Here is a 65,143-nt window from a genome sequence, read left to right as displayed (position 1 = left end):
AGTTTTGCTTAAAATATTGCAATGCACACAACATAAGGTGACATATCACAGTTCAAAAGAGGACAACTTGTTGGTGCGCATCTCGCTGGCACATCTGTGACCAAGACAGCAAGTCTTTGTGATCAATAACCATGGTATCCAGGGTAATGTCAGTTACCACTAAGAAGGATAAACCACATCCAAGAGAAGTAACTGTGGACGCAAGAGAAAGCTGTCTAAAAGGGATGTCAGGGTGCTAACCTGGATTGTATGCAAAAAACATAGCAGAAAAAAGCGGAATTAAATGTGCACCTCAACTCTCCTGTGTCCACCAAATCTGTTACGTCGGGAGCTCCACACGGTCAATGTACATAGCCAGACTGCTATAGCCAAACCTTTGGTCACTGGTGGAAATGCCAAACGTGGTGCCAGTAGTGAAAATCTTGAGCTGTGGACAATGTGAAACATGTATTGTTCTCTGATGAGTCCACCTTCACTGTCTTTCCCACATGGGAGAGTTGAAGTGTGGAAAAGCCCCAAAGAAGCATACCACCCACCCCAATGCCCACTGCCAAGGACTATCGAACCATTCTGAAGGACCATGTGCATCCAATGGTTCAAACATTGTATCCTGAAGGCGGTGCCATGTTTCAGGATGATAGTGCACCAATATAAACAGCAAGACTGGTGACAGAGTGGTTTGATGAACATGAAATGGCCAGCATCACATAGCGACCTGGCCACTATTCTGCAAGAAGAATGGCTCAAAATTCCTCTTGGCACTGTGCAGGACTTGTATCTATCATTCCCAATACGAATTGATGCTGTATTGGCCGCAAAAAGAGGACCTACACTGTCTAACACCAGGCGTTTCAGTTTCATTGTCCAATCCCTGTTTATTGTCATATAAGTAAAAAAATATACTAATTTCCAAAAATATGTGAATACCTAACAATCACACCTACATCTGTTTGTCCAAAGGTGGAAGCACACAATTGTCTTGGATGGCTTTAGATGCCATAACATTAGTATGTCCCTTACCTGAAAGTAAGGGTCCTAGCTCAAATCTGTTTTGGAATGATAATGCACCGTGCATGAAGGAAGCTCTAAAGTTGGGGTGGAAGAACTCATGTGCCATGCACAGAGGCCTGAACTTAACCTACAGTATACTCCCATAATGTACTCTATGTATGCTGAATCTTTCCTATCTTTCCTGTTGTGGCTGCTGAGTTTTCTGAATGTTTTTTCTTTAAAAATGCTCTTACTGTACCATAACTACTTAGCTATGTCAGGCTTATTAGGATGGACAATAAAGATACAGTATACACAGTAACAAAAACATTTAAAATGCGATGCTTTCACATGACTTGTTGGAGTTAATTGATACTGTTAAAATAAAATTGCAGAAACAATAATTTTGTTCATGTATTGTATATATTTCTCAATTGAATTATGTTTTTCAGATTTTTCTCTGTAATTTTTAACTGCCCATCTGGTGGGAATTACTGTACAATGTAAACAGTTGCTTTGGTAAGTCCATCAAACATGCAGTATTTTGTATTCACTTTAACCGTTGCAATGTACTGTAGTGAAGAATTTCTTAGGAGTTTGACATGATATTATGTCCAGGAATGCAATCCTATAACACAACACTATTTGCTTGCTTTCATAAACATATACAACAGCTAAATAAGTACTATACTATCTTTTCAGCTAATTTGTTTAAATGGTTCAGCAATGCTCATTCTTTCTTCTTTGTTCCGTAGCTGGCAAGGAAGTCGACTTTTGACCATTCCGCTGTCATGTCCAAACCATCGCAGTTGTCGTTGCTGGATCAGTTCTTCTACTGTTAGCTGTGTTTACGTCTTATTCATGAAGTGAAGTGAAACTCATAGAATCTGATGCAGACCAAGTCTGAAAAACTTTGAGCTTGTTTAAATCTGATTTTAGCAGAGCCCATGTTTCTGATACATAGAGGAGCATTAGTATGATCATGCTTCTAAAGAGGTTTTTTGTCTTGATAGAGATTTTAGTCTGTTTTCAAATGTCACGGCTACTTGTTCAGTTCTACCATGGATTTCCGATGTTGTCGCTCTTCTTCTTTCATGTACCAGTAATCCTAGATTCTTGAATTCCTGAACTTGTCGCTTTGTGTACAGTTGAGGTAGACAGTGCTTGGTCATTGATTTTTAAACCATGCGACTGGGCGATCTAAAGCAATATCATTGAGAATTTTTTCCTTTGGTGAGTTGATGCGAGGTGGTTCGTGGTTGTACAGTTCTTGAATTACGCTTCTATTGGTTTCAAACCTGGGACACTGGTTTCTGGTTCTGGTCACCTCAGGAGTGTAACCACCGTCCTCCTTTTATAGTCAGACTTAGGACTGTCCTTGGCGGAGCAACTACATTCTTTTTCTAGTTTTGCTACTGCTTTTTCTTTAACACCAGATGAACAGAAAAAAAATGAAAATGTATACGGTAAAGTAGCTTAATGTAGTGAACTCACAATTTACTTAGCCCACAAAAAAAGCAGAAAAACATCAGTTTATTAGTTGAAGCTAGGTTTTGTGTGTAGTAACCATATAATCACTGGCGTCCACATTCTTAATTTATTTGTCCCCGTTATTACTCTTCATGAAGATATTTCACCTATTCCACATTTTTATACTTTGACCAGTAGATGGCGAGCGAGTAGCAGCTCACAGATGGGCCTGTGATGACTGAGGATGGGCAATGCCACAAATTTTCACAGGGGTGAGGGAATAGATGATTTCAAAACAACTCCTAATCGTTACAGTTCAGTTGATAAGCTTAAGGCATTTATGTATTTTGTGAATGTCAGAAAGGATTAAAAGTGGTGATGGAGGGAATTTGTTATTTTAATTATTTAATGTATGATCATCCATACAATCAGTTATGCATAGGAAGACTCATGTAAACTCAACTTCAGTTAAAATAAGGAGCGTTGGAGTTCTGCACTTTCATCCAGTCCCCTCCAAAAGTAATGGAATGACATCCCTAACTATTATTTTTACTATACACCTAACACATGTGGATTTGATATTAAAAAAATGAGACACCAGTTCACATTTTCAGATTTCATTTCTGATATATACATCTAGATGTGTTAAATAACTTAAAAGATGTCACAGTTTGTTGGAACCCAGCCATTTTTCAAGTGGTCAGAATTATTCCACAGTTGATTCACAGGTGTTTCTTGTTGCCCACATGTGCCCTGCCTGCTAGATACAGCAGATTGTAAAAACAATTGACAACTCTGAACATCTACTCTTGGTTTAAGTTCTGAGCTTTTCCTTTGAAGAGGGCAATTTGTTGTTAAAAACTATACAGTTATCTATGGCAAAAAGGTAAGACATTATGAAGCTTAAAAAATTTCAGACCCATTGGGCATTGCTATTGCATCAATTTGAAATGATCTGGACTACTGGCGTACTAACAGCCAGACATGAAGCAGATCTGAAGGAAAATAACAGCAGCTAATGACAGAACAATTGTGAGAGCTCTGATAATACCCAGAAACAACAGTCAATGTCATCATCAACAAACTCCATAATGTATCACTATGATGCAAACCACTCACAGGTAGTAAGAATCTGAAGCCCAATTGGAGCTTACGAAGAAATACAGAGATGAGCCACAAAAGTTTTGGACCCAATATTAATCTTAATATCATAATACTCTAAGTGTTTGAAAGGGCGAAGAAAGAATGAATTCAGAAATCTGCATAAAGATTATGTCTGCCTGTTAACACATCCAACATATTTGGAAGGAACTTCTTCCTGAAGATATATCCCAAAAAACAGTGCAACACAACAAAGGGGTTTATCAGGGAGTAAATAGTTACGTTTTTAGACTGCCCAACTCAATAACCAGACCTTACCCCAAAAGAGTTTGCATTTCAAATTCAGGAAAGGAAACTGAAGAGAGAAACCCTCTTAAACAAACAACAATGATAAGAAGCTGTAATGTAAGTTAAGAAATGTATCCCAAATCAAGTGAGATCTACAGATCATGGATTGTTCCTGATTACCTCCACGAGATGGAGTCACTGGGGGTCTAAAAGCCTCATCCAATTAGGGAAAACTAACTAGACACACCTGGTCCTCATCACTCTTGCACAGCAGTTTGGGAGCAACAAACTCTTGCATGGTACAGTTTACAGTTCTTCGTGTAAAGAAATGCTGCAGGGCTTTGATCACCCTGTAGGCAGTCATGAGACTGTTAAACAACTGCTTTGTCTTCACTAGGAGAATTGTTGTGGATTAAGCAATCTCTTTCCGTATCCTCGCAGCGGAGAACAAGTGGAACCAGGAGGCACTCATTACAGCCGCTCAGTGTGGCCTTTTAGATAGAGTCATGGATGGCCTTACTTCCAGTGAAGCAGCTGCTAATCTTGAGTCAACCATAGACCTAACTTTGCATCTGAATAATTATTTTTAGAAGCACCAGATGCAAGGGGTTTAATGCAACTGCCTTTTTCCTTTTAAAAGCAGAATCCACTTCTGCTGTAGCTGGAAGGCAGGCAGCTCTTACATGGATCCATCCATCCATCCAACCATCTACCTATTGAGGGAAAACGTGTTGCCTCAACTGTGATAAACCAGATCACTTTGTATTGTTACCTGAGTTGTTACGAAAAGCAAAGAGCTGTCAAGGGGTGGGGGATCTATTTTTTCCAAAGATGAGAGGTCCTGGACTGATCCTGGTTCTGCTGATATTTCTGGGAGAGGAGCCAACATATATGGCCCTCATTAAGAGGAGGCAATGGGCCCTTATTAATGGCCCTAGACTTGCTATTAGCTAAGAAGCTTTAAGTCCCTAAAGTTGACTTGGACCTCACAGCAATGGTCAGTATAATGAATTGTAGACCCTTTATCAGGGGCAGTGTCCACCTTCTAACTGCTCCCTTTCACATGAGAATTTGGAAACCCCACAATAAAATTGTACAGTTTTATTAAATCAACAAAATTCAAATGTTTTCTATCATGTTTGATTTTTTCCCCTGACTGGCTTCCCACAACCCACACACTGACTGGTCAGATGGATTGGTGATTGAATAGAGCCTTCTGTGTCATTCTGTATGGATTTTTAAACCTTCTGGGAAAAACTGTTATTTACCCCCCTGGATGTTCAGTGCTTTTGAACTGGTTCAAGGGTTCACTTCCTTCTCAAAGCTGGATCTTGATAATGCCTAACATCTAGTTTGCTTCAGAAAAGAGGACAAGTAGAAATCCACATTAAACATATCCACTGGTCACTATGAACACCTCACTATGCCCTTTGGGTTGACAAGTGCTCTTACAGTTTTTTGGGCACTTATAAATGATGTGCTCTATGACTGGTCGACCAGTCTGTTTTGTCTACCTAGACTTTTTTTTTTTTTTTTTTAAGTCTTCTCCAGGGGCCGTTCTTCGTACGTTGCTAACTCAGTTAGCTGGATTTAATTGTTGTGGATTTGTCCTGATCTTGGATTGTTTCGTTCTTTGATGAGCTTCTCGCATTTGTTGTCATAGCAACATATCCGTATGCTTGAACCTGCTTTGTAGTAGGTTTATGTAAACAGGATTTAGACTGCGCTCCTGGCGGGTTATAATTGGTTGAAATGGCGAGGTGGGAAAAGAAAAGTATCTTGCATAATCGCTATCAAATATTATATTAGAACATAAATTCATAGGTTTATTAATATAAAATATATTATTATTATTATTATTATTATGATAAACCCTAGGCACGAGACAGCCGTCAAGACCATTAATACAAATTATTGTATAATGTTTATTTTGTAACACATTTATTTTTCAGGGGTTTGTCATGAATATGCAAATAAATAATTATATATAATAAAAATAAATATATTTTATAATGATAAATTGGACAAAACTAATTTTATTGTAACAAACAATATAAAAATATACATGTTTTATTTAAATTTTATTTTTTAAATTCTATTTTTTCATATACAACATATTTATTTTCATATTGCTTATTTTATTTTATTGCCTCATGTGATTTGTAATTTGTAAACCATTAACCTATGAATTTATGTTCTAATATAATATTTGATAGCGATGATGTTGAAGGGCAATCCATGGCAGGTGGCATTTCAGTGAATAACACGTGTTACAAAATACAATTAAGCAGCTCTTTTTCCATTTCGTCAATCAATCAAAAGGGTTGTGATCAGTGTTTCTACTGTCGATGCATATTGCCTTTTGAACCAACGCACGAACTGGGACGCAGTAATCCTAGACAACTCAATTCAGCTATACTAATCATCAACAACAGGTGTGCTCGAAGAACCAACTTAGCCGGATCGTAATTAGCACGATGATCTCATCTTAGGCTACGTTTACACTGCAGGTCTCGATGCCCAGTTCTGATTTGTTGCCTATATCTGATTTTTTTTGACCGTCTGTTTACACGTTCTTTCAACTATGACTCATATCCGATACACGTGTTTACACTTGCCATTCCATCTGAAACATCGCGCATACTTAAAGGGAGGTTCTTGCGCTACACACTAGCCAAGATAGACGAAGGTGAAGTATGCTTGACGCTCTGCGATATATGCAAAGTTCGCGAAACGTCACCATGTTTTTAAAATGGAGGAGAAAAAAAAAGGCATAATTGCAGCCTGCGCAAATGCTTCATTCACCAAATACTGATTTCTTAATGTTATGTAGTCCATAAGCATAATAAGCATTAAAAAAGGGGGGGGGGGGGGGGGGGGGGTTTTCCATGTCATCTGCGATGTTATAATTCCACCAGAGAATAACATTACGTCATTTAACCGCGAAGAAGTCGCAGTTTTAATGATGTGCAGAACACAATGCCTCAGGAAATCGGATCTGTCTGTTTACACGACAATCACATTAGCACATATCTGATTTATTTCCACATATGAAGGAGGCCTGAAACCAAACTTGAAATATCGGAATGCATGCGTTTTTTCCCTGTTTACACGGACACAGAACATATCCGATATGTGTCACATATGAGCAAAAAATCGGAATTGGTTCACATTTACCGGACAGTGTAAATGTAGCCTTAGATGTGTCAATTCATCTCGGATGTGTCAAGCGACGTACGGAGAACAGACCCCGGGTCCCTGCAAAACAAAACAAAAAATGTTGTTCTGTGGCTCAGTGCTATTTTAAAAATATACAGTATACCTGTTTATTAGTAGCTATAGATAGATGTTGAGATTGTGCTCCTACAATGTTTTTTTGGTTAAAGCTTATGTACAGTAATTCAAAGACTATAATGATGGGGATATACAGTATCAATGTGACAGAAAAACTATTTTTAAATAAAGTCAACCTACTGCTATGCTTTTTGTATTTTTAACATTGTAACAGCTCCAGTGGGCTGGGGATACCCTGTTAATGGATGGTAACTTATTTAAAAATTTTGATTGACGACAAAAAACAAAAAAAAAAAGAATTGCAAAAAGGCTGCAAAACGATTCAGCTATAAGCTGACACTATATTGGTTGAGGCACAAATGATAGATTCCCCCACCCATCCTGTCACACAACCATCCATCCTCAAAGGCAACAACAGTTCCTCAACTTGCCAAGCAGTTGCAACCTACCTTGGGTTACTCCTCAAACCTTATGTACAGTATTATTTTGTCGTCGACTCACAAGCATAGCTCAACTTGATGCCAGCCATCAAGACACAAGGAAGAAGTTCATCATGGCTCAGGGATGCTGGCTTCAAATGTAGCTCATATAACTAGGCTAGATCTATACAGCTTATTAAAACATCTACTGTTACACTTGGCATACAAACTCTTATGTTGAACAGTATTTTATTTGTGGATGCTATTTTATTTTCTGTCTTAGTGAGATTTCTTAAAAAAAATAAGTACACTTAGAATTCTGAGCAGTATTCTGTTCTCATTAACATGATTTTGGTGTCCATTATTGGTTCTTCAATGAAATATGATTGCACTAGTGTTTTGGGTAATTTAAAATGCTAAATTTAATCTCTCAATTTGAAAAATTCATGGTAGAAATAAAATCATTGTTATGACTGAAATGAATGTTCACCCAATTAAACATTGATTAACAACTGTGGAAGAAGGAGGGTAATGCGAGAAAACGAAACATTCCTAAAGAAAACACCTCCTTTAGAAATTTTATGTGGGGTTAATAACACACTTGAAGCATCAAATCTGGTATAACAGAAGTTTGCAAATGTTTTATTTATTATAAATATAAAGATAAGGGTGTCTTTCTAAATCTAAACCTTTTGTGACCATAATTAATTATTCATGCCTCTTTTTGGATGTCTATAACAAGAAGAAGAGATGTGAAAAATATTTTACATTACATTGCTTTATTAAAAATGTGTAATTTTACTTGTAAAATATTCCAGTACACTTTTAAATGTATAGTCATTTTATTTTGTTGGGAAATTGTGCATCAGGTTTTGAGGGTGAGTTTCTGTCTTGGGACTAATTTTCCTCTCAGAGTTGTCTTCCACCGGCTGTTAACTTTGCTTACTCTGTCCTTAACTAAATGAAAATGTGAAATTAAATGTAAATTTTTGAGGTGGCAAATTCAGGTCGACAAAATTCAGGATGCAAAAATTCAGGTAATAAAATTCAAGTCGTTAAATTTCAGGTCTTCACATCCGGGATATCACAGGAAGAGCAGTGGAGAGCCGAATGCTGCTGTCCATGCCGCAGTGTACTTTAAAGTGTGCGTCCTGCTCCCTGTGCAGTCTACTTCTCAGAAACTGCTTACCGATCGAAACGCAGCCATCTTAACTTATAGGCCGGGTTGCCAGTTGCACAATAAAAAGTGTAATGTGTTAAAATTTCCCCTCTGCCATAAACCCTTTACTCAAAAGCAAAGCCAGCGCTCTCTTATTCACACGCGAGAGCGATGGGTTTCTGCCCCTGAGCTCGGTGATGTTCAGTCTGTGGAAGAATTCTGTACAGCAGCAGAAACAAATTTAGGAAGCAGTAAAATAGCATGGGTTCAGCGCGTGACACCAGAGTAACTGCAGAAGTCTGACTCTGTGCAAATAAACTGATAGGGACAATTCAAGACAAAGAATAAAGACAGATATATTAGATAGATAGATAGATAGATAGATAGATAGATAGATAGATACATTATTAATCCCGAAGGAAATTCCAGATATCCAGCAGCAATAAGGACAATAACAGTAAGACAGGTTATAGACTGCACACTGTATATCTTACAGTCAGTATACACAGGGTAATGTGAGAACTGACCAGAGTTACTAGTGCAATGATGGACAAAAACTACAAGATATATATAAAAAGGATATAAATAAAAAATATAAATGACAGTAAAAAAAAAAAAAGAGAAATGGGGTTAATTGCAGTGCAGCCATTGATGTACAATTTTATATGTGACAAAGTCACAGTGCGACAGGTATTTATGAGGTGCCGTATAGGGCTTAAATCAAAATTCACTCATGCACACACATGTGAAACACTCACACATACTGTACATATATACTACTAACTGCTCAAACACCTACATAAAGACTTATGAATTCATAGTAAATATTAAACTGAAACTGAAATGTTGTAATTGCGTTGCATAAAATAATTTGTGACAAAAATGTGTTTTTTTATTTTATTTGAATCAGACTGACATTAAACCGTACTATCCACACTTTACGTTTTTCTTAATTACAAAGTTTTTATGGTTACCTTTATTTATAAGCAATATAAATTAAACAAAGTGTAATTTTAACACATTACATGCTTTATTGTGCAACTGGCAACCCAGCCTGTTAGTTAAGAGGGCTGCGTTCCGATCGGTAAGTAGTTTCTGAGAAGTAGACTACACAGGGAGCAGGAAGCACACTTTAAAGTACACTGCGGCATGGACAGCAGCAATCGGTTCTCCACTGCTCTTCCTGTAATATCCCAGATGTATTTGACCTGATCGAATTTTAGCGACTTGAATTTTATTACTTGAATTTTTGCAACCTGAAGTTTGTTACCTAAATTTTGTCGACCTGAATTTGTAAGATTGAAAAATAATGAAGATTGTATTTTTAACACTTGAAAATATTTTCGAACTGCAATTTAGTAACTTGAATATTTTTGAATTGAATTTTAGATGTTTGAATTACATTTTCACTTGAAATGTACAAACACAATAAATTGCAGTGGCAAAGATTTTAAACATTGTAAATGCTCTAAGAATTTTTTCAATTCAGATCAAATAGCAATGCAGATAAAATTCAAAATTTTTATTGCAACATGTTTTTTTCAGTTCATGTAATTCAACCTGCTATTTTGCTTTGAGGAATTTAGGCACTAATATACTTCCATATATATTTCTAACCAGTATTTCATCAAATCCCTCATGGGTCAGTGCTACAAGTTAAGTGCAAATAGTTTAGTTTCCTTGTCAAGTAAGAAAAAATCCAGTCACTGATATATTATACACTGACATGTCAGCTGCATCTGCAACTTTTTATCTGCTTGGTAGCTGAAATGTCATATGTTCCATGAATAAATGATCCGCATTGATACAACTGATTTAATTTATAATGTTGGGAAAGCACAAACTTTATGAATTACGCAAATGGAATTGGGAGCAGTAGTAGACTAGGCTGAAGAGACGTTTGATTTCAGGGTGTTGCAGTGAACAGGAAATGAAAGCACATTGCATCATAGTGAAAATGTCGAAGAGACGATGTTTTCCAGATTCCTCTGGCTCCCATGTCTGATGCACGCACACTTGGCTGTACTTTCTGTTATTTTAATGACATCAGACATTTTGTACTTTAAAGGGGGAACAGGAATGGAGAAAGCCTTGCAGCATTCTTAAATTATACTCTTGGGCAACAGTATTATGACAACCGCTAAAAGCCCAAATTCACAATGCTATTGAATTAAAATATACTGTAATATAATACCTAATTATCAATGAAGTGCAGGATTATATTAAACTGTAATTAAAGCATAACATATGTTTTCATCTAATTTAAGGTATGCATCGCATGCAAAAATACATACTACACATAAACAATACACTTGTATTTTTAGGAAATAAAATAACAGACACTAACTAATTGAGAATGGCAAAAGCAACAGCAATTTTACTGTTAAGAGGCAAAACAGAAACTTAGTATCCCAACCATCCAGATAAGAAGCTGAAATGAATGCTCATAAAAGATAATGATCTTATAAGGAAAAAGGAAAATATATAAGCTTCATATATAAGTCTCTAAAAAACTAAAAAAGGATGAAGCATGTAGTGAAAATGTGAAAATAGATATCTATTAAAACAACTATGTATCGAATTTTACACACAATGACACTGAAAGCCCAGAGTGCCCAGGTGTCACAAGTGTGTGTGTGTGTGTGTGTGTGTAGTCAATTCTACTAACATACACATGTCCCTTAAGATCACTTATTAATGATACATTTGCAAAATTAATAGTTAGGAGGGACAAAGTCTTTCATCTTTAATGTGTCGCTACGGACATTAGGAACCCCTGTTTGAGTGTGTGCATGACTCTATGCCTGTGTTAAATCTAATATTTTTCCACTGTATGGATAATTGTAAGGATACTATACAATTGTTCCTTACCTTTTAAAATATTGACCACTTAAAGACTATTTAAACATTACCTATGTATGTATATCTATCATCCTATACAGGAGAACACATCCGGTTCTTCAACACTCCTGTCAACCAAAAACTGGTATCTGAGGCTACAGATGGCAGCCTCTTGTCAGCTCAACTCATTCCCAGTTAAAATCTACTGTATCATTACACCGTAGCAATATATATATATATATATATATATATATATATATATATATATATATATATATATATATATAAAATATTGGATGTACTACTTTATGCAGTGGGGATGTCTGCTTTGTTTTCATTGCAAATCAAAAATTAACATTGGTTATTGGAATGTTTAAATACTGTGTTTAAATTAAAGAAAGTGAATGATTCAAATCTTAAAAAAAAAAAAATACAATGTTTTTAGATCCCTATGTAAATGTAAGCAAATTTATAATGTTTTAACTGATTTGTACAGAAGGTTTGATTTACCTCATGTCTAATCTTTTCTTTTAAAGCTCTTTTTAAATTTCGTGGAAGCAAAGCCAGAGTGCACAATGTCATTAAAAAAGAGGACAAGGTAAATATTTTATAGTGTCTATTTTTTTATGCAATATAATATATATTTATAATAATAATAATAATATAATTTGTAAAAGACCTGTTAATTAACTGAAAACAACATTTTTAACATTTTCCTTAGCTGTTGCAGAATTTTGGACCACATACATGGTATAAGGATGAATTTAAAACTTTACATTATAGGAGTACATTACAGTATATAAAGAAAACCAAATGGTAACAAGTCCAATATAATATGGTCTATTGTATTGACTAAAATATTGTGCTATACCCTTACCTAATTTTCTTACTTTATTTTAAAGCCTGTAGAACCTTGGCTATAATAGTGAATATGCTTCTTGACTGTTTATCATTCTATCTTATGGAGGTGACTCACATGAGTAAATATCAGGTTATGACTTTTGTCTAATCATTTGTGTACTCAAACTGAATTACAGTTTATGTGGCCTGCACGTAAGGGGTAGCACTGTGGCCTTGCACCTCCATGTTTGAGTGTTAGATTCAAACCTCCATAACTTGTGTTTGTGGATTTTCCATGTTCTCCCTGTGCTTGGTGGATTTACTCCGGTTTCCCTCCACAGTTAAAAAGGCTAATTCATGTTTCCAAACTGCCCGTAGTGTGTTAGTGTGTGTCAATGTGTATGCTTGTGCCCTGTGATGGATTGTCACCCTGTTCAGAGTGTTCCCTGCCTCGTGCCCGGGGGTAGGCCCCAGACCTTCCATGACCCTGTATAGGATCAGCAGTATAGATTCTTAGTGAGAGTGAGATGAGTGAATAACAACTTAGAAGAAGTTGGTGGATCCCTGTTATTTAGAAAGGGAGTACCTACTTGAGATAGCATTTGACCCATTGGAGAGGAAACCAGAACTCCAGACCCTTTCCTGCTTACGTCTAAGGCTAAATATCTGACCTTTTCCTGAGTGCATAGATAAGGATTACATCAATGTGAAGCTAAAATGCCTGGTATACACAGGAAGCTTGTAAAAAAATTGTTATGAGATTAGTGGCACACTTAAGTGTGTTCAGCCATCCATGCAACTCTAATGAAGAATGGAACTGGCAAATTCATTTTATAGCAATGAGCACACAAAATGCTCACTGCTGTATGGTATTGCGCTCCAAAATTAATCATTGCTCTGTTTAGAGTTAGTTTATAAGAATTATTTTATTTTAAGGAATATCATATGATGGGGTAGACAATTTCAGGAAAATATCCAATTAAGACACGAAACAAAGGTACTGTTACTACACTAAAAGTTGATTATTTGCCAATACTAGCTTGTACCAATATTTTTTGTCTTTAAATATGACAGTACATTATTAATTATTATATACATATATATTTAAATAAATGTATTAAATAATGACATGCCACACTGCTAAATATTACAATTAATAGTGTGGAATGTCTCCAAGACAAGCTATTCCTGTTATTGTGTTTCCTGGTACAGTGTATGTTATAGCCGTTATAAAAACATATTTCCTCACAAGCCTTTCCATTTTTGTCCCCTTCTTATTTCTTGTTAATACAACGAAAATATTTGGCAAGGAAACAAGACATGCAAAGTTTTTTCCCCATTCCCCAAACTTGTTTCCAAATCCCTTTTCAGAAATGTTAGAAGAAAAAAATGCCCATCCATATCATTTGTTATTTAAACAGCAATATATATATATATATATATATATATATATATATATCCCTGTCTCTCTCTCTCTCTCTCTCTATATATATATATATATATATATATATGGCATAGGCTTAAACTTAGGTTTTCTAAATGTTCACCCTGTTGGGGAAGGGTGTTTGGGTTAGTGGCTTTGGCCAGGTTTGTGTGTTAGAGGTGTGACCTGTTGAATGCTCTTTGGTTCATGCTAAGGCTGAATTGAATGTAGGTTCTTGAAGTGAATGTGTTGCTCATGCTGTTGTGTGACTGTGTGCTAAATAAAGTACTCCCAGCCATTTGCATTGGGCAGCAAGTAAGTTCACTTCTATTTCCAAGTTCCTTCGGGCAGTAAAATGTATAATATAAATAAATGCTATATGCGTGTGTGTATTTTCATTTTGACATGCTGTGGTATATTTGCCTTACAATTCTTTGTGGGAAGATTTTTATTATAGAAATGATTAAAAGGAGCATTAATAAAGCAACATATACTATAATTTATAGACAGCACTACTGTCAGATCCATGATCCTGTAGAACATGAATCAACAGTAGAGTAGAAATACGTTTACAGGACAACTCAATAAAATATCAAGCCTCTATGGTCACAATACTACATGGAATAAAGGGGCTATGCACATAGTGATATAAAGCAGTGTAAAATATGACTGTCTGTTAAAAGAGGCAAGGACAGACTTTATTATTTTATTTATTTGATGTCATGACAACTAGTATGAAACATATGTAGATATGAGAGTAGGAAATTGTTTATCTGGGCCTGTTGGTGGGTCCTGGAGTTTAAAAGGGTTAAGTAACAAAAAACTAGTGTAGTTTTCACTGGGCTATAAATATAAGATAACCTACAGGAAAAAAAACTTTAAGTTTGTGAAGCAAAAACTTAAAATCCTAAAAACTTACACCTAAAATCAAGTGTTGTCATTATTTTTTTGCCATGCCCACCATCATTCTGTTAGACCAATTAAGTTAAGTTTTTTTAAATAATTTTTTTGGATTTTTTTCCAGATTTTCTCCCTAATTTAGTCATGTCCGATTCCTCCCCTTTAAGGCTACTACTACCAATTGGTCAGGAGGGCCGAAGACTATCCTGTGTTTCCTTCCACACTGTCTCTTTGGGATGCGTCTCGTGTCTGGGGATGGTTCTCTCTACCTAGAAAATAGTTCTGGCCTCGACTAGTGTTGGCAACTGTTTCTCTGAGGACTTTTCCTTTCGATAGTTCAGGACTGGTATTTCATACAAGTCTACCTGAGTTTTCAATAACTAACTGGACTCCATAATAACATCAATTAACATCAACTGAACTGCCTGCCACCTAACACACAGTATGAATGCAGATCTGCTTTCTGTTTCACCCAAATGAGGATGGGTTTCCTGTTGAGTCTGGTTCCTCTCAAGGTTTCTTCTTACTACCATCTCAGGGAGTTTTTCCTTGCCACTGCCGCCCTCAGCTAGCTCACCAGGGACTATCTGACCATTTGATTCATATATGTTCAAATTCCATACAAACTTAAATAATTATTTTGATTGTGTAAAGCTGCTTTGGGACAATGGCAATTGTTAAAAGCGCTATACAAATAAAATTTAATTGAATTGAATCCCTTCCCTCTGAGAGAGCTTGGCCAATTAGCTCTCTCTACACCTCCGGCTGCAAGAGGTTACAGCATCACCTGGGAACCAAACCAGCAATCTCCAGGTGATAGGAGATCGCTGGTTCCAAACACACTTCCAAAAATTTATTTAAAAAATATATATATATATTTTTTTTTTTGTAAAGCTACTTTGAGAGAAAATTTTTTACAAAATTTTCTCTAATACAGAAAAGCTTTTCCAACTAAACTCACACTTGCTCTTGTTATTTACATACCTTTATATTTTAATCATACAATACTTACTGTCCGTGAATTGCAGTTTATTGACAGACATTCTGTATGACCTTTAATATGTGATATTGTACCCACTATTTTTTCTAAGTACTATAAATCTACTGCATTGTCCTTGCACTGGTTCAGTCTGGCCAGCGAATGTCAGGTGAAGTGATTCACATTACGCTACTGACAGTTATGATGATCCGTGACACAGAATCAGCTTCTGGAGGCAAAAGTATACCTATTATAATAAATATGGTATCATAACTTTATTATTTGTTTTTAGTATCAACGATCCCTGGGGTAGGGTTTAAAGTAAGAAAAGGAAAAAATATATATTTTCCCTGCTTCTCCTGGGCACAAGTGAATATCCATGTGATTTTAAGCCTTTGGTCCCTTTTATTTCTTTCACTCATAATCTTTTACACCTTTTCTCTCACAATTTCACTGACAATATCAGACTCTCGCAGGGTGCTCTAAGCTCATCCAGCATTGTCTGAACCTTGACACATTCTTGTCTTTTTTACTTCCCCACTAATATGTCTATTCCTCTGGCAGTCTGTGAATGGTGATAAAAACACGACAGGTCTCGCAGCTGCAACAACATACATTTACCCCCACCCTATAAGGCAACTCCCTCCTGGTGTGTGAGCATGTGTGTATGTTTAATCCCTCACTCCTACAATGACCTTCATTTATGCAGCCTGCTGGACACCAAGTATTATGGTTATCAGTAAGATTATAAGTGATTTCAATCCAGTGAATCAATCAATCTTTAGATTGCACACAGTATACTTTTAATTATATCATACTGATCATGTGTTTCATTGCTAAAATCTCAAAACATTTTATCAAGTCATCTTAGGCTGTTTTTCAAGTCATCTCATGTTCTTTTTATTCCTGACAATAATACTAAATCCTCTCATAAGGGATTGAATGTTATTATTTTATGTCACTATAGGTTTTCTGTTACACTAACAGCTGTGGTGCTCTGGGTTCGATTCCCAGTCAGGTCTAGCCACTGGGGGATTGGATGCGCCAAAGTGCCCCTACTGCCAGCTCTGGGCCTGTATAAATCAGATAGCTGTGTTGTGTCAGTAAGGCTGGTGTAAATTCTCTGTCACAACAAAGGTTATGTCAACATAACTGCCTCAAGTTTTTTTTTCTAAATTCATCTATTGTTGTTATTCAAAAACATTATCTATTTTTGCACCAATTACCCTATGACCTCAAGCAGATTTTGTGATGTGCTATTATTTTTGCAAAGCATGGCAAATTTATGGTTTATGTCAAAGACTGGAGAAAATCCGGAAGTCACTTGAGCATCTTTTGATTGCTAGAGAGAGATTCTTATCAATACAAATAGCAGCTGAAATCATTAATAATTTTCTTTCCATCTTGAGTGTAACCAGACGTCATACAAGTAATTAACATATCTTTATTTTAATTAGAAACAATAGAAAATGTATGGATGTAGTGTATATCAATAAAGAAAAGATTGTGAATGCTGAAATGTTTTTCCACACCCAGTTTCTGAAAGTGGAGAGATTTCTGTGGTTAATAATTCAGATAAAAACACACATGGATAGCTGATCTTGCTGAGGAGGTCCTACTGGGGTTTGTAACAAATCCCTTTACAATGATGTCATCGCTCATACAGGCCAGCTGCTTGCACTTAAGCTATATAGTCTTTTCAGATCTGCAAGCTATTTTATTATATTAAACCCTATTTTTTTTTAAAAGTATGTGTCTACACATGAATATCATTTGATGCAAATTATTTTAAAATGTAATATTGTAAATAAAAATATTTCATACAATCTTAGTTTTCAAAACTTTATTCGAATTTCAAACTTACATCTAAACAAGTTCTTCAGCTTATAAGAAATGTGGTAGACAGAGCATAGACCCAGAACAGTCAAATTTTAAAAACAGGAAAAAGATGAATTAAATTAAAGAACTGAACATTAATAGTCATGGCTACCATGTGAAAACAACTGATATGTTAAACATATTACTTTGGGAGTCTATGTACACATTAAGCGAGCTGCTGAATTCTGTTTATTGTTCATCTTTGGTTTAATTGGCAATTAACAAGCAATTATTTTATTAAAATTGCAGAAGTATGACAGATTTCATGATAGAGCACTATATTCAAGCTTTGCAATTCCAGAGATATTACAAAAGAGCCCAATACATGTGTAGGACTAATATACAATTAAGAAGTGTGTCTTGGTCAAATGTAAAGGTCACCTTCCTTAGCCACCTTAAGCTTTGTTTTACAGGGTCTTGTGTGAGCAGTTGTTTGCAGTGATGAAAAGGAGTTGTTATCCAGTGAAGGCCAGCACCGAAGTGCTGTGCAATGACCAGTACTCTCCAAATCCTCACATTGTCAAATCGTTTTATAAACAAAAGGTGGGCAGTACTGCTAACATAAGTACATATGCTTGTATCAACACAACAAAATATGACATCACTCATACTGAAACTTTAAAAATGCAATTCACACATGTACATAAAAAAATAAGAACAAGCAAACAGAGTTTCCACATGTTTGATCATTTCATTTCTTCAATAATTGACCCAGAGAAAAGTCTTTGACAGAGATCCATATGGAGGGTTAGGAATCTGTGGGACATGAACAGGGATTAACTCTGACCAAGTCATTATACACTTGTTGAAACCAGCAATCAAACATATCGCAGGACACCTACCCAAAGCCAGTATTTAACATCAGCTCAGAGAGACACTGCTCCTGCACTCTTCACATTATAATAGACTAACATTATATAATACTATATAATAGAGCAACATTGTTTAATACTGTATATTTAACAGCTGTTTTTATTATTACCCAAACAACTAAACTTTTTATGTTTAACTTATGTAGGAGATGTTTTTAAAAGCTTTAATGGTGTGTGGAGAGGATTAGGGATATAACCAGATAACAAGAACCTGGAGTGGGTTTACAGATAATGACTTTTAAGCGAATAATGCTCAATTTTAAGAAGGATGCATGTTAAGAATGAGCCTATTTTGTGATTGTTTTTGTTGGCTCCGTCCACTCAGAATCGGGGCAGCATAGTTAAACGTTTTACTTTTAGTCTGGAGGTAAATTAACTAGATGATTTAGCAACATTACGAAGCAAAAATACCCGCAGATATTTATAAATAGCTGTCAATTGATTGCCAGTTCCCACCCATCTCTCCAATCCAGGACTTCCCTAACCAGTCGCAGCTGCCAAAAAGGCAGAGCAGCTATCATGTGTAATGTAAGTTGGTGTTGTAACACATATTAAAGAAAAGAGCTATTCCCTTTCAATAGAGTCCATTCACCTGTGATTGGCTAGGGACACTGTGCATGAGCATGTATGCTGCCCTTTGAAAAGTTTTAATAGAACCGTCATTACATACTTGACTTGAATGTATACATTGATTTTACACAAATAAAATGCATTACTTAAATCGACGTTTATTGGTTCCATGTGAATTGATTTACAGTAGCTCGGCTCTAAATGTAGTTTAGTTTTATATAGCTAACATGATTAATTAAAAAAAATGTGTAAACCCACACAAACATTAAATGGAGCTGTGATTTGAACATACTACACTCACACTCAGAATGGGGCAAACTACCCAGCACACCACAGATGCTAATTAACCAAATAAACACTAGGGCAATAGATCACAGTCACTTCATAGGTCTGTGTGCCTTTTTTTGAGGTAGATCTGAATGCATCCTCAATAACAAAGTACTTAGTGAGAAACAAATTGGTCAGGTTGCTTATTAATTTTCAAACAAATTTATGTTCGATGTTAGTTATAAAGTGTTTCAGTAGAAGCTTGTTAATTAAAGAACATTCTTATGAATAAGATAATGAAGTCCTTAATATTACAAATGCTTTGGGAAACCCACCCCTGGTCATCATTGTCTTAAGAGCCATTTCCACAATAATCTGTGCAATAACCTTCATTATGTATTAAATGTATTGCGATAAAGAGAAATCCAAAAAGGGAATCTGTGCATTTGTTTTACCAGTTCCCTAGTGTTGCTCGCAGGCCTGGGATAATGAACTTCAACCCACAGCCTGTGTAGTCGAGATGGATTCTCACAGCTCAGTGTCAGCTTTGGCGGTAGAGTGACCATTGGTGGCGGCTGGAGGATTTTGGATCTTCACTGCCTCTAGGGACTCACCATTCAGGCTTGGCTTCTCTTGGTTCTCAGGTGGGTTCAGAGGAGCTACAGACACCAAAGTGTTCCCCTGGTTATCTTCATCAGCCATGCATGACTCATCTGCCTGGGTGAAGCACATAAATAAAATGTATACATTTTTAAATTATAAAAATAATTTAATCACTTGCAATGTACGCATGATAAAAAAGGAGGTTTTTGATTAGGTACATTTGTTAGTTTAACCTCTTTTGTATGAAGCACACATTGATAGTACTATAACGCTACAGTAAGGGATAATATTTCACAGTGATAGAGATATAGACATGCATGCAAAGAAAAGGATTTCTGATATTTCATCGACAATTTAACCACTTAACCACAATCCTAGCAAAATGTCTCCAAATTTTTATTTACACCTTGTAAAGTGCTACCTTAAATCTAGCCCCTCAGAAACTTTTTATATAAAACTTATATTAACTTTTTTTTAATGAATTGTCTTTGTGTATGTGTGACCACAATTGGATGGATATTTTATTGAAGCATTATAAAACAACGACAAAAAAAAAAAAAAAAAAAAACAGTTGCTGTTGCTGTACCCGATACTTTTACCAGAGTAAGTAAAAAGGAGATTCATGCCTTTGTGTCATTAGAGTGGAGAAAAATGTGTGTGTGTGTGTGTGTGTGTGTGTGTGTGTGTGTGTGTGTGCACGCGTGTGTGTGATTTGTACTCACAAGTTTTATTCCACCTCTGGCACTGGTGGGACAGTGGTTCCTCTTTACATACATTCCGATTAAAGCAGCAGCAAGGATTAACCCGCAGACCAGTATGGGCACAAACACATTTTTGGAATTTCCCTGTGGAGGCGAACCTTTATTTTCCTGCATACAAAATTAAGATAAACAAATTAGCTACAGTTTTCATATCAGTTCTAGCAACTTTTTAAGTATGTAAGTATGCCTCACGGTTATATGCTTTAGGATGACTTTTACTCATAATGAGTTAAGCTCTTTTACTACTGTTATGGTCTCTTTGTAGTTTCTCTACAGTTTAAAAACTAGGCACAAGCACTGGGAATGAAGCCTATCTAGAGGCCACTTTTATTGCTTGGCAAAGCATTGAGCCCCATTTATCAAGCTGGATATGAGTGGATTTATTCAGAAGAAATAATATTATGTGTGTGAATGCATCTTACTCCAGGTCCTCAGTGTGTGCCTGTGGTGTGAACTGATTTAAAACAGGATATTAACTGGATATTTACAGTAAAGGTTAAATTTATTAGTTTGTTTGCAGCATTTTCAAGATGCCCCCATTTATATTGACTTATACATGTGTTTTGGAGTCTGTATTAAAATACACATTTTCATGCCAGTTCCTAGGCCAGGGCCTAAGAGTACAATTGAGAAAAAATAGTTTTGTATCATTAGCCTTAACTAAAAAAAAAAAACAAAGAATGGAAAATATGCCTCAGGATTTGGTTTTACTAGCATAAGAAAGAATCAAATTAATTTCTACTTCTGGTTTTCAGTTTTACCATTAACAACAAATTTAAACAAATCATTTCCCCTGTCTTTTAACATGTCATTAAATATATGGCAGGGACAATATGATAGTGTACATGTTATGTACTAAATATCATTAACTATAAAATATTGACATAATATTGGGTATTAGTTAAAAGACTGGTTAATGCAATTTGAGAGAGTCTAAGACTATATCCAAATAAAATGGTAGTGAATGATTTAATATGTCACTTTTACAGTAGGAATGTAATGCATCTAGATTGGCATCACCATTCTATTCCATGGCACTTCAAATGTGCACTACATTTATGTCAGAAAAAGGTTTACCTTGAGTAAAGTAAGAATGTGATGCAGATTCGGATATGAGCATTGAAATGCCTCTGGAAGCATTTATAAATCATTTCCTCGTTTTGAAGTCATGAGGGTTGGGGATTATAGGGATAGTGGAGATAGATAATTTATAGTATACTGTAATTTACTCTTTTTTAATTTACTGTCTATCTTCTCTTTTACTCCCAGGACCACGATCAAAAAATGTGGGCTAACATTATAAACATTATGCACATGAATCTGTATGATACTACAAAGATTTCCAAAGCTTCACAGCGAATTGATTTTCAACCACATACAGTATCCCCGTAGTCACAGACTAGGTGCTATAAACTACAGTTTAAGCATTTGTGACTTGCCTGGCTTTGCATATTCATATCTGTGTATTGATATTTGTGTGTACATTATTGGCAGATTTGTGTTTGTTTTTAATTAAATATTTCTGTAAAATAATTTACGTTTTATCCGTCTCTACAAGACTGTTTGATAGGTTTTGTGAAAAAATTATATATAATACTGCATATAAGCTTTTTTCTTTCACATTAAATTTAAATTCTTCTTTCATATTCGTGCTATGATGTTGTTAAAGGTTAAAAAAAAGTCACAAAAACTAGACAAGCCTTGGTGGGCCTGAGATGTGATGAGTGTGAAGGTCATAATCTATGGTTTATATACATTTCTTACTCGTCAAATCATTTATCATGCCCTCCTGAACTTTCCTCCTAAAAAGGGTAAGGTTTTCCTTCAGTACATCACTCTTTTTAGAATAAAAATATTATGATAAATAAAAGCAGACTATAGAACCTTATATTAATTGTGACTTATATTAATCAATCATATATTGTTTGCCATGATTTTTCCATTAAAAACAATATGTGGAGCCAATCAAAGCCTTCAAAATGCCCCCTACAGTGGAGGAGATGTGCCCTTTTTTCGGGTTGTCACCTACAGTATGATAATTTAATTCATGCAACGATATAATTCTTTATTGTTTAGCTTTATTGTCATCAGAACACTTTTAATCACATGCTTTTCATTTAACCATTCAAATACTTCACGGATCTGTATGAAAGCAGAATCATTATAATGTAGGTCTATGTGGCCCCTAGCTGGAAAATGAAGTACAAGATATAATAATAGAGATAAGTGCTTATGCCTTTTCTAGCAAGCAGATGTGACATTTCATATGAAGAGCCTCTGCCAGTCCTCTGCAAGGACACAAGTGTGGCTTTAAAAGTGGTCAAGGGAGAGCCCTATTCATGAACAAAACTCGCTGTGATAATCCAGTCACCATCTGTCACAATGAATTTATACTCAATTGGACCGGACGTAATTGTTTCACAACAATTAATAGCAGTTCTTTGCTATTTTTCTTACCATCCCTCGCAATGGAATGATGTATTATTATTTTTATTTTTTTTTACAGATTCCACATGTTATGCCACAGACCTTCACTCTGCTTCCTGTGCCTTAGTGGTTACAAACCAAGGCAACTGGGAGTGGAAGCACCTGTTCCTTCACTGGCTAAACTGTAGTGTGAAAAGATAATTTAGTGCTACCATAAAAGGACAAGTGGAACAGGATCTCCATAGTCTGGTCCATATGCTAAATCACCCCAAACTGCCTTATCCCACACATTAATCTTCCTTAACTGCTGGTTCCTTCCTTTGCATTGTGCAAAGATGTAGATAAAGACTATTGCAACTGAAAACGAGCCAGACTTACACCCATTTTAAATTACATGAGCATAAAACAATTAGTCTACTTCCTGTTTTATAGTCTCACACTATGCGGTTGGTGTTTAGGAGAAGTTACAAGCTCTCAGTACCATACATTTCTAGCTATGCATGTTCTAATGCTTTAATTCAAAATTCTTTAGTGCATCTTTAAAAAAAATAAATAAATAATATGCATGCATTGCAAATATGCTATTAGGTTATTGCATTAATAAAATGAGAAACATAATATATGATGGCCTGTGATTTCAGATTAAAATTCCATCTGGGCTTTCCAACCCTAAAGTAGATTATACACTGATATTGATCAGCCATAACATTATGACCACCCACTAATACTGAGCCCTGGACTTCACTAGAACTCTAAAGGTTATGTAGTGGTCCCTGGCACCTACAACTTAGTCAGCAACAATGTTCAGGTCGGAGGTACATGTCAAAGTAACATATATATGAGTGACAGGACCGAAGTTTCTCCAGCAAAACATTGCCCAGAGCATCACACTGCCTCCATCAACTTGCCTTCGTCCCATAGTGCATCCTGGTGCCATCCCTTCTCAGGCAAGTGGTGCACATGCACTCAGCCATCCACATAATGTAAAATAAAACATGAATAAAAAGTGATGTTCACATACCCATTATAGGCGCTTTTGGCAGTGGACATGAGTCGGCATGGGCACTCTGACAGGTCTGTGGCTACACAGCCCCACATTCAAAAAATTGCAATGTACTGTGTATTCAGACACCTTTCTATCTGGATAAGGATAACCCAATATAAATATATATATAGGAATACCCCAAGAACTACAATTTTGACCCAGTCATCTAACCATCACAACTTGGCCCTTGTGAAAGTTGCTTAAATCCTTATGCTAGGGCATTATTCAAACTTCATGTCAACTTCAGTGGCAAAATATTCACCTGGTGTCTTATATATCCCACCCACTCCCAGGCACCATTGTAACAAGATAATGAATCTTGTCAATGGTCATAATTTTATGGCTGATTGGTGTAAATATTAATATTGTATTGTGTTGTGTTGTATTGTATGAGCATTTTCTAAAATGTGTTATTTCTCTGATACTACAAGACCAGTAATTACAGTGTTTAACACAAAAGGAAATAACACATTTCACTTTTTAACTGTATATAGTTGAATTAAATTTAAGTTGCTAATTCTGTAGGAATTATAAATAGTAATGTCACACACTCACTCACTCATCATCGTCTATACCGCTTAATCCTGTGTACAGGTTCGCGGAGAGGCCTGAAGACTATCCCAGGAGACTTACTTAAAAGTAACCTCTAAGATGAAAGCTTTGCTGTCATAGGAAACATACTAAATGTTTTGAAGCACTGACACACAAGACTCCCTTCAGAGTACAGTATAGTATACTGTAATATTTACGTACTTATTAGATATTTTATTGTACCATACTGTAGCAGCTCCAGGTTTTTTTTTTTTTTGTACCATAGCAGCTTCAGGTTGGAAGAAAAGTTTAAGAATTTTCTTTGTTTATATTTTAACTATATTGACATGACAGTAAATAAACAGTAAACTAATTATGTATGATCATATATGATGTAATTACAATAAGTAATAATGATCTTATTGAACTAAGACACATTATTTGCGTTATTTTCCAGAAAACTTAAAGAAAAAAAAAAACATTGAAAGTACATTATGTTACAGCCTTGTACTTGTGTAGATTATTGTATGTGTGTGATTTAACTCTCTAAACCATGACTGGCTAAATAAAAATAACACCCTATCCATATGCTTACTATGTCAGTTACAATTTAAACACCTGTGGGTACAAAATAGATTTTGGAGTATTTGGTAGGAGATGTCCAGGGGGACATACTGTATATGGTATATGATAAGGACATAGATGTTTGTGATAAAAGAGTCAAAGTTAGCTAGCCATTTTGCTGGACAATTTATTACATTAACATAACTGAATAGTTAATGGTAAACTTCTATTAACATACATAAAGAGTAATTAACTCGTAGTTCATAGCGAATAGTAAGAAAATAATGTTGATGAAGAACTACTCATTATTTTGCATAATATTCATGCAATCGGATACATACTGTATAGCAGCTCAACACTCACTGCATTTATAGCAAAATATTAAAAAGCATATATTGCTGTGAGGGTTACCACTAGAGGGCACTGTGCCTAGTTTGTTGACTCAGTTTCCCAGAAGGCACCTCGGTCAGGTGATGAAAGTGCTCACTTGAACCGAGGTAGCTCATTAGATCTTTATATAAATAGCTGTTAGTTCTGTGAAACTTGGTCAAGCATTATTTACTGTCAGTATTATGTGGGCATTTGTCTTGTCTTGTGCTTAGGTTTATCATGTAATATGTAGAAATTTAAGAAGCTCCAGATTTTGGTTATGTTCATGTTCCTTGTGTTTCTGTGTTTGTGGAGCTGATTCTGTCTCGTGAAGTGTTGTTTGTTTCAAGGTTTATGTAAGTAATGTTTGGTGTGTCCCCAGTGTTTCTATAGCCCTTCGTATGTTTAGCTTCCCTGTATGTCTAGCTTCCTTGTGTGTCTAGCCATGTAAGAGCTTAGCCGCTAGCAGGTTTAGCTGCTAGCAGGTTTAGCCTCATGTGTGCTTGGCATTTAGTGTGCTCGTTCTCCAGTGTAGGTTCAATTACTAACGTGCTTAGGTACTAACCCAGTTAGTTACTAACCTGTTAGTCCATCATCCACATCGTCCATAACCAGATTAGCCACTAACCCCACTAACCATTAACGAGGTCATTCAGCACTCTCCTGTCTCTAGTCTCGTCCTGTTTCTAGTCTCGGACTGTCCCTAGTCTTGTCTTGTACCCAGCCTCGTTCCATCTTGTCTTTGGTCTTGTCTTGTTTCAGTTCCAGGTTTAGTTTGTCTCGCTCTTAGCCTATAGTCTCGCTCTTAGCCTTTTGTCTCACTCTTAGCCCTTGTTAAGCTAAAGAGCCTATGCTATGCTACGAAAAGCTGAAGAGCCTATTTAGGTTTAGAATCTTGTGTTTGTAGTTTGAGTCCTTGGTTTGTTTCTTTGTTTGTTTAGTTATTATGTTTATGTTGAATAAAAGACTCTTTATTACCATCATCCCCTCTGCGCCTATGCCTGCATTTAAGCCCACGGCAAGTAACAGCCCATTACCACCAGGTCATGACAATTGCTTTTATTTTTTCATGGATTTTAGTCATATATTTTAGTTATTCTTACAAATAATGCATGTGCAAATCACTCACCTCTTTTGAAGTTTCCTTGACTTGTTTGGTTTCATTGTTGGGTTCAACACTTTCCATTGTGCTGCCTTTGGCATCGGCTTCACTGAGGTCGTGCACCACAATTTGAGTTGTGGTTGTCTTAGAGGTAACTAGACTTTCCTGAGCCGGTTCTTTAGTAGTACTTGTGTCTGTCTGCATTTTTGGGGATCGTTGGAGTGTATTGTTATTCTGTAACTCCTCTGAAACCTGGGGTATACTGTCAGCATGATCGTTAACTTTATTAGCTGTAAGAAGAAAATAATATAGTTATGAATAAAGATTTATATTAGAAATCATATTTTAATTTTTAATTACCAATGAGAATGGGCTTAATCTTTGCTTTTCAAGCAAGACCACAGTACATGACTTTTTGTAGACATAGACATAGATTTTTACCTTTTTAATTATATAATTTACCAATTGTGCAAGTTCTCCCACTTAAAAAGATGAAAGAGGCCTGTAATTTTTATTATAGGTATACCTCAAGTACAAAATAAGAAAATAAAATCCAGAAAGTCACATTGTAGGATTTTTAAAGAATTTATTTGAGAGGTATGGTGGAAAATAAGTATTAGGTCTCACAGACCTGTAACTTCTTTAAGAGGCTTTTCTGTCCTCCACTCGTTATTTGTATTAATGGCATCTGTTATTAGTATAAAAGACACCTGTCCACAACCTCAAACAGTCACACTCCACACTCCACTTTGGCCAAGACCAAAGAGCTGTCAAAGGACACCAGAAACAAAATTGTAGACCTGGGTGGGAAGACTGAATCTGCAATAGGGAAGCAGCTTGGTGTGAAGAAATCAACTGTGGGAGCAATTATTAGAAACAACTGTAGCCGTCGTCCTTGGCTTGCTCATCAGGGACAATCATATCATGATAATCTCCCTCGATCTAGGGCTCCATGCAAGATCTCACCCCAAGAAATGTGAGCAAAAATCCCAGAACCATACAGGGGACCTAGTGAATGACCTGAAGAGAGCTGGGACTCAAATCCTGCAGTGCCAGACATGTCCCCCTGCTTAAGCCAGTACATGTCCAGGTCCATCTGAAGTTTGCTAGAGAGCATTTGGATGATCCAGAAGAGGGTTGGGAGAATGACATATGGTCAGATGAAACCAATATGTGCATGTGTGAAGAAGCCTTTTCTCACCAACAATCACAAACATAAATGTCTGGAGTTTGCTGGGACTTCAACTGTGACCATGTGCTGTGGTCAGATAATAAGAGACTGAGATAGAGCTTTTTGGCACTAAACGCTCTAAGTGTATTTAACATAAGATAAGTATGTGGAAAAGCATCTCATGCCCACTATGAAGTATGGTGAAGGATCTGTGATGCAGTGGTCTTGTTTCTCTTTGAAAGGCCCTGGAATTAATATCAGGGGTGCCAATAATTATGGCACACATAGTTACATTTTTTCCTGGATTGTGGTTCTATATTGTTTAAATAAAAATAATCCATTAAAAGCTGTCATTTAGGGTAAGCAGGACTGTACACACACACACACACACACACACACAAACATACACACACACAAATATCTGTACATAGTGCATTATTTGAATAAGCATAATAAAAGATTGGTAAAGAAAGGAGACATGTGATAAGGAGAGTTCTTACCTAGAGTAGTTGTGAGGTTCATGGATTTTGCGATACTCAGGTCAGTTGAGCCTTTACTGGATGTCTGTGTGTTCTCAGGAACATTGGGGTAATTTGTAATTGTACTTGTTGCACTTGTAGAGAATTGTGAAGACACACCCTGGTAAGCTAAAGAGAAAATGTTGATTATGAAAAGCTGAAACAAGCAAATGCTAATGCAAGACTATAATTTGAAAGATTTGTGACAGAATATGCAATTATTGTGATATGCAATTATAACAATGATTGTAAAAAAATTGTGAAATCAGGGAACAGAAAGCTTTGTCATCTGTTATCTGTCTCAAAGTCACAACATGAGAAAAGATATTGAAATGTTCCCAAATGTCGGTTTCCAGGTAAAAATACTAAAACTTTCTTTCAGCTTTGAATTTTTCTAAGTAAAAGTAACAAACATTCTCATTAAGGTGATACATACTGTGTTGGTCACAAAGAAACAAAGGCTACCCTCAGTAACACACTGCGTCACCTAAGCCAGTACATGTCCAGGCCCGTCTGAATTTTGCTAGAGAGCCTTCGGATGATCCAGAAAAAGATTAGGAGAATGTCATATGGTCAGATGAAACCAAAAAAGAACTTTGTGTTTGGAGGAGAATAAATGCTGAGTTGCATCCAAAGAACACCATACCTACTGTGAAGCATGGGGGTGAAAACATCATGCTTTGGGGCTGTTTTTTTGCAAAGGGACCAGGACGACTGATCCATGTAAAGGAAAGAATGAATAAATTGTTTAAAAATGAAAAGTGGCTTTCAGCATGACAATGATCCCGAACACACCGCTCGGGCAACCAAGGAGTAGCTTCGTAAGACGTATTTCAAGGTCCCAGAGTGGCCTAGCCAGTCTCCAGATCCCAACCTCATAGAAAATCTTTGGAGGGACAGCCCCAAAACATCACTGCTCTAGCAACAACCCCAAAACATCACTGCTCTAGCGACAACCCCAAAACATCACTGCTCTAGCGACAACCCCAAAACATCACTGCTCTAGAGGTTATCTGCATGGAGGAATGGGCAAAATACCAGCAACAGTGTGTGAAAACCTTGTGAAGACTTACAGAAAACCTGTCAAAGACCTCTGTCATTGCCAACAAAGGGTATATAAAAAAGTATTGAGATGATATATGGATAATCTCTGTGTCTTAAAATTACAACTGACTGTAGTAGTTAATGTTAATTAAATACCTAACTCCATATGTGTTATTTTATAGTTTTGAAATGCCCGGTATTTTTGTAGAATTTGGAAAATAATAATGAAGTTTGCAATTCATCCCAAATTTTTAAGCGGTAGTGTATACACCTGTACTGTATATAGTGCATCATTTGTATGAGCATAATAAAAGTAAGAAGACATGTGTTTAGTGAGTTCTTACCCTCAGTAGTTGCGAGGTCTTGGTGGGAGGTTGTGCCACTCATGACAGTTGAGGCTGTATGTAAAGTATATAAATATATTATATTATATATTTATATATATATATGTGTATATATTTAAATTTATGTGTATATGTATGTGGATATGTAATTGCGTTACTCGCAATCCAAGGTTTTACTGTGTGTATATACACAGTAAAACCTTGGATTGTGAGTAACGCGATTTGCGAGTATTCCACAAGACGAGCAAATGTTTTTAATAAATTTTTAATTGGAAAACGAACAAGTCTTGGTTTACGAGTACCAAGTATTATGTATCACGCATCCGCTTTTTGTTTTGACGCCGAGCGTCACGTGATCACAACTGAGCCAACGGTTTTTCTCTCTCTTGTGCTGCGGAATTGTGGGTAATCGTCTCCCCTGCTGAGTTTTAGTGCGCATCTCTTACTGGTATAATCAGCATCCATGCACACGTGTACTGTTTCCTATAACACTGTGACCACGTGTGTGTGCGTAAAACATATTTTATTTTGCGTCTGTATGCGTGTAAAGCAAAAGCAAGTCTTAAAAAGGTTAAAAATCCATTTTCTCTTTCTGCTCAAGACTCAGCCTGCTCGATGTGTCTATGTGCATACACGTCATTGGACACCGGGCCATACACACACAGACACACACACACACACACCTACACACACACACACACACACACACACAGAGACCTCGTCCTACTTTCACCTTCACAGACACACACACACACACACTCTTATCTCTGCTCTACACAGAAACACTGTTCTGTCGCGATTCTTTTTAAAGGTAAAGTGCAGGTTAATTAGTTTTATTTTAACTTTACAGCAGTGATTCCGTTAGTGTGTTGCTCAATCGAGTGTCATTAGAGCAGTGGTTCTTAAACATTTTCTGTCATTCCCTACTTAAGGGGCGGACGAATTTTCAAGCCCCACTTGTCAACAAAATAATAACGAAATCGGCCAAGTTTACTATTTATTGAAATATCAATTTCTAAACCAATAAGATCAAATAAAACCAAGTTCAAAACAGATAAAATACACTTGCAATTGTTATAACAGGCTTACTTTGTCACTTATCTAGAGCTTTATTTCAAAGAAGTCGAGTGGCTTATTAACGTTGTGTGTTGTCTCTAAGTGTCTTTCTACTTTGTTGGGTCTCATCAGTTTAAAACACCAAAACACACACGGGTCTCTCCTCTGCCCCCACCATCCCCACCATGAATCCAGGCGCAACATAGACTTCATCATGTTTTCCTTTCGGCTGGCTTTTTGGTTGATTAGGCTGATAGTGCTGAATCACCTGCTTTTTTGTGGTCCATGTAACAAGTGTATCCATTGACGTTATTATGCTCACTACATACAGTACGCTACTGACCCGGTTTGTGTCCACGGTAAAGTTAGTTTTATATTCGCATCTCCGAATTCAATAGCTGCGTAAATAAACCTGCAAATACAATATATATAATATATATATATATATATGCGTGTGTGTGTGTGTATGTGTGTGCGTGTCTGTGTATACTGTATGTGCTGTATATGTTATTAAATTGATTATTAAGAAACCTGACCTCGACCCCTGTCAGCTGTCCAATTACAGGCCAATATCAAACCTCTTGTACAGTATCAGTATGTAGACTTAAATGGTGATTATTCTGCATGCTCTCTAGTCGAGTTTGGTGTTCCACAAGGGGTTAGTTTTAGGCCCACTGCTTTTTTCCCTATACATGCTTCCTCTAGGCAACTTAATCCTTAAACATGGTATTAGTTTTCCTTGTTATGCTCACGACACACAGTTATATGTCTCAGCAAAACCAGATGAGAAAAAAACAGCTTACTAAAGTTGAGCAATGTGTGCAGGACATAAGAGATTGGATGCTAATTAACTTCCTCCTGCTTAATCCTGATAAGACAGAAGTTCTAGTCATAGGACCGCATTTAGCTAGGAGTAAGATTTTAGATCACACTGTAACTTTAGATGGCCTTTCTGTTCCATCAAGTGCAACAGTAAAAGACCTCTGTGTGATTATAGACTCCAGCCTTTCATTTGAAGCACATGTAGATAATATTACCAGGATAGCATTCTTTCACCTCAGAAATATTGCCAAGATAAGAAATACTGTATACTGTTGTTAACGGTACAGAAAAACTAGTTTATGCTTTTATTACCTCTAAGTTGGACTATTGTAATGCCTTACTGTCTGGGTGTTTAACTAAATGCATAAACAAGCTTCAGCTAGTCCAGAATGCAGCAGCGAGAGTTCTCACTAGAACCAGGAGATACGAGCACATCACACCTACCTTATCTTCACTTCATTGGCTCCCTGTGAAATTTCGCATTGAATTTAAAATACTACTCTTGACATATAAAGCATTAAATGGTATTGCGCCGCAGTACCTGAGCGAACTGCTAGTGTCTTACGATCCGCCACGCCTACTTCGATCGAAGGATGCAGGCTGCTTGTCAGTACCGCGTATTATGAAAACTACAGCTGGGGGGAGAGCTTTTTCCTACAAAGCCCTAAAATTATGGAATAGTCTTTCAAATAATGTTTGGGACTTAGACACAGTCTCAGTGTTTAAGTCCAGGCTAAAAATCCATTTATTTAATCAAGCATTTTTATAAATAGATTTGTCTTGGTAAAAGGAGCAGAACTGGGGGACTCATGGACGTAGAGTATTATGGGGACCTGGTATGTTTAGATGCCGTCTTCCTCACTCTCATTGATCACTCAGGTTTGTTGACAGTGAGGTGATTGTTTGCTTTACATCCCAGGGAGCCCTCAGGTCTGTGTTTCCTTCTGGCTCTCCCCTTTTAGTTAGTCCTGCCGGAGTCTCTGCTTGCACTCTACACTAAATATTCATTCATATTATACATTATGTGACCGCGACCATAGCTAACTGTTCTCTCTTCCTCTCTCTTTCTTCCCTCTCTCCCCCCCCTCTCTTTCCCTCTCTCTGTCGAGCTACACATGTCATTCCTGAGCTGCCAGTGATCCAGACTCCCTCTGCCCTCCGGACCTGTCTGACCCATCCTGGTGCCCCGCTTCTGGTTGGAGATCTTGTCGCATGGATGCCCTGTGTGTCTCTTTGGAATGCGTCTGGTGTCTGGGGATGGTTTCACTTCACCATTAAGACGGTTCTGGCCTCGACTAGTGTTGACACTTTAAGGACTTGACTTGGCTGCGGTTGCTCGATAGTTCAAGATTGCAATTGTCTCCAATAACTACCTGGACTCCATATTTACATCAATTAACATCAACTGCTATAGCTAAACGGCCTGCCACCTAACACACTGTATAAATTCAGATAATTTTCTGCTTTCTGTTTCACCCAAATGAGGATGGGTTCCCTGTTGAGTCTGGTGTCTCTCAACGTTTCTTCCTATTACCATCTCAGGAAGTTTTTCCTTGCCAGCAGCTTGCTCACCAGGGACGATCTGTTCACCTTGATTCATGCACACTTCCATACAGACTTAAATAGTTCTTTTGATTGTGTAAAGCTGCTTATATATATATATATAAATATATATATATATATATATATATATTAGTGGTGGGCCGTTATCGGCGTTAACGTGCTGCGTTAACGTGAGACTCTTATCGGGCGATAAAAAAAATATCGCCGTTAATCTATTCACAAAGTTGGATTGGGAGCTGCGTTTATACTACGCAAGCTATGATGACTTTCACCTTGATATTTTAGCGCGGATGTATACCTAGCCGAATTGCACTGTAGGGGCGAGAACAAGTCTTCGAATCTGTGTGTATGCCTACTGTGAATTAGCACATAAAACATGACGTGCTAACATGGATGCAGCTATGAAGCCGCCGGGTTTGCTTCAGGGAAAATTTATTTTTAAGAAGCTTCCCAATGGAAACCTCGACAAGAGTAAGGTTGTTTGCACCTTGTGCAATGCGGAATTAGTTTATTGTAGGAGTTCTTCCAGTCTTAAGTACCACCTAAACGCAAAGCATCCCTTAGCTAATGCGGAAGATGCCGGGCCAAGCACTAATGTAGTGCAGGGGAGGAGTCATCGTCAAACTACTATGTTTGAGTGCAATCGAGGCAAGCCCGTCAGCACAGCTCTATCAGCCAAGCGAACTAATCTCCTCGCTCAGTGGATTGCCACCAGCTGCCGGCCCATCAGCGTGGTTGAAGATGATGGGCTCGAGCTTGTTCTCCAGGCGGCAACAGGTGACCCATCTTACAAACTACCTGCGAGGCAAACTATTATGAGGAGAATACATGAGCAGCACGCCGCAGAGAAAGCCGCAAAAGACGAGAATATGGTAGAGGCGAGATGTGTAGCACTGACTGGGGACCACTGGACATCTGTCAACAACAATCGGCGTTACTGTACACCTCATCGATGCCAGCTGGGAACTTCACTCCTTCGCTTTAGGTAGGCTACGTTATGCAATTTTAAATGATATAATTTAATTTAATTACTTAGCATATTAATTACCATGACACCACGAATTACCACCACATTATGTTTGCTTGATGATTGCTAGTTGTTTACTACTAGTAGTGAACTTATTCTGATCTACTTTGTCTGTCCGTTAGGTGTGATGAAAACAGAGGAGCGTCACTTTGCAGAAGCGTGTGCCAGGCAGTTTCTCGATGTCGCTAATCAGTGGGGGATAGCTGACAAAATCAGCACTATTGGAACAGACAGCGCTCCTAATATGGTGGCAGCAGGGAGGATACTGCCATTCGAGCATTTGCCCTGTGTTGCGCATGTTGTACAGAGAGCTATTGTAATGTCACTTCGGGAAGGTGGTTTTGATGGTGCACTGGCCAAGTGCCGTAAAGTGGTCGGACATTTCAAACACAGTCCAGCCAACTCAGACGAGCTAAATGTCCAGCAAGCCTCCCTTGGACAAGTTCAGGAGCCACTCGTGCAAGATGTTCCAACACGGTGGAATTCCACCCTTGAGATGATCAAGCGCGTGAGGCGCAACAAAGACGCACTGCACACAACGCTGTCTCAGCAGAAGCACAATCTGGCCCTCCCAACAAATGCTGAATATGAGAAGTTGGCAAAGCTAGAGAAACTGCTGGAGCCATGCAGGTATGGTCTACAAAGATAGCGTTTTCATGAATTGTCATACAAGTTTTTTTAAATGTTACTTTGTATTTAAGAAACACGTGCCCTTAAATGTAATGTAATTAAGAACTTTAAAAATGTGTAATCTAAGTTAAATTAATCAGTCATGATTTATTGATTGCTCTGTTTCTGTCTGTCTGTGTGTGTGTGTATGTCTGTGTGTGTCTCTGTCTGTCTGGTTCTGTGTGTGTGTGTGTGTGTCTGTCTGTCTGTCTGTCTGTGTGTGTGTGTCTGTCTGTCTGTGTGTGTGTGTCTGTCTGTCTGTCTGTGTAGGTACATCACCGAGCTCCTTGGTGGGGATAAGTATGTATCTTGCTCTGTGGTTCTACCTGCCCTGTGCCACCTCCAGCACGCAATGAAAATCTCAGATGATGATCCTGCCTATATTGTGCGATTCAAAGCTGCCTTTACCAAGGACCTCAACCAGCGGAGGGAGAATATAAACCTGGAATGGCTTAAGGTATGACCAGAAGATAACTGCATTGTTTGACCATTATAGACTGTTAAGGCAGTAGATCGGTCAATGAACAGATGAATGAGTCATGAAAAAATATATGGAGGTTGGAAATTGGTGAAATTTTCATCAATCAATAATTATTCTTTTTTATTCATCAAAGGTGGCGACTGCTCTAGATCCACGATTTAAGGACCTCAAGTGCTTGCCCAGAGCAGAGAGGGAGCCAGTGTGGGCAAAGCTAAGTGAGTTGGTGGAGGGAGAAGAACCTGCTCTGCAGCCACTCGGGGAGGAGAACCCTGAGCCACCCAAGAAAAAAACAGCCCTGCTACTGATAGGATCAGACTCAGAATCAGATGAGGAGACACCAGAAGACAATACTGTGGAGAGGTACAAGGTAGAGCCCAGTGCTAGTCTAGATCAGTGTCCACTGAAGTGGTGGTCGGAGCACACTGCTGTCTATGGTAAGATGGCCCACATTGCCCGTAAATATTTGGGGACTCCTGCCACAACTGTCCCATGTGAGAGACTTTTTTCTTTAGCAGGCCATATTGTGCAGAAGAGGAGATCTAGTTTGTCACCAGAAAATGTGAACAAGCTGGTCTGCCTGAGTGACTGGTGGAAGAAGCAAAAATAGAGCTTGGACTAATTGACACAAAGCTACTGACTGTAAACAGTTCATCACGACCTCTTATGTACGCCTACAGTTCAAAACTCATGTTTAACTGAATAAACAGTTAGTAAACACTAAGTACATCTTAGTGAACATAATTTATTTTCATCACCAATTATCATAGTAGAACAGCTTTCTCAAGCAGTTTGTGATGCAAACCCGTTCTCAAAGACTTACTTTTTGTCATTATTTGGGTAGCACACATATATGTCTTCGGCAGACTTCAAATGAGCCATTTTAATCTAGATTAATCTAGATTAATTCCAAAATTACAGTGAGATTAATCTAGATTAAAAAAATTAATCTATGCCCACCACTAATATATATATATATATATATATATATATATATATATATATATATATATATATATATATAGTCCTGCTCACCATTATTGGCACCCCATTATTGACACACCTCTAAGATGTGTTCTTAGACACATATTACATTAACATTAAATAATTATTTTTGTACCCTGCCTCGTGTCATAAGCCTCCTGGGATAAGCTCCAGGCCCCCTGCGACCCTAAATACAGGATAAAGCGGTATAGAAGATGAACGAATGAATAATTCCAAACTTAGAATGTAGAAAGATCTAAACTTTAACTCAAGCTAATTAAAAATAAAAATTTAAATCCAGTAAGGCAGATGTTTGTCAACTTTTATAAGTCAGGCAATGGCTACAAGATAATAGCCTATCCTTGCCCATATTTACAGTCAGAGGAATCATTAAGAAGTTTAAAACAACTGGAACAGTGTCAAGGCTTGACACGGACCCAAGTTTATCTTGCCACCCCGCACAGTAAGAAGGATGGTAAGAGAAGTAAAAAAAAAAATCTCCAAATCTCATCAAAGTGTCATCATGGGGTCACAAAGTATCCATAAGAACCATCAGACACTATCTACATGCCAACAAGCTGTTTAGCTGTGGGAGGCATGCATAGAAAAAGCCTTTTCTCACCTACAATCACAAACATAATTGTCTGGAGTTTGCTGGGACTTCATCTGTGCTGTCTAAGAGACTAAGATAGAGCTTTTTTTTGGCACTAAACGCTAACTAAGTGTATCTAACAAAATATGAGTATGTGAAAAACCATCTCATGCCCACTATGAAGTATGTTGGAGGATCTGTGATGCTATGGGCTTGCTTCTCCTCCAAAAGCCCTGGTATTTATATCAGGGGTGCCAATAATTCTGGCACACATGGTTTCATGTAAAAAAAAAATATATATATATATAATATAATAATATGAGAATTCTTACCCAGGTCTGTGGAATTTGTGCTACTCAGGTCAGTTGAGTCATTATTGGATGCCTGTGTGTTCTCAGGAACACCGGTGAAACTTCTAGTTGTACTTGTTGCACTTGTAGAGAATTGTGTAGACTCACCCTGGCAAGCTAAAGAGAAAATGTTGATTAAGAAAAGCTGAAACAAGCAAATGCAATTGCAAGACTATAATTTGAATGGTACAGTATGTGACAGAATCTGATATGCAGTTTTAACAATGGTTTTAGCAAAATTGTGAAATCAGGGGATACAAAGCATTGTCATCTGTTATCTCTCTCGAAGTGACAACATAGGAAAAGATATTGGAACGTTCCTAAATGTCGGTTTCCAGGTAAAAATCCTAAAACTTTCATTCCATTTTTCTAGGTAACAGGCACAAACATGCTCATTAAGGTGATACATATTGTGTTGGTCACTTCCAAGTGCATTTTACTTATTGATGGAATATAGGTTAGTTAACGCAGTTTAAACATTAATGAATAATAATAATAATAATAATATTTAAGTGTTAGCTAGTTTTCTAGCATGTGTGTGTGTGTTTTTTAATTGTTCCTTAAGACTTAATGGCATGGTGTATTTATGTTACCTAGTGTGTTTAATAATATCAGTTAAGGGAACCTTAACCTAAAATAATACTAATTTCTTTACAATGTTATTCAATTAATAAAATCAAAAATAATTTTTATAAACTTAGTTCATCTTTTTTTTACTGTAGAAATGTCACATGGGGCCTCACATGTCACAATGGCCCAGCCATGTTTGTTACAAAGATAATACACTACAATATAATAATACAATCAAATACTGTATATACATTTTATCCCCATATCCAATCCTCTATCTCAACACAACCTCTAAATCAACATAGAAATTTCACAGGAAAATAACAGCAACAGACACAAGGCATCTGCAAACGGAACAGTCTAATGAGGTTTTGACACACACCCTCCTCCCCCATGGTGTGAAAAAAAACAAAGGACCCTCAGTAATGTATTGTATACTGTAGACCAACATTCTCTTTTAAATTTACATTAACATCAACATTAGCTTGAAAAACATTGTAAGCTCTTAGCTTTGCCAACAACAAAGGAGATTTTGTTGTTTGGTTCAAACTGCAAGGCTGAGAAAACTAATTTATGTATCAACAATTTAAGTCCTAAAGGAAGGATTTTCTGAGACTGGTAAGAAAAATAAAGAAGAAGTTATGTTTAAAATCATTAAATAAAATTAAAGACCTTTCAAACTTTATTTAAAATTTTATTTCACATTTTCAAACTGATTGTCATTAACAGAGGTTTTCATGCACAGTACGGTGCTAAAAATATTAGATGCAGTAAAAAAAATGTGAATGATGCAAATGTTTTAATGAAAGCTCCACATCCGTTAATGACGATTACAGCCAACGGTGGAGCCACCACCGTCATTCCACTGAACATTTAGCGAGTGGAATGCCTAATCCTTCAAAACTGATGGACTTGTTGCCAATTTGCAGAAGAGATGTATCTGTCTATGGGAACTGTGCACAAAATCAATTGTGTACACCAATTGCACACTGCAACATCCACAGCACACACTTCAAGCCATTTTCAAATGTTTGGGCCATTAAAGGAGTTTCTGGAAGGCCAGCATTTTAGATGTGAAGCAGGCAGACCAATCATGTCTGAGAAAACTTTTTCACTTGGTGGGGTTCGTTTTGTCAACTACAGTATTTTCAATCTTAGTCTTAGTCTTAGTCCTGGGATAAATGACCCTGTTAGTTTTTATCATATTTTATTCAATCTTATCCTGTTTTTGTTTAGTCAAGTTTGAGGAACTCTTAAGTATTTCAGTTTAGTTTTAGTCAATGAAAAAAAACAAAAAAAAAAACTTAACATTTTAGCAATAAGATTATCATTAATTAACCCTGCAGTCAATCTAGTCTAGCCAAAACTATTTAAAAAAAAGGTTTTAACAAAATAATAATTTTAACATTTAAAATGTATCCTTTTATCTGATGTTTTCAGCTATATAATTATGATATAATTAGGATATATCCATCACACTGAATAACCATCACAACAACTGCTTTACGCACACACACGTGGTCACAGTGTTATAGTAAACAGTACACGCGTGCACGGATGTGGATTATACCAGTGAGAGACTTGAACTAAGACCGAGCAGGGAAGACGATTACCCACAATTCCGCAGCGCAAGAGAGAGGAAAACCATTAGCTCAGTTGTGATCACGTGTTGCTCGGCGTCAAAACAAGAAACGCATGTGTGATACATGAAACTCGGTAGTTGTAAAGTAAGACTTGCTTATTTTTAAAGTAAAAATTTATAAAAATCTTGTGGTCTTGCACCCGCAAATGGGGTGTTTTTAGTCTCATATTTTTTCGACAACAATATCGCATGCTGATTTCATCACTGTCACTGTTTTTCGTCATTATTTTGGATGACGAAATTAACACTACTTACTTGATGCTACGTAGGCTGCTTAAGCTGCCAAGCTGCTTAAACCATGTTCTCAATGATACATACAATAATGAGAAGTACATGTTAATAAAAATGCAACAAATGTGACATTTACCATCATTTGTAATTTTAAAGCAATGATTAGTGATCATATATTTAAATATATACATAAAATATATTTAATGTATACATCAATTGTTGCAGTAAGCAATAAGCAGTGCTGACTCTGTGCCTTCTATAAGTAAGAGCCTAGTTGAGGACATTCCTGATGGCATTCCATAATACTCAAACTCATTGTCACCTAAGCTTCAGAATGTTGACTGGACACATGCTTGGTGCCTCTTATTAATATCAGAGAACACACTGTCCCACTCATAGCTATCCAGTTCTTTAAATGTATACTAAGAGAATAGGGTAAGGCTTAACATGGGTGAGTCCTTAATAAGTGCATTTAGCAACCCAAACTGATAAAACATCTTTGATATATGTTAAAGCATTTCGTATATAAATAATGTCATAAAGATCAAAGAATGTGTTGACTATGTTAAGCATAGAAAATATCTTTATTTTACAGCTTATATACCACATTATGTTTACCAAAATGTATTTAATAAACCACATTTCACTGTAAAATGTAAAAAAAAATCCTAAAAACTTTCTCAAAAAATATGTTGCTTGTATATAGTTGTTGCCATATTCTGGCTTCCAGTTACTAAAAAAAAAAAAAAAAAAGAAACCCACTCATGGAAAAAAAACATGAATTGTGTGATACTGGCTGGACTGGACCAAATTCCCACTGTTCTTAACACAGCACACTAATTCATGTGGAAGCTTCCAGAAGCTGGCATGTTTATTGAAGCTATAATTTTTTTTTAAGAAAGTGCACAGACTCGTGACAAACAAATGAGTGCTTCTGTTACCTTATAAGTCCATAGCACATTAGTCTTATTCAGAGTGTAGTGTGATGCATCATTAAAAAAATTTAACAACATACTGTATACATAAAGCCAGATTTGCCAAATTAAAGTGAAAAGCAACTTCAGTCAATATGAGTTGCCATAACCGCTTCATGTGCTTTGGAGTCAATTTTGTAAATCTATAAATGTATATTAGAGGGATAAATATTATTTCTTCAGAAGATCATCTATCCCGTATGCAACATGGTACAATGGGTGACTATACAGTCTAGAGGATATGATTAATATCATATTCATACTCATTCTGATTCACTGTGGATGAGATCAGGGTCATCCTAGAAGAGGCCGCTCCCATGACAATAGAACTACATACTTTGAGTCTCTCCAAAGGAAAAAGTGCATTCAAGAAAAAACGTTATTCACGGCAAAACACAACCTCTTGTTTTCCTTTTAATTAGTCAGCGATTTATACATCTAAAATAGCATGTATTTATTTAGATGTCTTTAAAAAAAAAACAAAGACTTCGGAATTTTGGATCTTTATGTTTGTGGTAAATAAAATAATCATTCTCTATTTCAAAACATGATCTCTGGCTTTAAAAAAAAACACAATAAATAAGATGACCCAAAGAGCCTCACTGTTCTTCAGAAGCCCTGAGAGATGTAACAGCTGAATGTGTTTTCCAAATTGGAAGCAGCACACAGAGGGAGCCAGTGTAGTGATGAAAATTGTACTTGTTCCACCCGTGTTATTATACTGTATGTCCTGTCTACGACATGAAGAAGCACTGAAATGATTCCCAGGAATATACAACAATCCCAAAGACTTAAAAATGCTGTCTGATATCCTGTCATAATAATCACAACTCAGTGAAACAATTCCTATAAAAACATGTTCTCAGTCCTCATAAAAGTAATTTTAACTTTTGTTTACAGAAAAAAAAGATTTAAACTACAGAACATAATTGCAGACTTTCTATGGTTATAATTAAACTTCTATTAATAAACTGATTGAAAGGTCAGGTTATTGCCCACAACAAAATGTAAAGCATAAACCTATAAAATGATTATTAATAAAAATAAAAAAAATAGTAATAACCATATGTGGATTTCCCATTTATAACCAATATTATAACCAATATTAAATTATTTAGGCCACCACTTTGGTAGCCGCTTTGTTTCTTCTGCTTCTAATCATCTCTAATCTTGCTCTACCTAACATTCCTTTGGTGTCCAGTTTCAGTAATTTAATTGTTAAAGCCAAACAAACAAATGACCTAGGCAGAGAGGATTAAAGGTCATTGTGAGGGAATCACTGAGAATACTAGTCTTGTAATAGACTCTATGTTTTACTGAGAGAGCTAAACATGTGGCATCTGGCAGGGAGGGGTTTCTCCACTGCGGCAGATGTAAAGGTCTCTATGGAGCTTTTCTCCTCCTTGTGCACTAAAATCCTGGACTTGGCCCTATGCCTGGGGCTCACACAGCTGCTCCACCCAGGATCTGAGAAAGAACATTAGCTTTCCTCATCCTTGCTGTCAACCCCTACTTCCAGATGTTTGTGCAGCAGTCCAGCAGCCTTTGTCCCATCAGAAACCAATGGTTTGAAATCCTAGCTCAAATTCCACAAAGTAAGATTACATTTATCTACAATGACTTTTTGCCTGAAATGGTAGCAACACCTGGACCTGTATAGGTTAATTGTGATGGTTTAAAGTCTACAATCCAACTGTTTTTTAAGAAAATAAAAATAGAGTAAAGGAATTCAATTACCATTGGGCAAGGAATGTTATCTAGCTCCCTTGAGACGTCAAACAAGCTATGACATCAATGCTTGTAAGGTATGTAGAGACCAGGCCTTGTGGGACTCAGCTGGGGCGCTACCCATATTCCAACACAACCCCTTAAATTTAACCACGCAATGCATTGTCCTAAAACATTTACAGAGCACATGCAGTTAATTATATGTAAACCCATGCAGTTTTTAGCATATCTTGTTATGATATGTTTAAACCAAATGCCAGCCTTCCTAAAATGGAGCGCAAGGTTTTTTTTGCTTTATGTGTGTGTGTGTGTGCGCGCATGTGTGTGCTCATTCTCTCATTAAAATAATTGACATTTGCTCCTCGAACCCCCTTCCTATGCAGGACCCCATTTATGATCCAGATATGGGCTTACTTCTGGTCAGGATACTAACTACAACCCCCAACACCCCATACCGCATTACTCGTAACAACATACATTTGTGCATGAAATGGATCCAAGCCCTTTGGTCTTTGGCATATGTATACAGATTCCTGCATGGATCAGCTAACTGGATATCTAAAACTGCAAGCTTAACCTACTCAATTTTTTTTTTTTTTTTTTTTTTTTACAAAAGAAAATGGGGATTGGGGTTTACACCCTCCCTTGTTTTGGCTAACCGTGACAAATCCCCTGGGTTCTTTAAACTGGTGGTTATTGGGGAAAGGCAGCCATGAGAAAGCCCCGGTGCTTTCAGAGACAGGAAAAGGATGCAATCTTATGTTTTCAATTAGCGAGCATTAGATCAAATAACCTCTGTGTTGTTTGCTCAGCGTTAATTACTGGGGCAATTAGTGCAGGAGTTAAAGGACTTTTAGATGTTTATTCCTTATACAAACATGATGCATTTACCAACATTGTTTAATCAGCTCTCTTCATTAACAATGGTGAGGCAGTCATTAGGCACAGAAAAATACAGCCATACAATTAATATATTTATTCCTGTGCTTGTAATATTCCTAATTTCTTGTTACATCAGCTGAATTAAATGCGTTACATTTTTACCCTAAAGTCCCTTTGCTATGGAGGTACAGGTTTTAACACTAGACTGCAAGATGGCTTGCGATTTTCCATTGCTAGTAGAGTTGTGTGTATCTTTGGGCTAATTACACTCTAATGTTTTGACCTAAGTCTTTGGATGTGCATGTTGCCAAAGTTTCTCATTCAAAATGAATGTGCAGTCAGTGTTGAGAGCAAGCGTGTGTTCTCCTAAATGCTTAGCAACTGTAAAATTGTATCGGTATGCCAACAAAGAAGAGAACAAAGGCAATTACTGGGAAAGGAGAAATGAGTACAAATGCATGTTTTCTCTTATTACCACATGCTGTTGTTTTAAACAAACAAAAATTACAATATGGCTTCTTAGTAAGACCTGTGCCCTTGATATTTCTGATTCTCTAGCATTGTGTGCTCTGTTGCTAGGAGTGTGATGCTGTTTGTTTTGTTGTATAAAAATACAGAACTCACCAGCAATCTACTTCTCATCCAGAGTTCTAATAATGTTCCAATTATAACTAATAATATCTGAGGTGGCACAGTGGGTTGACATGCTGTCTAATAGCTGAAGGGTCTCCAATTCAATTCTGCACGTTGCTTAGTGTGGAGTTTTGCATGTTCTTTTTATATTGGCTTATGTTTACTCCACATTCTGCCTTAAGAAAAAAAACATGCCAATAAGTGGGCTATTAACTGAAAAATTTTCCCAAGGCGTAAAGAAATGTATGAAGGTGGTCCGGCACTCTCTCCAGCATGTCTTTGCACCTCATGGTGAATGCTCATTGGATAGACTCAAGCTCCACCCCAACCACTGATTAATTAGTCATGGTAAAGCAATAAATTAGTTCTTCATAAGGTCGTCACCCCATATCACTAATTACCCAATATCTTGATTTCCTAGATTCTTTGAGATTAGGCACACGCAAAGACAGTCACCAAAAGCACTCCACGGTTACATAACAGTTTTGTAACTGTAAGTACGTGAAGATAAGTGTACTTTGCCAAACCAGTTTGAGACTGCAGAAATGAATAGCTGAAGGCCATGAGAAAGTGACTGGCAATTTTTGGCTCATATTTATATCGGCTAGGGACTTGACTGTCTGTCAAAGGAAATGTTCCAGATGTGAGACAGAGTGATAAAGGGCTACATAATTATCTTGCTGTTGCTCATGGGAAGGTTTTTATATTGAAATTTGCCATCTGTCTTGCTTTTATTACAGAAAGGTGACACAATAACGTACATGGACACTTGGAGCCAAAAACATCTCTTCCACTTGTGCCAAGATCGTGCGCGCTTGTACGGTATGGCAAAAAAGCTTTTGAAAGCTAACATCTGCTGCAGTAAACTTCAGCAAAACTGGTTGCTTGGGTGTGGATTAAGTACTGTGCTCCTCAAACTTTCTGCAGGCTGGCTCAGCTGTTGCCAAGCGTGTTGTGTATGTAACTGGAGATGTGGACTGGACTTTTCTCAACATGGGTTGCAATAACAACATTAGTAATAGAAACACACTTCTTCCTGATCACACTGGGTGTGGACATGATCTTCAGAAGCTGGCTATGCCAAAATAATGAGCAAACCAAAACTATATTTAAAAGAAATAAAAAAACAAAAAATCAAAACAATACACACGAAACAACTTCCTATGCTACAAATATATTTTTATAGAAACTGCAATGAATTTCGACATACTGTTATTTTACTGTATATAGTTTGTGTAGATAAAAGGGCAAAATGACCTACACTATATCTTAAAAGAGCAAGATAGGAACAGGCACATGGTCACTCACAAACAATCAGAGGAAACAAGCAAGTGATAGAAAACAGGCCAGACAAAGCATGATGCCTTTCTAATGTAAGCGTCGAAGAAGTTTTGTCCGAGGAATAATAAAGCTGCTACTTATACTTATTTGTTATTTTTTATCAATTACGAATTATAAATTTAGATAATTAAGCAACAGAGTAACTGGCACGCCCTTCTACTCCTGCCATCTTCTTTATGATGCATGTAAACCTTAAAGAATCTTGTTGCTGTCCTGAAATTCAGCAATCTTTCCATGTTTCACTGGAAAGTGAATATTGACCACGCCCAAGCAGAATCTCTCACATTAGTGTCAATTACACAAAGGTATCAACAATGTAACACGCTAGTGGGAATGATCATGCGTGTTTCTAGCAAGGGAGGGGCAGTGCAAATGGTTTCAAAGGTTTATCGATATTTTTTTTTAAATCAACTTAAAGCTCATTAGGTCTTACTGCTGTGGCATAAATACATTAAGTATAAAATGTCTCGAGGAACTAATGTGTTAAATGGCTTTTTATCATAAATATTAAATTGGAGCATGATTGTGCTGCATTTTCCCTACAGAATAATGGTGTGTTTCCATGATGGTTTTGTTGCAAAGTCTACTTTACTGGTAAAGGCTACCGTCTGCTGCCACCAAGTTGTTCCATTGGATAAGAAAAAAAAAAAAGAAAAGAAAAACTGGGCCCTCACATTAAGAACAGTGTCCAAGTCAGACCTCACCCTGCAATTACCAGTAGCACTGCTTGCTATCCCGCTCTCACCTTCAATAGAAATGGGCAGAGTGGGAGAGGCTAGAAATGACTCTACACACTACAGAGCATGCCTGCTATTAACTTGAAGTATTTTGATGCCACCAATCAACAGGCATGCAGTCGCTTGCTCTGTTACAAAACACATACACAACCTCATCCATTTCAGTTGCTGGTAAAATAAACACTCATTTCCTTTGGATGAGCATAAAGTAAACACAGGAACAACCACATCCTTTGTGCAAGAACAACAGAGAGGATAAGACGTTTTCCTTTTGAAATGGCTTGTTAATAACAGCAGAAAATGGCTGCGTACTGCCTACTATCTTCCATATTTCCATCACGCACACACTCACACCCTCTTTTTTCTACACACGGCTCCACCCATTCCATGAGTAGGATAAACTCCATAATTACAGTATGTTCAACGGCAAGTTTCCACTCTGACCCAGCCCTCTTTGTTTCAACTTCCCGCTACTTTTTCAAAATCAGCCTACTCCTGTTGAATATTTACTAGGTACTTCTTTTTACAAATGTATAGTACAGTATATTGGTAAATGTAAAGTTTAAGATCATCCTAGTGAAATTAAATCATTTCAATTCGTAGGTTTTTTTAAACGCCCAATCTGGCTGAATTCTACTCTTCTACTTACCTGAATAAATAAAATGCATAAAAGCAATGGAGAAATTGCTAAAAAAAAAAAAAAAAAAAAAAAATCAGAACCTTAAGCCACAAAAGAAAATGCCTTGATCAAAAACAGATGCAAAATTTCAAACAGGTGGGAATATTTAAAAAGAAAGAAAGAAAGAAAGAAAGAAAGAAAGAAAAGAATAATCATCAGTATGTTAGTTAGTGAATTGTCACTCAAGTACTTACTGTGAAACAGCAGAACACAGAAGACTAAAGTTAGAGCCATCCCTCTCCACATCTCATTCATTCTCCTCATGGCCATCCGCTTTGTGAGCATGCTGCTTTGCGTGAGTGTGTAAGAGAGCGTGTGTTGGAGTGCTGGCGGGGAGCTTAGGGGTTTCCTGTGAGTGAATATGTTCTGCACAGGACACACTGGCAGGATAAAGCATGGTTTGTGCTCTGGTGGTTTTATACGGCCCCGCCACCGCCCCCTTTCCTCCTTTTCTCTCTCTCTCTCTCTCTCTCTCTTTCCTGCTCATGTCCTTTCATCATGCACATCCAGTTTCTCACTGGTTTGTGTAAGTTCAGCTCGGACCATTATTTTTGTGCGATTTTCAATCAAAAAACAGAAACGACGTCTGGCTATAGGTGAATTAAAAGTTTTGGTGCTGGAATGGACAGTAAGCCCTTCTATGTTGTTATTTTGGAGTTCTTCCATGAATCATTATACAATCATTACATCATTATACTGTACACTCATTGTCACCATACCTTCTAGCCAGACCCCAAGTCTCTATGCGTTTAGAACTCACTCATAAGGAAAATAAAACTTAGACAGTCATTTATTAACCATGCTATCAAAATATGAGCATCTATTTTTTTTCTTTGTTAATCTTTTAATCTTTTTTCGTTTTTTTGTTTTTCAAAGGGCACACCTGTTCAAAAGAGGAAAAGCTGCCTGGCTTATTCATCATATCGTGTGCATATGAATTTAAAACTGCACTGTGAGACGTTTTAAACTCTTTTTTCTCTTATTTTTAATCATTATCCCTGGAACACAAGACTGCCCAGATGGAAAATGTGTATTCCAATTAGTCACCATAAAACCACTGTTTGTTTCCCCCAACACAGGATAGTGATTTTTCACATAAAGCAGTGTGTGTGTGTGTGTGTGTGTGTGTGTGTGCTTGTATGTTTTGGGGGAGGGTGGGGGTGTCTGGTGTCCCAGGCTTGAGAGCATCTGGAAACAGGGCTGTGCTTTATGTTTTCTTGGAGATCACTTACAAAGTGGCTTGTTAAACAGTTTGGCCAGATGAGTACAATAGGAGCCTATAGTCTAGCACACAAGTCTCATTTTCTTTCCTTATATGTTTAGGCACAATAATCAGATCCCCTACCAATGAAGAGGCCAGCTTGTAATAACATTTACACAATGTTATTCACCCGAATAACACTTATTTGTTTGCAAACATATCCTAATCTACCTGGTTGTCCCTCTTATCCATTAATGACATTATTATACCCTTACCAATTAATATCAAATCCACATTTCAAGAAAAGTGATGCCCATAAAAACCTTACAGAATATGATAGAAGCTGCAAAGTCCTTCAGTGTATCACTGTTATTAGTTATTTTCTCATGCTTTGCCAAAAGTGCTCAGCGTGGATGTTTCCACATGATGTGCTTAAGGGTGATGCTTGAATCACAAGGCTTGTGATTACGTTCATGAAATGAGCATATCCTTTAGGCAGAGTTTTCAGAATTGCATAATTTATACTTGAATACATTCTTTTTTATTCATCAATTTAACAATAACCCTCCTGACATTAAATTCAGCCAAGAGATGAATCTTATCAGTCTAACCTGCATCAAGCAAAGAAAACAACTATAAGATTTGAAATTATTGGATCGGCTAAAAAACCCTCCATGACATTGTTAAAACCGTACTATGTGGAGGGATAGTGCTTAACTGCCAATTTTATTCAAAAGAATATGATAAAAAAAAAAAAAATTAACAAATGAAAGTTTCGTAAAAGTTGCATTGTAACAAAGTCAGCAGCAGAAATCAAAGCTATGTTTAATAGTTAAAGTGAGATCATTTCCACACATACATTTTAATGAGAACTCACAGGATTGTGTTTAAACAGCTGCGTGACCATAGGACAACCACTTGTTAGAGTAATTAATCAGAAAAAAAGTTTGCTAATGGGGGGTACAGATAGGACTTTTGGGCAATTGGAAATGTCATGTGATCCACATTAACCATGTTCCAGAGCAACTATCTATCTATCTATCTATCTATCTATAATATCATACATGAGGGTATATATGATATGCAATATATGTATGCAAAGTGTATAGTATGCAAGGTGTGTCAAAAATAACTCTAAAGACATCCAAACTATGAAGAAACACTTATTGAATTAAACAAGAACAAGTTAAGCACCCCAGAATATGTTATAGATTTTAGATTATCTAAAGTCTAATCTGACTGGCAATAAGTGATACCTCAGATTAAAATTATATACCAGTAATGTCAGTAAAATTATATGGCAGTAAAATATGGGGTCCCACAAGGGTCATTTTTAGGACTTCTGCTGTTCTTCTTATACATGCTTCCCGTAGAAGACATGGAATTAGTTTCAATTGCTACTGTATGTTAATGATACTCAGTTATACATCTCATCAAAACTAGATAAAATGTGTGTTCAAGATATAAAAGATTGGATAACTGATAATTTTCTCTTACTAAATTCAGATAAGACAGAAATATTACTTATTGGTCCAAAAACCAGTACACAAAAGATCGCACAATGCAACTTGCATTTAGAAGTAGGTACAGTACTATTACTACCTGCTCAACAGTGAAAGACCTGGGTGTAATATTAGATAGCAACTTGTCCCTTGAAAATCATATTTCCAATATTACAAAAACAGCCTTTTTTCATCTTAAAAATATTACCAAGTTTAGAAACATTTGCTCTGTATCTGATGCAGAAAAGCTATTTAAAATTAACTGCTTTAATAACTAAATTAATAGCTTAGTTAAATTCAAGTTCTCACCAGATCAAGAAAATATAATCATATAACCTCAATACTATCATCCCTCCACTGGCTACAGTACCTATGCACATAATTCATCCCATAACCTCATACTCCAGTACATCTAAATGCAAGGTCTCATATAGTGCTGCTAATATAATGAACAGCAGCTACGCTAATTCTTGTCCATCTGTTCTTTCTTTTTCTACCCATTTTTCTACCCAGGCATCTGGAGATTGTGCCAGGTCCAATGGCGAAGGACCACCTGCAGCTGTATTCTGCTTTGTAATGGTTTAAGAGCTACACATGGTGCTCCTGAGCTCCCAGTGATCCATACCCTCTCTGCCCTCTGCACCTGTCTGACTCATCCTGGTGCCAAAATAGACTCCATGTTAACTTAGATATTTTCTGTTATATTAAACTTCCAACTGCCTAACACACATAATATCTGCATAAAATTTCTGCTAACTGTTATGACCCAGTTGAGTCTGGTTCCTCTTCCTCTTAAAGTTTCTTCCTATTGCTAAGGAGGTTTTCCTTGCCACCTTGGCTTGCTACTCAGGGACTATCTAATCATCACTATCTACTCATTATGATCTTCTCACTCATACATATTTCCATAATTTTTGTGGGGATTTTGTTAAGCTGCTTTTAGAAATGGTCATTGTTAAAAGCACTATATAAATAAAATAAAATTGAATTGAATTGAATTAAATAAAGTAGCTACATTTAGCTTTGATGGCAGCTTGGCACACTTATGGCATTCTCTCATTATATTTATGAGGTTGTCACCTGGACTGGTTTTCAATTCACAGATGTGCCTTGTCAAGAGGTAAATTGTGACATTTCTTGCCTTCCTAACGTGCTTTAGATTATCAGTTGCACTGTGCAGGGAAAGGGCGCAGGTATAATACTGCTGCTACAACTACTGTGCAAATCCACTGTATAGCACAAAGCGCTCAAGTAAACAGAAAAGACAGTCCATTATTACTTCAAGAAATAAAGTTCAGTTAATCCGAAAAATATTAAGAACCAAAACCATCAATCACTTTAATGAAACTGGCTCTCATGAGGACCGTCCCTCAAGTGCTTCAAGTTTATTAGAATAACCGGCCTCAGAAACTGCCGATTTATAGCACCTCCATTTAGAGACCATATAAATGTTGCATGAAGTTTAAGCAGCAGACATATTTTAAAATCCACTGTTTAGAAGAAACTGCATGAGTCAAGCCTTCATGGTCGAATTGCAGCAAAGAAACAATTACTTCAAAAGAACAACAAGCAGAAGAGATTTGCTTGGGCCAAGAAAAATGAGGAATGGACATTAGACTAATAGAAAACTGATGAGTCCAAATTTGATATTTTTGGGTTAATTCCTGTGTTCCTTTTCAGACAGTTCCTGAATGTGTGGTTTTTACTGCATGGAGGAAGAGTTGTGATAGTGTTAGGTGCTTTATCGGTGACACTGTTGTTGGCTTAGTTAAAATTGAGAGCACACTTACAGTAACCAGCATGGCTATCACAGAATTGTCACCTTATCTGATTTGCACTTTGTAGGACCATCCTTTGTTTTCCAACAGGACAATGACCCCAAGAAAGAGAATGATGGAGTGCGTAGAACAGTATTCTCTGATTTTGTTGACCATAAAATTGTACTTTTGTTCTGTCATAACTTCAATGTCTTCAATATTAATATACAAAGTTAAAAAAAAAACACTGAATAAGAACATGTTCAAACTTTTGGTTGGCAATGTACATACAGTATGAGTAGTATGTTTTTTTTTAAACATAAGTGTCCATACTGTAAGTAACAAATTTGTAGGTCACCTTTTCCAGCAAGCGGACATTAGGGACACCACAGCCATCAGAGGCAGCACACAATGCTGTTTTTCAGTAAATATGAAGCGCTACCCACTCACATGGGTTGGGGTTAAACAGTTTAATAGAGTTTCATCAGTGGCATGAGCTGGAAAATAGTTTTGAAATTCATGTTCCCAAAAAAGCTTGATCTGATGTACAGTATAAAACCCTTAAACTTCACAAGACCCCATCACTTACTTACAAATGAATGTGTAGTTAAAATTCCAACAAAACAGTGCCAGATGCAAGAAGAACAATCGTATTCATGATTTGTAATATGCCTTTGGGCACCACATCACACACACAATTATTTTTGAAGTTCAGAGGAAATGAATGTATCGTTTGTCTAAATGGCAGACGGTAATAGAAGATTTGAGCTTTGGGAAGACTGGGAGAGGGAGATGGGAATTGCCCTGGCACTGTATCATCTTGTATTCGAGGCCTGTACATCAGAATTACATTAATGCCTGTAGTTTTGTCAGTTTGTTTACATACTAAATTATACATTTGAAAGTTCATGTGCATGTGTTCACATAACCATACGCACACAATTGTATATGACTACTTTTATATTATAACCTTAACCTACGTGATAACTAGGACTCAGTGAATACTTTGTTTTAATTAAAAAATAAAACAGCAACGCATTAAAACTCCCTGGGTTAAACACATTGTTGTTTGGACATGTAATTCCACAAGGAGTTAAATACAAGTGTACACATGGCTTTAATTACCACTGACAAGGAATAGCATTTGTCAGAGGGTAGTTCAGGGATTTATATTTTCAGTAACATTAATATTCTATACAATTTATTATACAGTATAATATACACTCTGCATCATACCATATGTATAATGGTATTTATCTTGATTTATCTCCCTTTTACTTTAACTCCAGTAAAGAAGTGGAGGGTGGAGAAGAAACATGGTGATTGTTTGTAGATGCACTCCCACTAAACTTGTGCATCTGTTCGATCTTCATAATTAAGGATTACATATTTGAACAGAGAACAGGGATATTCTGTTTGTAGTAGGAAATAAAAACCCAGAAGGAGCAATAAAGAGAATGAAATACAGCGTAAACTTTGAACCTTTAAGGAACTTGGGATTTCAGGTTTGGTTTGGTGTTAAAAACTGCAAGGCTCTGTGTTCAGGTTTCTAGTGGCAACTTGAAACCATCCAAAATAAAGACTCTTTAATATATTTAACAGAATAATGAATAACAAATGCTTAGTTGTAAATATTTAATAGGCAGTTACAGACTTACCACACACGTGAACAATAACTGAAACATTGTTATGTTGCCAGACTTTGGCATCCAAATCTTCCAAACAGCAGCATGTCCACATGGCCTTAAAATTTGATTTTAAAAAATGACTTCGACAACATACAGGTATCTGCTGAGCTAGCCTCTTGACAGTACAAGCAAAAGGGTTGATTGCCTGCCACGTGGAAGACCCGGGTTTGATTCCCTGACAATGCCCAAATCTACGCCACCCCACTGAATGGAGCGCTGGGCCCAAACCCTTATAGAATAGGAGGGTTGCAAAAAACCTGTTGTGTGCATCAAATGGTCTGTTGTGGCGACCCCTTGAAGGAAGTAGTTGAAAGACCAACAGCAACATTTTTAGTAACTGCCCTGGAACATTGGTGTATGAGGTGGGGATACACCAGTAGGGATGGACCACTAGTGAGCACGCATTTCTACCTGCCAGAGGTGTTCTAGCATGAAAGCACACAAGAAAGCTGATCCCTTTCTTCTTCTTGTGTTAACTTCAATATCTTTGGAAGTTCTAGCTTACTTTCACGACCTTGTGGACTAGGTTTATCACCTCCACAGTTACATAAAAGAGCATGTTGAGACTTATTAACGAAGAAGCGCTGTCATTGGCATTCATATACTTGTGTAACCATGTTTTAGGCATAAGACTATAAATTCAGTATTATTTAGAGGCGAGTATAAAGAGATACCATGGAATCTGAGTGGATTCGCACTAAATGTCAGTAACAGCAACTTCCACAGTTACCCATTGCTCTCTTTTCTCTATTATGGACCTGTAGCTGCCAATCCAGAAAACTAATTATTATTTACAACCCCACAGCAGTCAAGCGCCTACCAACGTTAAGGCAGTGATTACACCCTGCACTGTATTATGTTTGATCCAGAAACATGGGTGGACTCCACCTGCCAACCCCTTCGGACATAAGATCGACACATCAAATTTCTCTCTTTACGAAAAAATTTAATAAATGAATAAATACATAAATAAATAGAACCTTGACCTGAACAATTTCTCTTAAATATAGTATTAAATCAATGGGATCCTTATAGCATGGCTCTGGCGGATATCATTTTTGACAGAAATTACAAAACAGTTTGTGTAAGGGCGGGAAACAAACGCCGTAAATTAAGCAAGGAAGAATGCCAGTAAATACGCTCCATATTTGGAGAACTGATTTAAAGGTTGGAGGTGTAATTGGAGGAAAAATATGCAGCACACAGTCATTAGAGTGCAGCCGGGGTTCATGTTAAATAAATGTCCTGCAAACCCATGTCGGGAAAACGTGTGCCAGGAAGCTTCTAATTCTCAACATGTAACTGAACCAAAATGCCAGCCTACTTGGTTCCGGGTATTCATCATGTGTGTGTGCTTTAAAAAGCACGATGTGTAGTTTCCTCAGTTATTTATTGTAATCACAGAACAATGTGTGTTTAGGCAGAGGAACTCTCTGAACTATTTAGATTTCACACACACTCACTTACACACACACACACACACACACACACACATACTTAAACACACACGCACGCACGCACGCACGCCACACACACACACACACACACACACACACAATAAGATGCACTGCTATTCCTGTTACACACAAAAACAGCTGAGCTGGTCGTGTCATATAAATATTTGAAGCAGGCCTACTATCCTCCTTTCTTGAGATATGAGTAAAATAAAATTAAGCAGTCAAAGATTTTCCACCAGAAATATAAGGGAAGAAAAAACAGTCATAGAAAGTGAGATGAAGGAGCAGAATTATTACGGTTACATCTACATCTCTTGGTGTAATAACTGTCAGCATGATCGATTTGTTGGTTCTTTTATGCTTCATATCACTTAAAGCTTAAAGGTTTTGTTCTCTTTTTACTGACGTTTATTATTTTTGGATTCTGTATCTGAGTGCTCTGACCTGATATGTCACCATAAAATACAGTGGGGCAAAAAAGTATTTAGTCAGCCACCAATTGTGCAAGTTCTCCCACTTAAAAAGATGAGAGAGGCCTGTAATTATCATCATAGGTATACCTCAACTATGAGAGACAAAATAAGAAAAAAAAAATTACATTGAAGGTTTTTTAAATAATTTAGTTGAGAATTATGGTGGAAAATAAGTATTCGGTCACCTACAAATAAGCAAGATTTCTGGCACTCACAGACCTGTAACTTCTTTAAGAGGCTTTTCTGTCCTCCACTCGTTATCTGTATTAATGGCATCTGTTATCATTATAAAAGACACCTGTCCACAACCTCAAACAGTCACACTCCAAACTCCACTATGGCCAAGACCAAAGAGCTGTCAAAGGACACCAGAAACAAAATTGTAGACCTGAATCTGCAATAGGTAAGCAGCTTGGTGTGAAGAAATCAACTGTGGAACAATTATTAGAAAATGGAAGACATACAAGACCACTGATAATCTCCCTCGATCTGGGGCTCCACACAAGATCTCACCCCATGGGGTCAAAATCCCAGAACCACACAGGGGACCTAGTGAATGACCTGCAGAGAGCTGGGACCAAAGTAACAAAGGCTACCATCAGTAACACACTGCGCCGCCAGGGACTTAAATCCTGCAGTGCCAGACGTGTCCCCCTGCTTAAACCAGTACATGTCCAGGCCCGTCTGAAGTTTGCTAGAGAGCATTTGGATGATCCAAAAAAAAGGATTGGGAGAATGTCATATGTTCAGATGAAACCAAAATAGAACTTCATGTTTGGAGGAGAAAGAATGCTGAGTTGCATCCAAAGAACACCATACCTACTGTGAAGCATGGGGGTGGAAACATCACGATTTGGGGCAGTTTTTCTGCAAAAACACCAGGACGACTGATCCGTGTAAAGGAAAGAATGACTGGAGCCATGTATCATGAGATTTTGAGTAAAAATCTCCTTCCATCAGTAAGTGCAGTGATGATGAAACGTGGCCGGGTCTTTCAGCATGACAATGATCCCAAATACACCGCCCAGGCAACGAAGGAGCATTTTAAGGTCCTGGAGTGGCCTAGCCAGTCTCCAGATCTCAACCCCATAGAAAATTTTTGGAGGGAGTTAAAAGTCCTTGTTGCCCAGCAACAGCCCTAAAACATCACTGCTCTAGAGGAGATCTGCATGGAGGAATGGGCCAAAATACCAGCAACAGTGTGTGAAAACCTCGTGAAGACTTACAGAAAACGTTGACCTCTGTCATTGCCAACAAAGGGTATATACAGTAACATTAAATTTTGTTATATATATATACTATACCTGAATTCTGTGGTTGCTTCAACTGCTCAGGTCTAGACTCAGCCATGTTATATGGCAATAAAATTAAATAAGCTGATTACCTGAATGTACTGAATAAGCAGATTATTTAGTGTTTTTTGGGGGATTTTTCAAGACAATACTCCCATCATCAATACAAGATTTTATCCAAAAAAAGAAAACTGCTATAGCAGAATTATATTTGTCATGTTGCGTAAGGCTGTCAAAACAAGGTCTCTTTTTTTGGCCAGGCAGTGTATTTGGAAGGCTTTTACACATTTAGTTATACAAGAGGGGAGACAAGTTGCGTGACAAGGATGAAAGAGGACTCAGATTACACTCTTGTATTTCTAACTCTAAAGAATTCATCTACTGTGATTAAACTGTCTCTAGATTTATCTCTTAAGTGGCATTAACAGTGGTACTGTATAACTGTTAAAAGTATTAACATTAAAAAATATTAATATGAGTAGTGTAAGGGCCTTGGTCTTATGTGACTGTGACCATACCTAAATGTTCTCTCTCGCTTCTGAGCTGCCCTCCGGACCTGACTGACTCATCCTCGTGTCCCATTTCTGGTTGGAGATCTTGTTGCATGAAGGCCTTTGGCTTGCTACTATGATGACCCTGTGTGGTTTTGTTTGGGATGTGTGTGATGACTGGAGTCTTGGGCTCGACTGATGCAGACAGCTTTTCTCTGATGGCTTATCTGTTAACAAATGAGGATGGGTTTCCTGCTGAGCCTCGTTCCTCTCAAGGTTCTTCCTTTGCCATCTCAGTGAGTTTTTCCTTGCACATTGTTGCTCTCGGCTTGCTAATCAGGGACAATCTGATCATTATGATTTATACATATTTTGTCACACTCATTTTCACATTTTTTAAATGCAATTTCCATTGTTAAAAGTGCTGAACTGGCCCCTCACCTCCCAAGCAGAAGGCTTGGAAAAACCTGTGCCATGTTGAATGTGCAGATTGGATGGTCCACTGTAGCCTCTTAACAGGAGCAGAACCACAACAACAACAGCCATATTAATAATATTTGTTTTTCTGTAGTTACTGCAGAATATTGAATTGCATGGCTCAAAAATTGCACCACCGTTTTGTAATTTATTGCTGAGAGGCAGCAATGAAGGGCAGACTTGATGATCATAGCTTCTTAAGAGCTTTTTTAAATTTATGTATGGATTTGGCAGACACCCTGTTCGGAGTGATTTACAGAAATGCTTTGAAGTCTTTATTAAAAAGTATATCCTGACACAGACTATGAGTACTATCAATAAAGAAAAAAACACTTATTACAATTTTTTTTAATTAACTATATTATTTTTCTCTGACATGAGTATATCCATACAGATTTTCTTTACTTTATTTATCAGTAAAAGTTTTCCATTATTTGTCACAGAAACTACAGTAAAATGAAGTACAGTACTCAATTCAAAGATTACCTGCTTTAGAAATATTAGTTGATTCACTTTAATTTAATAAAACACAAATGTCTCTTTCACTATCTCCACAATACCATATTTATCAGGCCTCCTTCTTTGTTTTCTTCCACACTTATTGTCTGCAGCCTGCACTAGAGTCGATGCAGATGTTTTACTTTAGCAGCTGTCTCAAATGGGAAAAGCTCCGAATGCTAATAAACCGAACCCCACCACGCCCTACAGAGCACATAGCCTCAAATGTCTGAGAGACAAAATATACCTCATATTTAGCAGATTTATGGACCCAGTACAAACCCAAGAACATCAACATACTGCCAATAACACACATGAACGCACAAACGCACAGGCATGAATAACACAATACTTAAATATTTTAGCAAGAACTGATAAGAATATAATTACAAAAACAATGACTTAGAAACCAGCACTTATTCAACAATAATAAAAAAAAAAAAAAGCAATTTAAAATTTGGTAATTTTTTTATGTTTTTTTTTTTTTTTTTTTTCTGTTAGGAGTAAGGCTTCAGAAGGAGGATGTCACTGTTGATTCAAAGCATGGTCATGATTTACACACAATCACTCAGAACCAGTCTGCACAATTTAAATTTTCTCCTCATTTCTTCCTGCCTCAGAAAGGCACCGTTAAAAATTTGGTCCTAGTTTTGCGTCTTGGCAGAGGTTATAAAGGGATACAGTATATCTCAGGATTTATCAAAGATTAACATGAACTACAGAGCGTTTCAGACGGACAGACAAAGATACTCAGACGCTTTTCCTGTACTGTAAAGTGCTGGCCCGTGTTAGTTTGTAGCAACAATGTAAAAAACACATTTACCCTGCACAAATATCTCTGTTATACAGCTGGTTATCAAGTGGGAAAGTCAATTTGTTTAGACAGACTGTCCAAAAGTTCACGTCTACACATGGAAACTGTAGATCTAGGTTATAGCTCCCTCTATTGAAAAATCTGTCACATTGTGTGGACTTGTTCCTGAATGATGTTCAGTATCTCAGCAATTGCACCGTTATAGTGTTTAGATTGATTTCCCCCCAGATATTTAATAACTCATAAATCTCTTAATCCATTAAAAGAAAGCACAGTCTGTATTTCTGGTGGGCAGAATAGGTTTCACAAAAGGAGGATTTTTTGAAACATAAAAAAAAAAAAACATCTTAAAATAAAACATAAACAAGGAATTGCTTCTATTTTTTTTGTCCCTTGTTCAATCCAACTTTTTTCTTTCCATTTTTTTTTTTTTTTTAGAAAGCTTATATTGTTTATATTCTGTGCAGGGAAAACAGAAATGCTTGTTATTCATGAAAGTAACTGTGAGTAGCCAGATGGGCCAGTCAGTCTAAAACAGACAGATGTCTAAACCCATGTGAAAAACAATTCAGTAATGGAACAGAATAAGACATGTTTATGAAGGTTACATAATCAGCATGAAGATGAATGTCATAAAATATTGTATTTTTCAATGATAACACTTTTTCCTCCCCTGGGGCTAAATGAATGTACAACAGCTTTAATAAGAGAAAATAAATCAGCCATAACATTATGACCACCTGACTAATATTGAGTAGGTCCTCCTTTCTGCAACTAAAACAGTAATGCACTGTGTGTTCTGAAGTCTTTCTATGTTGACCAGCATTAACCTTTTCATGAATTTGAGTTTTAGTAGTTCTTTTATTTAATCAGACTACATAAGCCAGCCTTCTCTCCCCATATGAATCAGCGAGCCTGAGCCTCCCATGATCCTGCCAATGGGTTACCGGTTTTCCTACCTTGGAACATTTTTGGAAGGTCCTGCATCCCTCGATTTTCAAGAATCTCATTGAATATTTACTAATATAATATTTTATTTTACTCACTGAATATTTCCAGTAACAACTGCAGTGGCCTCCTCAGCTGGGATCATCATTCACAGACATACAGCCTTCCTTTAAATGTTTGCATCATTCAAATGTTTTACTGTGGCTAGGAGTCTCATCACTGCACTGTGCTTGAAGGCTTCTGTACAGCCAATCAGTAGTCAAAAGGCAATTTTACTCCATCTTTTACAAGACATTTCATCAGAAGTCCTGGTGTGACTTAAACATTGACTTGAACAATACATGGCTGTGGACTGAAGGACTGCTATCCACAAAAAAGTCCCTGCTCTAAAACTAACACCTTCCAGCTCAACTAATGTTTACAGTTGACCACATGGACAGACAAGAAAGAGCTTTTTAGAGGAAAGTTTTGACCAGAAGTATGTTTGCGGGCATCAAGATGAAGCATTAAGATAAAGCACTTATAGGGTGAAGCTCGTGTACCATCTGTCACCCATGATGGAGGTAGTGTCATGCTTTGGTGTTGTAATGATTTCTAATAGTGTGTGAATTTTTCTAACCACCCTCTAATTGTGCATCCTCATTCCTTATAGGGTATAACTTCCTATAGCCACAGGGCAGTGGTGGCTCAAATGGTTAAGGCTCTGGGTTACATGGTAACTGATTGAAACTTTGGGGGTTCAAGCCCCAGCATTGGCAAGCTGCCACTTAAGGCCTTGAGCAAGGCCTTTAACCTTATCTGCTCTAAGGATGTTGTATCTTGGCAGACTCTATGCTTTGACCCTGGCTTCCTAACTAGAATATGTGAACAAATCATTTTACTGTGCTGTACAGTAATGCACAAGTGACAAATAATTGAACATTCATTTTATTTATTTATTTATTTTATTAGTCTAGACGAATATGCATGTAAATGGCTGGAACCCTTTTGTCTAACTGGAAAATGCCAATCTGCTTTCTATCATCTTTCTGTCTCTGGGTCACCATACATTACATGTTAATGACTTGTTCTTTTGTTATGCATGACACCTTGGCTTAAATAGGATCGCTTTGCTAATAATAAACAGAAAACTTCAGACACATCTGTGCATGTGTGTTTGTCCCTCTCACTTGGTTCAGACCTATAACCATAATAAGGTGCAGTGGATGCATAAAGCTATAGAAATGCATAAAAGTATAGTATTCTTCTTTGTTTAATACATTTTAAACAGTTAAACTGGTGCATTGCACTGCATAATGGTAGGCGGAATAATGAAGGAGGAGGACTACCTCAGAGGTTGTAAAAGCATCAAAGGAGGTTGTGGAATGGACAAAACAGGCTAACATTAAGGTTCTGAAGCCTCAGCTCTGTGGAAAATTTGTTGACCATGCTTAAATGTCAGATCCGTGCCAGGAAGCCAACAAATTTAATCGAACATTTCCTATTTTGCCAAGAAGAGTGGTCAAATAACAAACTAGAATCCAGATGATGGATTCCAGAAGTGTTTTGTTAAAGCACATTCAGCCAAATATTAGGTTTGCTGTATGTAGAATACTTAAATATTTCTATAAAAATTTATGTTGTACAATCATTTTGTCCCAATAAAGGACCTGTTCAAAACATTCTGTGCAAGTCAAATACCACCATGACATTCATGTTTACTGTGCAATCTAATTCTAAATGTACACACAGTTGAACAGTTAAGACTTCCCAAAGAACCATTTGAAATTCACTGGATTGTAATATATTCACAAACAAGAGTTCTACCATAAAAGGAAAAAAGACTGAGTCTTTTCTCAACATATTTTAGCTACGAAAAAAGCATGCAAGGTCAACAGTGATGAAAAACCATGGGAGCATTTGAGGGCTGGGGAATTACTCAGTGACCCAAAGGTCTCAGTGCTCACTTTTAAACTCTAATGAGTAGCCAGCAGCAGAGTGCTCACCAATGAGCCATTCAATACTGCAACATAGTTCAACAGTTATTTGTGTAGCACTTTTAATGCAGGAAAAACAGCTTGGATATACAGTATTGGACCCCCGAAATTTTGAGAGTGACCAGACTCAAAAAAGAACTCGTTCTCTTCTTTGTGAGATTATTGTGTTTGTCGAAGTGTAAAGGCAACCATTACTGAGTGTGTTGTGATGTGCATACTGTAAGTGTGAGTACTGGACAGTCTTTATGATTGATCAGTCTGCACAAACATCAGGATGGTATTCTTATGCAGGAAGCCACCACTAGATGGAACTCTGAGTCTTCTTATGGTTGATGAGCCCAAGTCTGGCACAGGACTTCAAATAACATGATTACGCAGCTTGGTGTGCCTTCTAGTGGATGAACCGGGAATGTTTTTAGAACAAGAAACACTCTAGACAATCATGGATGCAGATCAAAACAAATCCTGCCAAATAGCCCCTTCCAAATAAAGCTTATTCCATTCAAAATTACAAAATAGCCTGAATACACATTTAGAAGGATGACTGCCTGTGGGACTCTAAGCAATTCTGACATTGCAGATTCTCTTTCTCTCTGTATATATTAGTGTAGCACTGTGTGTGAACAGCTGTGTTTCAATGCACATGCGAGTTGAGGAGTGTGTGTGTGTCTGTCTGCCTCATTGTAGGCTTCCTCTGAAGTATTTGCTCTCGGCCTGGGCAGAGACTCACAGGTCCAGCCTATTAAATATTCATCCAGCTGCAACCCTTAAGCCTTTAATAATTCTCAGAGAAGTGTCCTGAAAGCAAGGTCTTACTACCCAAGACACGTTCCCACCTGGACAATGATTTCAGACGTGCAGACAGTGAGACTCGGAGAGAGAGAGAGAGAGAGAGAGAGAGAGAGAGCGTGAGAGAGAAAATGAGAGAGACTGCAGAAAACAGATGGTCTGTATTTAAAGGAGCGGAAATGACATGTGCATGGGGACAGAGGGGCACGAACAACCTGTGTTTAGTTAAACTGATGTCTCTCTGTGTTAATGGGCTGGTCCATAAGGCTAGTGGTATAATTTGTTAGGAATTCTTTAAGTTGTAATCACTTTGTTAACCGGTTATAACGTGCCATGTCCAGGGATGATATGGTAATGAACAGTAATTTTAATCCAATTTAGGATTATCTAATATGGTGGCTTAGTCGCTGTCACCTCAAATCGGTAAGGTTAGGGTTAGAGTCTTGCCACTGGTCTGTATTAGTGGGGTTTGCATGTTCTTCCTGTCTTCTTTTGGGGTGCTCCAGTCTCTCCCACGGTCCAAAGACACGCATCATAGGTTAACTGGGGTGTTCGAATTTCCGCCAGTGAATGATTGCGCGTGGGAGTCTGTGTACAAGTTTGCGTATTGGCACAGAGGTTGGGGTTTAGAGGAGTGTAACTTCCCCTGCAACATTGATCACTGCTGTAAAGTTATTGGCTATCCTGGACAACTATTATCCAGTGATGTTGGGTTGAATGGATAGGTGGATGAATAGAATATTATTTTGGTATGAAGTAATATTCAGCCATGTACAGTACCTTTGTATTTGTACTTGGCAGAATAAAAGTCTGGTACATTTTAGAGCACTCACTCAGACCAAAGAATGTCTGTAGAATGTCAAATTCTGTACAGCACCAAATACTTTTTAAAGGCAGCACATTATTATTGTAAACGGTTCATGAACGGCACAAATTCTGAAATTCCAGGACTTGTCAGAGAGGAAGTACAGACTGATTGACTGATTGTTCCCTGTTGGAACTAATATAATAAAATGTGATGGGGTGCCCTGTAATTGTAAAATAATCAAGAACAGGGTAGTGTGTTTCCAGTATGGTCCTGAATTGGATTATACTACAGCAATTTCCCAGTTCTTACATTTAATTTTTTTTAAAAAGAAGAAACACATTGTACTTTTTTTTATCAAGGTGGCTTAGTAGTTAGCACTGTCACCTCACGCCTCCAGGGTTCGAGGTTTAAATGAAACCTTCTATGTGATAGGGCTTTGCATGCGCACTTGGTGTTTGGAGAGTGTCCAAATGTTATACGACCTGTAAACAATTGGTGCCTTAGTAGACTTGAAGCCCCAGCTTGACCAAGCTGCACCTGTTGGGCCCGTGATTCAGAGGCGGCTGTATCATGGCTGACCTTGCGTTCCAACCGCAACTAACTCAGCTGGAATATGTGAATAACATTAAATTATATTGAGAATTTCACTATTGTGTTCTTTTAAATAAGTTATTTATTATTATTATTATTATTATTATTATTATTATTATTATTATTATTATTATCTGTTATTTTAATAACTAATTTCTAACTAATTTATTATTACATTTATATGTGTTAAACAAGTCCTCATAAATTTGTTTGTTTATAATTAAATTGTTACTACAGTATAGAAACTTATTAGAAGAGCACATTAAAATATTAAACCTGTGATTTGCCTTGTAGACAACTGCTCTTAGTAGCTTCTGACCAATTCTGTTGTATAATACTGAATGTGTTTAAAAGATTTTATCTAATTGCTGATATTCTTCATCATTATCATATGAAGAGAGCTAGAGGTAAGCTAACAGGCAAAGCAATTATGCACATGAAGCAATGAGCATGAATGCTCGCCAACACTGGAGAGGAAAAAAAATAATAGCTGTTTTCGGTATAGCACTATATATTTTTTGAACCTACATTACTATTTCAGGGGTTTTGAAGCACGATTGGCCACTTTGTTTGATATATGGAAATGCATTTAATGTATTTTTGTCCATACTTGTCACTGAAGACAAAAGCCATCTTTCCTGCCCTACAAATGATACCTTATCTTAAAAAAAAAAATCTTTAATAGAATCAGGTCTGTCTAGTATGTCCTATTACCTTGTGTACCTAATATGACTAATAGACCAAGATGCTCTTAAGCTTGAAATCTTTTTTCTCAGAGTTTTCACTTTAGACTCAGATAAAACCCTTCTGTCAGAATTTTGAGAATAAAGTCAGAATTCTGTGGGGGAAAATGTGAAAACTCAAATAAAACATTTTCTGGTGGCCCTTATCCTCTTTCATTCGTTCATTTGTCATTATATGTCTTTATTAAATGCATTTGCCTTTTTTAAAGCAGTTTAGCAGTAGTCAAGGCAAAGGGAGTAGGAAAAGGATCAGTTGAGTATTAGCACACAAAATGGCTTGTAGCATTCAACTGATATGCAATCAGTATTTAACCTAACTTAAACCGATCACTATCTAAGTTCACTCATTCAAGCCTCACTAAACCCTTTCTTCTTTATATGTGATAAAGAGCAGCAGAGGAGAAGGTGATGTGCTGCTGCTTCTGAAGGCATGAGGCCAGTATGAATTAATCATTTTCATCATCTGCCAGGAGGAGGCACACATACATCAAGGCAATGACAAGCTAAACACAAATCCATTGAGGTAGACGTCTGTAAGTGTCTGCATACATTAACATTAAGCCCAATATTATGTAGGTTCTCTTTGTGCCACTGAGGCAGCTTTGGCCCTAAAGCCCATGACACAAGACATTTAGGATGTACTGTGGGGTCCAGGATATTAGCAGCAGATCCTTTGGGTGCCATGGGTTGTTACATGGAGCCTCCATGGATTGGATTTGTTTGTCCAGTGCATTTAATGGATATTCGATCAACAACCTTAAACTATTTGCCTGTTAGGCCCGATCTGTACTGTAGCAGGCTGTGATGCATTGGGTGTTCTAACACCTTTCTATCGTGGCCAGCATTGACTTTTTCAGCATGTTCTGCTGTTCCATGTGCCCATATGCCCCCCCAAACCCCTCATGTAACC

General features: G+C 37.2%; 1 protein-coding gene across 3 annotated transcripts; it reads right to left on the bottom strand.

Annotated features, from left to right (window-relative positions):
* Positions 1–17,532: 17,532 nt before the first annotated feature.
* On the bottom strand, positions 17,533–47,127 carry cd34 (CD34 molecule). 3 transcript variants are annotated; one of them, XM_053482593.1, is made up of 8 exons: positions 46,923–47,127; positions 37,294–37,428; positions 29,771–29,824; positions 28,365–28,511; positions 26,721–26,983; positions 20,617–20,763; positions 19,906–20,008; positions 17,533–18,338 (listed from the first exon to the last, which is right to left on the bottom strand). In XM_053482593.1, exons 1-8 carry the CDS (start codon positions 47,011–47,013, stop codon positions 18,331–18,333), a joined length of 948 nt encoding a protein of 315 aa, XP_053338568.1. In that variant the 5' UTR covers positions 47,014–47,127; the 3' UTR covers positions 17,533–18,330. The 3 variants fall into 3 exon arrangements, with proteins under 3 accessions (XP_053338568.1, XP_053338566.1, XP_053338567.1); XM_053482591.1 differs by having other exon boundaries at positions 17,533–20,008; XM_053482592.1 differs by lacking the exon at positions 29,771–29,824 and having other exon boundaries at positions 17,533–20,008.
* Positions 47,128–65,143: the final 18,016 nt, after the last annotated feature.

This window comes from Clarias gariepinus, chromosome 22 (genome assembly GCF_024256425.1).
Source record: "Clarias gariepinus isolate MV-2021 ecotype Netherlands chromosome 22, CGAR_prim_01v2, whole genome shotgun sequence".
Taxonomy (NCBI): domain Eukaryota; kingdom Metazoa; phylum Chordata; class Actinopteri; order Siluriformes; family Clariidae; genus Clarias; species Clarias gariepinus.
Note: the sequence above shows the minus strand (reverse complement) of the source record. Positions and strands in the feature narration are given on the sequence as shown.

What these genes read in the sequence shown, in the direction of transcription:
- cd34 (XM_053482591.1), bottom strand. Translation starts at nt 47,013, where the DNA reads ATGCTCACAAAGCGGATGGCCATGAGGAGAATGAATGAGATGTGGAGA. An exon ending in CTGTGTTCTGCTGTTTCACA is followed by an intron (nt 37,429 to 46,922) that starts GTAAGTACTTGA and finishes TTTTCTCTTTAG; the next exon opens with CTTGCCAGGGTGAGTCTACA. An exon ending in AGACCTCGCAACTACTGAGG is followed by an intron (nt 28,512 to 29,770) that starts GTAAGAACTCAC and finishes TTTTCTCTTTAG; the next exon opens with CTTACCAGGGTGTGTCTTCA.